The 72089-nt window shown below is 38.0% G+C and overlaps 1 protein-coding gene across 1 annotated transcript; it reads left to right on the forward strand.

Moving 5' to 3' along the window:
- The first annotated feature begins 888 nt into the window (after positions 1-888).
- Positions 889-57540, forward strand: LOC128857698 (homeobox protein goosecoid-like). The gene is made up of 3 exons (XM_054093443.1): positions 889-1988; positions 32782-32829; positions 57269-57540. The coding sequence occupies exons 1-3, from the start codon at positions 1238-1240 to the stop codon at positions 57538-57540; spliced, it is 1071 nt and encodes a 356-aa protein (XP_053949418.1). The 5' UTR covers positions 889-1237.
- The last annotated feature ends 14549 nt before the right edge of the window (positions 57541-72089 follow it).

The raw sequence follows: 72089 nt of genomic DNA on the forward strand, positions 1-72089 counted from the left end.
CCGCATTGCTTTGGTCTTTAATTTTTAGACCAGTTTGTGCTGCTACATTGCATACCGCTTGTAGTTTAGCTGATGCATCTGAGTATTTGTACGATAGTAAACAAATGTCGTCCTCATTGTCTAGATCTTCATAGCCTACTTTATTTTTTAGCTTAGCTCCATCCGTGTAAAAATTGATTTCCCCTCTTCTTCATGTTTTTTAAGTTTGCCACTCTCTCCTTGTCGGAATGTTAGTATCGAAGAGCCCGTCGAAGGTGGGTAGTCGATTTCTTGATTATAACTGCTCATACCATAGTTTGTAGTGTTGAAGCGTGGCCGAACAGCCGGGTCTTCCATAGCGCCATATTATAAGTCTGAGCGCTGAAGCTGCGGCCACGTGTTTACCAACCAGATTTGAAGTAGGCAAGTTTACTGGCATCTCGAGCCTTTTATTTGGGTAGTCCTGAAAGCGCCGGTGATGCAAAAAAAACGCAGTTTTTTGGTTCTTGGTCAACCGTTTTCTATAGCTTGCCTTTTGAGTTGATGGCCAATACACAAGTATGCCATATAGTAAAATAGGTACAACTACGCAAGGGTAAGGCTTACCGAAGTGTAATACGAGGTGTAATGCAATGTTGGCTTTTGAACCCTCTGCTCAACATTAGGTGTTCACGTAAGTCTCCTAAGTCGAAAGTACTTAACATTCCCCGTCAAAGGATTCTCCACACCCTTGAAAATGAGCAAAGAGACTGTAGGCAGCTTATGTTTCCTTGTAAGGAGCTATTTAGAACTAATTTTGTAAAAATTTGAATTTTAGTTGCTTAATATTGAATTTATATTGATTGCAAATATTTTAGTTGCCAAATTTGGCTTATTTTTCTTTACATTTTTGTCTTTTCTGTAAGGTAATTTGTGCTATAGTTTATTAAAATAAAATAAATAAACAAACTTTCACGCTCAAAATATGTATTCGCTGTGTTATAATAGAATTTGTGCGCTCCACTTCGCTCATTATTAACTACCCATGCGTTGGTGTATCAGTTTTACTCTAAATAAAATAATGATTCAATGATTTCACACATTAAACATCAGTTGTGGATAAATACTTACGTGCAAAAGTAAGCAAAAAAAAGCGGTAGTGAACAAAAAATTATAAAATTATTTGAAAAGTGCGTTTCGAAAATTTCAAATAAATAAAACTGAATATAAATAAAAACCTCAGCAAATAAAAAAAAAAAATAAAATTAAAAATTAAAAAATGCCGCAGCGCTCACCATTCGCCATACAAGAGCTGCTCGGCTTGAGCAATTCAGCTGCTGCAGCAGTAGCCGCCGCCGCCGCCGCTGCTAACGTCGCCAAAACGCAGGACTCAAAGGGCAGCGCAAATGATCTCGACGAAAAGAACGCGACCTCTGTAAAAACAAAAATGCATTCACCGACTGCAGCAGCAATGTTGAGCAGTAGTAGTGGAGGAACAACAACAACAACAACAACAACACCGCCACCGCCAGCCGCACCGGCAGTAACCGCGCGCACTCCTTCACCCAGCCAAGCAACAGCTAACGGTAGCAGTAGCAGCTCGGTCGCGCCATTAAATGCCACAGCACAGTCCACAATTATAAGCACAAGTGCGTCTGCAGCGTCGGCGCCTGTGGTCAATTCGGTTGTAAACGCCAGTATTACAACGCCTTTTACCGTCGCCGCTGATCAACAACGGCTGGTTGATCATCAACAACAGCAACAGCAGCAACAGCAGCAACAACAGCAACACCATCACCACCATCAGATGACAATGGCTGCTGCTGCCGCCTCACGCATGGCCTATTTCAATGCGCACGCAGCCGTCGCGGCTGCATTTTTGCCACACAATTTGAGTAGTGGCAGCGCTGCTGCTGCTGGTGTGCAACATCCTGCTAACTTGCATGCGCTACAACAACAACATCAACATCATCACCTGCCACTGCAGCATCATTCGCATGGGCATCCGCATCATTTGTTGCATGCGCAGGGTAAGACTCCTATTTAGCGATGAAGATATAAATGCACACACACACTTTTATACATTCATATACAAATGCACAAATATGTTGGTATGTTGGTATGTAGATCAGTTTTAAAATCTCTAAAAATAGGCCAACGAGTAGACGCAATCTTTTCTTATTTTATTGACAGCTAATTTTTGAAAATTTTTAAATATTGGGGGTAGCTGAATTTGCAGAATTAAAGGGACTTACAGGCCAGCGCACTTCATTAGACTTTTTGCCGGCTAATTGATGTCCGTCTTATTTCCTAAATGACTTGAGTGCATGCAAATTTAAAGCGAATTTAAAGCTGTGGAGCAGTGCTCAACTTTTAATAATAATAATAATGAACCCAACGGTTGGCCTCCTCGCGCCCAATAGACACAGAGTACAACATTTGACTGTTACCTGAGGTAGTCGAATAGGTCAGACGATAAGTCGACTAAGGCTACTTTTGTTTTCTTTACTCGAGGAAGACAATTGTATGGTTTCATTCGCGTATCCCTAAAGGAGTCATAATTCGAATTTTTTCGGAAAGCTATCGTCTCATGGAAACCAAGAAGTGATAATTGAGAATCCTATGAAATTCGACTTCTATATAAGCTATGTATCGTCTGAATAGTGCTGAAGGATGAATGGAGAAATGGTCTTTTAAGGACTGAAGCATTTATAGTCTTCTGCACGAGAGACTTGCCTACTTAAAATATCAGGTATTTGCTCATGTTGGATTTGTGAATCTACCTCATTTATCTAATTATTATAGAGTTTGGGAGCCACATGCAAATTTTATTTGGGCGTATTTTTATTATGCGCAATTTAATGAGGTGCAAATTACACTGTGCTAGAAAATCAAATTGTTTACAAAATAACTTAGTGCCGACAATGGATTCTTGGAAAGGGTGGACAATACCAAGTATTCATGTATCATGGAAGTTCTCTTCCATTAGGCCCTCCTTTAAGAGTGGCAATAAAAATGACGTTGGAAATTACAAGCCTATTTCAAAGCTATCGACTACATATTTCCAAAATGTTTCTCCATGCTGCCAATGCAAAACTGAGCTTTGTAGTTAAATCTTTAATTGGCCCAAATCAGCATGGCTATGTTGCCTACATATCTGGAATATCTAATCTGGCTGTTTTTAGTGTATATTGCATTGATTCTTTCTCGGCGGGTTTCCAGGTCGTCTGTATTTACACGGACTTTTCGGAAGCCTTCGACAAAGTTACGCGTAGAATTTTAATTAAACAATTAGTTTGTTTTGGCTTGTATGCAGCTTTTCTGTAATGTAAAGGGTTTTCCAATAAGAGCTGTTATTTTGATATTCAAAGAAAAATGCAACTTTTTAATATAAATGATCGGATGTTTAATTCATTATAAAGAGGAAGGTATACCGTTAATAGTGGGAAATAACATCAGGCAAATGACTACCACGATCACGCTTACAGCAGAATATCCTTTTCATGAAATTTTCCATAACCGCATTACAAATTGGCTGCCCTATATCCTCGATAGCCCCACGAATTCCATCTTTGAGGTTTTGAATTGACCCTGGACTGTTCACGTAGACCTTCTCTTTCACGTGGCCCCAAAGAACAAAGTCACAAGGTGTTAAATCACAAGATCTCGGTGGCCAATTGTGATCACCTCCACGGTCCGGAAACTGTTTCCGTAAAAGATCAATGGTTTCGTTGCTTCCGGGGCACGTAGCGCCGTCTTGTTGAAAATAAACATTGTCCAGATCAATACCATCCAACTCCGGCCATAAAAAACCAGTAATCATCTCTCGATAGCCTTTTATATATTTAAACAACACCAGTTATTGGAAATCCCTTTACTTTGGGACCGCTCCTATTTGTGTTAATTATTAATGACATCAAAAGTTGTTTCTCATTTGCTAAATGTATGCTTTATGCTGATCACCTTAAGGTCTTCTCCAGAGGATGCCAATAATATTCAAGCTGATGGAGCATTCCATGGTTCGTACGGCACAGATCGTACGAATTTTTGCAGTTTACAACCTTAATTATAGACACACCATAACTTTTTAAAACGAGTTATTTAGTGCACTAATACTGAGTGGTAGTTTTCTAAACGAAACCTATAAACGTGATTTAAAATATTCGCATATCTTTGCAAAATCAAAAAAAAATTATATGTTCGTACGGGACAGCTCCAGTCTACCACTACTCTGAGTTATAGTGAATTAAGCGAAATTTCAGCGAAACTAATAATATTAACAAAAAAACGAAAATGACATTTGATTGTGATTGTATTAGAGTTTATTAACACAACAAAAACATTTAAAACATATTTAGTTTAAATGACTTATAGTGAAAATGTTCGAACGGGACAAATTGTGTTCGTACGGGACGCGTACGAAATTCAGCTCTTAAATTTTGATTTTAACGTTCTCTAAAGGGGAAATTTGATGCTGTTGTTATCTTGAGCATGGCTTTTACATGTAACTTCGCGCCGATTTGCTAATATTTCGTGAAATTTGGATATTCCGGGTATAGGCGTGGACGATTCGCAGGGACGAACATCCCGAATTTTGTCAGCTATTTCGGATGCAGAAATATAAAAAATGGATGTTGAAGGAACTAATGTGGCAGCAACTTTTGCGAAATCATTCGCGTTTTGGATTACAGTATTGCTTCCTTGGCTACGGGCTTTTTGATTAACAAGTCTTTTTATATTGCCACCGACTCCGTCTACAACTCCCTTACCATGGGAAGTGGCAAAATACTTCCATTCAAATTGTTTGCTTTATCTTTCAGAGAGATATACCAATAACGAGACCATATAACGATTTTTGAATTCAGAAGAAGGACCATCACTCCATATAACTTTTTTAATTCTTTCGCCATGATCTGCTGCAAAAATTTTATCATACAAATATGTCACGAAGGCGAATATACTGTCTTTATCTTTTTGCTTTGTATCAGAGCATATCACAAAAGTTTTACATTGTGCCATGAAAAATGAAGCAGCGGTAAAAAGAGTAACACTTTCCCTGCTCCATAAAGCTGACTGCACCGCGTTTTGATATGCGCAAGAATAAGACATAGCAAAATCAATTTAAAATATTCTTGCATGTTCATTATTTTTATCGCTTTGGAATGCTTGTGCTTGTACTCTTTTTATATTTATGTGATACATGACATATGGTAAGTCGGATATAAGGTTTTCGTGTAACTCTCCACAACTGATTTCTTCTGTCTTCAGTTTTACTCGTTGATCGTCTCCTTTTTTCCATTGCTTATAAATTATATTTTTTCCTGGGTCATAAGGTATTACTATTTTACTTCCATTTTTACATGTATCGCACACATTTCTCCAACAGCTTGAATTAAGGGCCGTATCACAGAGAATGTTGCTCCAGTATGAGCTATTGTAGCTTATTTTCAAACACTTCAATTTTACAATAGAATAAAATTGTCGTGAATCATACATTTGCACTGTTCTGATGGCATGTCTTTTAATAACAAAACATTTTTCGGTCGTAGTGCACAAAATCTAGAAAACTCTATTTTTATATTCGGAAACTCTTCCTTAAATATATAAAAAGCTTCTTTTAAAAATAAGGTGAGGTAGTGCTTTTGTAATGTAAGTTTTTTACCGTTAGTCCAACAGACCATTGTGTCGTTCATGCCCGGGCATGTATAAACAATGTCTGGACGAAAGTAAAAATCTTTCACCATTTTGGTGGTTTCGTCATCGTTAATTGGTTCATTTATAGATTTATTCCTAACGTTATCAATACTAAGTCCAAGTTTTTTTGCCACACCCGCTACAACAGCCTTTTTTTTAGTGGGTGCACTGGGTAGATTTCGCATACATTTCTGTACAGCCTTAGCATACGTTTTCTTACATTTGTATGGTAAACATTTAGATTCGCAATCACCAACAATATTTGAACCAGCCTCCCTGTCTTGGGTTTGGATCAACTTTTTGGCTCTTTGGACTCTCTGTTTTTCTTTTTCGTACTTCTTCCTCTTCTGTATTTCGTCCTGGGTCATGGCTTCAGTTTTTCTTTTCCTCCACTGTTTCCTTCTTTCTTTTTCGTTGTTTTTGAAATCTGGACCTTTTTTTCGTTTCTCGTCTCTCCATTTTTTATAACGTGACACGCTATGGTTGTTATTATTTTCACTAATTCTCTCCATTTTTTAGTTAAAAGAAAAACTTATATGCCGTGTTCGTACGGGACAAAATTTAATTACTGAATATTGAACTTATTTGCGATGCAAACTGAAATCAATGCTTTACAAGTTAAAAGAGCACCAGTAGTTTGCTTTAAATGTAAAGTAATCGAAACAAATAAGTTACTCGGATGAGCACAAAAATAAATGCACAGTGTTAAGCGCGTTCGTACGGGACATCATCGAACCATTTTTTTAAAAGAGCATGTCTGCGTTGTTCATAAATAATCTTTGTTTTTAATATTACGTTTCAAAACGTAAAAGTTTGTTCTTTTAACACCAATTATCAGTTTCACGCTATATGTCACGCATAATGAGAACTAAGCGCTTAAACTTGACCAAATTTCGATAGAAGAAAATAAAATTTGTATGAGTTGTTTTTGTTGTAAAAAAAGATACTTCAAACTTAGGTCAAGTAAAAGGTCGATGTTTATAATGAAGATTGATATATTTTAAATACATTAACACTAATATAATCATCCGGAAATGCAATTTGTTCGGCGGTCGAAAATTTCCATTTTCCATGGAATGCTCCTGATGTGGATAGGCTTTATTTTATTGTTTCTTTTTTTCATTTAGTTTTATTTTCCAGTAATTGAACTTTATGGTATATAAAGTATATTATTTATTTTTTATTGTATCTTTAACCCATTTCTTCTTAAAATTTTTCCTTCGAGTTGTAAGTCGCTGTAACGGTTTTCAAATATTTCTATTTGTTCGACGTTCTGTATTAAAATTATATTAGTTTTTGTTGAATATTTGTATTTCATAAATTGACTTTTAAAAAGTTTTTCAGCGGTATTTATTATTATATTATTTTTCTTAAAGCTATTTTCTTTCAAGTTTTAAGTCGTTGTTTAAAATAAAAACAAATTTTCTAATATAATTTCGGGTTTCTAATTAGAGTAAAATTTAATTTTTTTCATTTTTTGCGGATTTTATCTATATTTTTCGATACTCTTTCTTAAAATATTTTTTTTAGAGCAGCGAATCGTTGTTTCCTGTTAGAATTGAAGTTTTTAGATGATTTTAATCCTGAAAATAAAATAAATTTGACTTTTTTCCTTATTTTTTTATCTTTCGGATTATATTTTAGTTTTTCAAAGTAAAGATATCGTTTTTTGAAATATTCGCAATGGTTTATTCGATTCTTTAAACTAAACCAAAAATACATTTTCTAAAATATTATAAATTTTGTTTTTAAAAACATAGCCATTTTTCCGAAGTACTGTAATTTTTGCTTCTTGGGAACGGTTTTTCATTTATTATTTTTAAAATGTTTTGTTTTTCTTTTTCAAATAATATTTCATTTTTTCCTACTTTTTAGCAATTTTTATATATACATTTCGTTGCTTTTATATACGGTATCTCACAGCTTATTTTATGCAGGCGAACTATTAAAACTTCGAAATGCTGTATTTTGAAAGCTAAAACTTTTTTTGAAAAAATTTAAATATCAAATAATTTATTCGCAATTGCGGTATAAAAAAGGTACTTCATATATATTTTTTAAGCTATAAATAAAAAATATAAAAAACAAAAACGCAGAACAGCATGCAGTATTAATTTTTTCTTAAATTTAGGTTAAACTAATGATTTAAAAATGGTTCAGTACTTTGTGTGGTATCCTTTGGCTTTATAAACAGCTTTTAACCTTTCTGGCATTGACTCTACTAGCTTTTTCGTTACTTCCGGTTCGATTTTGTTCCATTCCTCCAAAATTACGGTTTTTAACTGATCTATAGATATACGGAATCTTGAGGTATTCCAAGTTTCGCAGCACCTTGAAGTAGATTATCTTTTAGTATATTGAGGTACATTGTTTTGTCCATAATACCCTCCATCTGAGCGGAATAGGTTGAATTTGGACGCTTCAGAAAATTTTACCGTTTTCCAGAAATCAACATTTTTAATTTCAAGCTCTCTGGGGAAGGCAACTCGGCTCAATTCATTTTTTTTATTTATGAATGGCTTCTTTCGTGCTACTCGACCATTAATGTCATTTTCACGTAGTACCCGTCGCACTGTTTCGACGCAACATGAAGGAAGTGGGCAATCCTGCTGAATTCCGTTTAGGAGTTTGGAGCCCATAGCATTGGGTTTTCTTTTATTTTTCGAACAATTAAACGCTCGTCACGTTCCTCAAAAACTTTATTTGGGGCACATCGGCCTTTATTTTACACCCGATTTTCATGAACGAAACATTCAATGATACTTTGCACTCTAGCACTACTCAAACAAACTCTTTCCGCAATTTTTCGCTGCGACTTTCCACTATGAAAATGCTTGGTGACCAGGTCTCGCTGTTCAATCGTAGTACATCGGCCCACTTTTTATATCTTTTTATATTGTCCACTTGGCGATCACAAACATACTTAAAATTGCATAGAACAATAATTGTGCGCTAGTTAGAGAAACTAGAAATTCAAAATACCGTTAACCAAGCGACTAGCCGCCGCCACAACTTAAGCAAGAGCTTGCATGAAATAAGCTGTGAGCCACTGTATATAATTGGCGCGTACAGCTCTTTTGGGTGTTTGGCCGAGCTTCTCATCGTGCTTGTGGTATGCGTCTTAGTGTTGTTCCACAAATGGAGGGACCTACAGTTTCAAAACCGACTTCGATGCCTTTTCTTGAGATTATTTTCGTTAGAGCTGTAAATCGTTGTTTGCTGTTAAAATTTTTACTTTTCAGTTTTTTAAGGGTATATTTATTTTTCTTATACTTTTTTTCACTCCCGTAAAGCCTTGTTTTATAAATAATAAAAAACATTTTTCCTAAATTTGTGAAATAAGTTTTCAAATTGAGTTTTTCAAATAAATTTTTTTTAATATTTTTTAGTGATTATTAGATTCTTTCAAAATGTCTTTTATTCATTAGTTTTTTAGAATTTCATATAATATTTTGCAAAATAATACAGCAATTTTTACTTTTTGGAATGCGTATTTTCATTTAGTCTTCATATTTAAGCGGCTTTATATATTTTCAGATAATTTTTCCTAAGAATTTTTTAAATTTAAGTAATATCCTTCTTCTTCTTAATTGGCGCGATAACCGCTAAACGTATTACACAACACAAATCAGTTGGAGCTGAAACAGAACAAGAGAAAAAAAATTTACTTAAACTTAATTCAGCTTTCTACTCGTATTATTGTACAGCTTCGGTAAAGAAAAAAACAATAGAAATTCCTGAGTTTTCTTAAAAAACTGAATCCAAAATTCAAATGAAAGCTTAGCGAAACAACTGAAGTTCTCAGACTGATTGTCTTGTGCGAGTATATATACGTGCAGATTATTTGAAATCCTTGACCAAGCCGATAGAAAACCCTGGATTAGATTCAAAGGGCGATTGTGGGAAAATCTGAGGTCAATATGGGAGTCCCAGTTGAACGTAATTGTCTATTGTAAATGCTCACTGTGGCTTTGTAAGATTAAACCAGCAGCACTCAGAGCAGCTCAGCTCAGCTTGTTCGTTGTGAGGTCGGCACCATGAGTCGGCATGAACTTTTAATCAGGTTAGCTTTATGAATCAAGGTTCCGTCCTGTTACTATCTATAATACTTCTATCTCCCTATCTCTTGGTGCTCCTTGGCTCGACCAATTCAAAATCCTATCTCCCTATCTCATTATTAATCAAGATGCCATCCTGTTCAGGCTATGTGAACTCCGATACTTATATCGCCCTATCTCTCTGATCTCTGCCGGATACTAAAAAACGTGACTCCAAATATTTGAACGTAACGATTTGACTGTAGTTCCGCACGTCAATAGCGGAAATGGTGAATCGATTTCAGCTCGTCAAAGAAGATAGTCCAGAAAGATAGTCACAGAATCTTTTTGACCTTGCCTTCAGTTTTGTAGAACAAAAAATTCGATTAAAAAACACTTGAAATCTCAAATTTAATTTTGCATCCCTGCTCTTCTCATAAATCCGAATATTTTCCTTTACTTTCGCTTCATCTCCACTTTGATAATTGCTATTCTTACTACCTTCTCACACTTCAATTTATCTGAATTAGTATTCATATTTCCATAACTGCTTATTTGGCTTAATTATGCAGCCGTGGCAAGAAAAATAAACAAAAATAGAACGAAAAAATGTCAAGCCAGAGTTTTGCTAGCTTAATTGAAAATTAAGTTTGTTTTTCTCTTTTTTTCACCCAATGAAAGAAGAAGTAGTGTAACTCAGGTAGTAATTTTTTTACACACAAAAAAATTATATATATTTCAAGAGCGCAAAAGAGTAAGGGCAGCTCAAAAACCACAAAGTCAGCAAAATAAACACGCCGCAAAAGCTTCTTATTTTGCATAGCTGAGCGTTTAAGCAGCTCAAGACGACAGGACAACCCTACACCTAGACCCACAAACGAAAATCCAACGGCAAGCTAGTAGGCGATCAGGCGCTAACTAATGGACGAGCGAGTGAGCTAGTAGGGAAGAGTAGTGGGTTGGAAGAGTTGCAGAGCTGCAGAGTTACAAAACCTCAATGAGTATTCCACCAGCCGCCTGCCTGCCTCGCGCCTCATTTCAACCGCAATTCTCATTAAACGCACAACGACATTTACGTAAAATCAGCCGACAATGACAATGGCAATGAGCCAGTCAGTTTGTCAGCCAAGCGACTGATTCATAGAGAGGTAAAACAGTGGGTAACAGATGAAGGAAGGCATCGCGCATAAAATGTTTACTCATGTTGCTCTTCGACAAAGCAACAATAACAGCAATCGTACAGTGCAACATCAAGGTAAGGCAAGGCAAGGCAAGGCGAGGCGCGTCAACAGTCCTCGCTCGCGCACCACTCAACACCATCCAATTCAGACAGACAGACAGCAGCGTAATCACCATCATAAGCGGTCATCGTCAACAACATGCTTGTTATTGTAAACGCTTTGTTGTTTGTTGTTGTTGTTGTGTTGCTGCTTTGTTGTTTAACAGCCGGTTAACTGGCCTAGCCGAACATTCAACTGTTGTTGCAAGTAATTAGCGTACGAATGGATTAATCTGATTTCAATTTCAGACGTCAGTTGCTCCCAGTTGACTTTATTCGGTGCTTCTTCGACGTTCTTCCAAAACTGGATGCTTGTAATTGTTGTTGTTGTTTTCTTTCGTTGTTGCTGTTTTGCTTTTGTCTTTCGAGTGTTTCTTCTACGTTCGTTAATTTGTCGTTTGGGTTATTTGTTTTTTGATTTTTTTCATTTTTAATGCGCCAAGTGTTTTGAAAATTTCTTTGTCACCTCATTCCACAAGATAAATGTGCTGAAGTGTTGTACCCCCTTCTACCCCTTCTACCATGTCACTTCGATGCATGGTTCAGCTTCGTATACTCGCTGCTGTTTTCAATCCGAGCAGTAGCAAATCAGCTGTTTTATGATTTATTCTTATTTTCTTCTCTTTATTGCATTTCAATTATCCATCTCATCTTTTTCTCTTTACTCATTTTTACCAGTTTTCTGTTGTTTTTTGTTGGTTTTTGACTTCCGTTTAATTTGTAGATTTTTCAATTTTTTGTGCGCTCTCATATTTTTCAACGCTCCGCTTTTATAATTCACGTAATGATCATTTGATTTGCTCATATTCGTTTTCATTGTTTATCTTTCGTTATTAATTTATTTAATCAGTGTGTGAATAAACTGCGCACCACGCCTTTCCGCGCCGTTGCTTCGCTGATTCAACGGTGATTTCCTGTGACCGATTTGTGGAAATTATTGCTTGCAATCATTTTTGGTGATTGTCCAAAATGCTCTTTCATTTTCACTTATTTTTTGGTAAAATTTTAAAGCGTCGCTATGATAAAGACTCGTATCGCCATATCGCCAAATTAAAATAAAGTTGGCTAACTGAATCATGTAGGCACATACAGAGTGGTACATATAGTGGCTCATTTATATTGTATATACAGTAGGTTCTGTTTTTATGCGGTAGATACGTTCCGCAAGAAACAGCATAAAAAAAAAACAGCATAAAAAAAGCTACTAGTTCTATAGTAAAACTATGGATACGTTTCAAAGTGCTAAAACCGCATAAATCTGAAATAATTAAATAAAATCGCACAAACAAAATATTGTATTTTTGAAAATTATATCTTTATTTAAGAAACGGTAGAATCGAAAAATAAATTTGAGTCAGAAATAGAATCAGACAATACCCACATGTTGCGCGTTCGTTTAGGATTTGGCGTAAAATCACTTTCGTCACTTGAGGAAATGTACACGTCTGATCTAGATATTTATGCAGGCGGTTCCATACTTGTAGGGTTAGCATTTCTGATGTAATCTGTGATGAGTTTTTGCTTAGCTGGTTTAGAATCTTGTTTATATGTACAATTCTCGATAGGTCGACATGCATTTTGTAATTAAAAAAAAAACCGCACTATTTCAAAATCGCATAAAAAAAAGCCGCATAAAAACAGAACCTACTGTACATAGGTGTGCAGCTAAGTTCTCGCTGTTTTTTTTATGAAAATACAACTTTGTTCTGAAAAAATGGTTACAAGTGAATCATTGAAAGTATTGCCTATCGCTGGCTACTACTTTTTCCCCATCTTTCTGGTAGATCTCGTATACCGTCGCGGTAAAACTGTTCATCTTTTGAGGCTATCCACTAGGCCGGGTCGATTTGTGGGGAGGCAAAAAAATCGCCCATTACTCTGTGAATATCATATTCTAGGGATCAAAATAAGAAACTTTGCCGAAGGAACCATACCTCTAAAACGAATTCTGATGTCCCCCAATTTGGGTCGAACTTTTTAGTTTCTTTTCTCATGTAAGGGCCAAAAATGGTGATATTTTGAAATGATTGTATGTTCCAGGGGGTGTGCCACTGGCATGGGTCATACATTTGGACTCGATTGGAGCACTCTAAATGGGTCAAGGTGGGATTTGTCGTTCGACCCAAATTGGGGGACATCAGAATTCGTTTTAGAGGTATAGTTCCTTCGGCAAAGTTTCTTATTTTAATCCCTAGAATACGATTTTCACAGAGCAATGAGCGATTTTTAAATCGACCCGCCCTACTATCCACGGATCAAGCCATTTTTGGATGCCTTCATATGAATGCAACTGCTGGTCACTTAAACCATGTGCCATCGATCGGAACAAGTGATAATCGGACGGCGCAATATCTAGAGAATATGGCGGGAGGGGTAGGATTTCCCATTTCAGTGTTTCCAGGTAGGTTTTAACGGGTTTGGCAACGTGAGGCCGAACGTTGTCATGCTATAGAATCACTTTTTCATGTCTCTCCGCGTATTGCGGCCGCTTTTCGTGCAGTGTTCGGCTCAATCGCATCAATTTAAGTCTATACCGATCCCTAGTGATGGTTTCGCTTGGTTTTAACAGTTCATAATAAATAACACCAACTTAGTGCCACCGAATACATAGCATAACCCTCGCATCGTGAATATTCGGCCGAGGCGACGACGTAGAAGCATGACCGTGCAGTCCCCATGAGTTTCTTTTCTTTGAATTGCTGTAATGAATCCATTTTTCATCACTCGTCATGATGCGATGAAGAAAACTATTCCTTTTTTACCGCTGGAGCAGTTGATTACAGGCGAGAAAACGACGTTTTAACTCATAAGGAACCCAAGTCCGCTGTTACTGAATCATTTCCAAAGCATGCAATCGCTTGGAAATGGATTGGCGGCTAACTCCTAATACTGAAGCAAACTCTTCTTGCGTTTGACACGGATCCTCATTGAGCAATGCCCCCAATTCAGCGTCTTCGAAGTTTTTTGGCCTTCCTTGACGCGGACGGTCGTCAACATTAAAGTCACCGTCTTTGAAGCGACGGAACCAATCTCAGCACGTTGTTTCACTTAAAGCAGCACCTCCATAACTTTTATTACGCGCAAAATCAGACATTTTCATAAAACCAAAAGTATATGATACCAAATCAAAATCCCTAACGTGCCGAAACAGTTTGTTTGCCATGTGTCTAAGCTTGGTAGAACGTAGAATCTCTCTTGCCAAAAAGACTAAGACTGGACTAAGTAGGCAATTGAGTAGTAAAGTCCTCTCTCGACGAACAAAACTAACACTCTACAAGGCTCTCATCATGCCCGTCCTAACGTATGGCGCAGAAGCTTGGACAATGACAACATCCGATGAAGCGACGCTTGGAGTGTTTGAGGGAAAAATTCTGCGTAATATTTTTGGACCTTTACACGTTGACAACGGCGAATATCACAGGCGATGGAACGATGAGCTGTATGAGCTTTACGACGACATAGACATAGCGCAGCGAATAAAGATCCAGCGGATGCGTTGGCTTGGTCATGTCGTCCGAATGGATACAAACGCTCCGGCTCTGAAAGTATTCGATGCGGTACCAGCTGGTGGCAGTGGAGGAAGAGGAAGACCTCCTCTACGTTGGAAAGATCAGGTGGAGAAGGACTTGGACTTAAGAAGAAGAAGAAACTTGTTTTATGACGTTTAGGCTATGTTGGAATCGACTAGCACACACTGCTGGCGGCATCTTTTGACAAACAGCGGGAACTTAGTTGCGCACCTATAATATTTTATTTTGACAGTGACAGTGACAGCTCTTTCCCGCGGAAGTCTTGACAGAAAGTCAGTGTCATATCCTCGCGGAACGAGGGCTACAAAGCTCTTGCCACAATCGATCTTTTGCTCGACAAGTTCGGTAATAGTGCTAACAGTCGTCTCGACGATGTCAATTGGTCACCTCGGAGCTGCGGTTTGACGCCTTTAAACTTTTTTGTGGAGTTCCTTAAAGGACCGATGTTATGCGAATAATCTATTAACGAATCAAGGCCGCAAGATGAATATGATGTCAAGCCATTTATGAGATAGAACCGGAAACGTTCACGAAGGACTTGAAAAACTGAGTGAACAGAATGTGTTACTGCGAGGCCAGTCGAGGCAACCATATGAATGAAAAATTTACTTTTGTTAATTTTTTTGAATTTTTCAATGAAACCACTTTATGGAGCACCCTGTAGATGCAACTGCAAGCAACCAGTTGTCTTGTACCAGCACATCTCGATGTTCCATTCAAAAGTTCATAATCGACTAAAATGGAAACAGATTGGTTTTTTTGGGGATTGTTTCCCCCCGAAATAAAAGAACTCAGCTATTTTCTGATTTTACACTTTAGATGCTGGAAGCTTGCGCCTACACATATCGATATGTCCAACATTCAGGAGTTCAAAATCTTTTAAAATGGAATCAAATTGGTTTTCTTGACGATTTGTATATTCTTTGATTTTTTTTTTCAGAAATAAAAGAACTCAGCTAATTGCTGATTTTACTGATTTTTACAGCTCAAACAACTCATACCCTCCGAATAGTAGTTCTTAGATGTGTTTGTGGGAATACGTACTCCGTTCCATAATCTTTGATGATGAGACGAAAATGTGCGCCAGCGAAGTGGATGCCGAAATTGCTACGCTCCATGCGTTTAATTTTTTATTAAAGTATTTTTGTTTTATTATTTTATTGAATTTCACTCATTTTTAACTCTCGCTTTCCGAGAGTCGCTAAGTGACTTAAGCATCAAGTCTGCATTTATTAGCCTGCCGGCACAAACAAAAGGGGTTCGTCACTACAGTTCGCCTAACTGTGCATCTGTGCATCGGTGCAGTCAGTAGCAGCCACTCAATGGACTTCACCGAAGTAACGACAATAGCTGTGGTGTGACTCGTGCACAAAAAGCGTCACCTTGAATGCTTTGTATGGCACAATGGACACGGTATGACATTTGTTTTTTATGTAGTGCTTAAAGCTACTTATAAATATGTTGCATGCAACACCAACCAATAATGCATACACACATCCTTCTAAAGCCAAGTAATCGTACAAAGTTGAAACCCATCAGTCAGTGACATATCAAAGCGAAATTAAATTTGACAGACAAGCGCGCTAATTTCGTGGTTACAATGCTTCAATGTGTGTGTATATGTGTAAGTGCAATATATATGAGCCTTAAATCGCGGTAGCCTATACACGCCATTCTGTGGTGGTGCGATGCGACGAGCAATGCAATGAAAGGCTGCACCGGGTTATGCTGATCCTGAGTGTACGCCTTTGTTATGAAGCTTTTAAATGTTTTGTTTGAAGAAAAAATAAACGAAATAAAAAGAAAAATGTAAAAGAAACAAATGCAAGCCATAAAATGCTGATGCAGCGCTAATGAAAGGGGTGAAAAAATGTAAATACTTTTCTTGCTGTTATTCGGCAGTTGACTCTACGAACGAGTTGCAATGAGCCGTGGAATTTCGCAAAAATTTCCAACGGACAATTTGTGGGATTCTATTTTTTCGCCCAGATAATAAAAGTCGAATCAACTATTTATTAGTTAGAAGCAAAGTTAATCGTGCCCGATCGGTTCCGCGCTTCAAATTTGAACGAAAACTGTCGTTTGCCTAACGTATGGTTCAGAGCACTTTTCGTTCGGTCAGTGCTGCCCATTTTAATGAAATTCGTTAAATGTGCAGAGATACATTTCACCTATAGTCTTAAAGTTATGACCACTTCTGGTAGTCCTTCGTTCGTTTATTCAATCCCATATACAGCATGCGCCAAAGCAGCAAAGCTCACGGAAATACTAAGCAGATGAATGGCAAACATCGGTGGGTCAACACAGAGCAAAATAAGGCTAATCATGGTGGTCACGAACTCAATTCTGCTGTCAGGCAGCGAAGTATGGACAGATGCGCTAAACTGCAAAGCCAAGCGCAAAGCACTGAAGGCTGTGCAACGAACAGCGGCGCTCAGAGTCGCCTCAGCCTGCCGCATTATCCCTCTCGCTGCAATCAATGTGATCACTTTGCAGATACCCGTCGACCTCATGGCCCAGGAACGAATGGATGCGTGGGGCTCCAAGAAGAAGCACGTCATCACTAGCATCGCGGAACGGAGATGCCAAACCATGCTGCGGCGGCAAAGCCGTTGTGACAGTGAACCGAGTGGCAGATGGACGCTGAAACTCATTCAATCAATAGGCAAATGGCTCCAAAGGAACTTCAATGAAGAGAATTACTTCTTAACTCAGTTTCTCTCGAACCACGTACACTTAGATACTTATACAGATACCTATACCGCAAGGACGAGGTTAGTGATCACAAGTGCATTCACTGCGAAGCGCCGAGCGATGACTCGTAACACACGTTTTTTAGTTGTGACAGATGGCTTGTAGAATGAGATGCTCTGAGTAAGCAGATTGGTGAAATTGCATCAAGAATCATAATCCGCAAAATGTTCTAACACGAGGACAGCTGGAACGTGGGAACGAGATACATCGAGAACGTACTACGGAAAAAATAGACATCGACGCAGTGCAACAAAGCGAAGCCACGCTGACTAAAGAGACACAAGAACACGAGCCTACAGCATTAAAGCTGGCTACAAATACTGTGGACCCAGACGTGGGTGAATAAAATTGATGCCGTTCTGGGTCCGCCCGAAGTAATGCAGAAAGTAGTTGCAGGAAGGGTGTCTCCCCAGAAGAGGAGGAGGGACTATTTTAGTGGCCACACCACTCGACATAGTAGACGACGGTCGATGTAAGTCGAAGGCATTTTAAACCCTACCTTAAACACAAACAAAAAACGATCTTACATTCGGGCATTCTGATGTTTCATTCGCCTGCCTCGAATGAAGGGTTCCACGGCTTCATGTGTTCTGCCACTGTACTCGTTATTCTCGGTCCTTCAATGTCGCCGATCCTTTCTACGGTACAGCGACCATGAGCTCCTTTCTCTTTTACTTTGTATGGCCCACATAATTTTGGCTTACGTTTAAATTCGTGCGCTTAGGTGGGTAGAAGTGGCAATCGGTCTTTAAACCAACTCCCTAAGACTTTTGCCGATCCGTTGTGATACCAAAGTAGTAGTTTACCTGCTATTCCTCGTTGAACCAGTTTGTTTTAAGAGCAAGCTCAAAAGGGGTTAATTCAAGAACGGGGAGTCAAAGCATCTAAACCAAGTGGAATGCTACGCGGGACAGTAACAGAGAAGATGTCTGACAGACTCTACCTCTTCCTCATTCTTTCAGTTTCTGCAATAGTCAAAATGAGGTACCTTTAATCTTTGAGCATGTTGAGTTAGGCGCAATGGCTTGTGTTAAAAGCAACTGACATAGAGACGTTTTTCCTTGACCCATTAAGTAGTGTCTTTAAGTGCCTGACGTCACAATTTGGAGAATTTTTTAAGTGGTACATGCCAGGTTATCAATCCATCTCATGTTGGCTGAAGTGACAACTGGAACACCCAGGTGGTAGGTTGAAAGTGGCTTATCCGTAGCGGTTTTGTCACTTGATCAAACAAAAAAAAGCACAGGAAGCCTCATCAGGTGAATCCGATGGCTGTTGGATGGTATGCGATTTGTACATGGTCAAAAGTTCATGGATAATGATGGCAATGTGTGACGGTGCGTTATCAGGACGCAAAATCCACGAGCTGTTTTCTCACAAATACTTTATTTTTTTGGCGGATTTCTTCACGTAATCGTCTGAAAAACACCTACATTTTTAATCTTTATTAACTGTCTGATCTTCGGGCGAAAATTCGTGGTGTACAATACCGTTGTAATCCATAAAAATCATGAGCGTCGCTATCTTTTTTGAGTGAAAACGAAGTGGTTTTTTTGGTCTTGGTTCATTCGGAGCTCTTCACTCACTCTCCTGATTTCTGGATTGCATGTCGTACTAATAAACCACAGTCTCGTCTCCATTAATGATGCGTTTGATGAATGTTGGGTCGAATTCAGCTTTGGAAATAATGTCTTTGGCGATATCAAAGCGGTTCCTGATTTGCACGAAATTCAGGTCCTTTGGGACCAACAATCAACTTTGTAGCAACACAGCGCAAGAAAAAATCATTAACTGCAATGTCTTGAACGGATCCACAAGCAATGCTCGAGTCCTCTGTCAGCTCTCTGGTGTTTAATTTGCGATTATTGATCAACTTTTCTAATACAAATTACGACCTAACTTTTGCAAAAGTCAAGCAACGGCAATAAAATAGCGATTGGTAGGGATCTTAAACATAAATATGGCAACCTAAAAAAAACAAAAACAACAGCACTGAAATCAGTTGACTTAGAGAACTTTTGAACTTTTTGGACAAGGTAATTTAGATTCGAGCTCATTGGGTGGGACTTATTGCGCTCTTCGAAGAGATGAGTAAGGGCAGAGCTCTTCTTAAATTTGCTTAACCGTTAAGGTATGATTTCATTGGGTGGTTTTATTGGGCTTTTCGTAAAGATGAGTAAGAGCAGAGGTCTTCATAAATACCCTATACCGTTTCGGTATGATCTCGTTGGGTAAGTTGACTTCGTCAAGCAAAACATAGGAAGTGGAATTTGAAAATATTTTCTCTGCATTACGATTGATTCTTGTTGTCCTCGAGTGACCTTCCCGTGAGGCGTCTCTTAAACCGCACTCTAATTACACTGCAATACTACTTCGTTTGGCAAGTTTGCTTGATTGTAAGCATTTAGAAATTTTATGGTTTTCATTCCGAAATTTATCGGTTACTTCCTTTTCCCTACCTCCTTTTCACTCCACATAGTTTACGCATCCCAACATTGTTCTTGTTCTATCTTTAAAGAATTATTTAGGTCGTTGCCGTTTGCTTCAATTATTTGCGAAATTCGATACTCTATTATATTTTTATGTGCTTCCTTATGTTTTCTGTTTTATATTTTTTTTATTTATTTTTTAACACATTCCAACTTGACATGCATAACGCGTTATTTGCTAATTGCTGACTACGGGCACAACATCAAAAAGTGGAGTAAGTGACGAGTTAATTAAAAACTGATTAATGCTAAACAATGCTTGATGAGGGTACCTACTCGCAGCAGAGAAAGAAGAATAACAAAGCTGCCTATGCAAAAAAGAGTGACAGAAAGCACAAAAAAAAAGAACGTCCAACGAGCGTCACATGAGCGGTGTGAAGTGCTCGAAAAGTATTAAATATTACGTAAAGAAGTAAAAGGAAAAAGTCCTCTGAACAAGCATTCCAACAATAGAAGGCAGCGGAGCTTTGAGCTGCTCACAATCACTTTAAAAGCTTTTAAAAAAGCTGCTCACAGGATAAATTTACCATTACTTTCGCCATCTGTTGAGAAAATTTCGCGCGGCGAGGATCAGCTGTGAGTGCAGGCACAAAAAATGCTCATAAAGAACCATTAATTGTAGATGTATGTATGTATGTCGGTTTCAGTGTGAATGTAAAGTCATCAAAGACGCAAGAAAATACCTCGAAAAATGCTTAACACTCGCGAGTGTCTAAAATTGTCGACAGCTTTATTCCGGTAGACCACCCAAAAGCAAGCGTTGCAGTGGCACCAGAGAGCAAATGGGCCTACAATGCTGACGCGAGTGTCATACATTTGTTGTTGTGGCTGTTGACGCTTGAAGCTGCCAATTGACGTCAACCTTTCGGGTCGCCACATTACACACACAAACGTGTGAATGGACTTGTGTGTGCGCGCAAGTGAGTGATTGACGGACTGACTGACGATTGGACTGTGTAAATGTGGCTGATTGTCAGTCGGCTGTTAGGAAAGCAATATAAGTGCAATTGGTGCAATACATGACAGGTGAAGTACAATCATACATACATACATACAAACATACATATGTATGTAGAAATAAATACATGGAAGCTAACAAAAAAAATCCAGAAAAAAAGCATTTGTAGTTGATGGTACAAAGTAGATTTTTGGAGCGTTGAAATTCAGACAAAAGAAATTTAGAAATTTGGAAACTTAAAAAAATGAGTAAAAATTAAGAAATGAGTAAAAATATTTGACTTACGCGGCGCATGCGATAGAACCTTTCATCCAAGCTGTCGAAGCTTTCGGCGCGTCATTCAAGACGTGTGTCTTGGCATTGTCTTGATTGGGCACAACACACTGCCTACCCGCCAATTTATTCCGAAAGAGAATAGAAAGAGTTTTGGAGCATTCAATAGCCTTGAACACTCTCTCCCCAGGAAGTGGAGTGAGTTCGCGCTTTCGCAGCAAAACTCGTAATACGTCTTCGTCATATCAATTGCGAGCGCAAGGCACGGCAGCAATCAATAGTAGCAGCACCGGGCGCTGCATCACCCAGCATCAATGCAGTATAGGCTGACCGAAATTGATGGACCGACGATATCAACCACAGACACTTGAGTCATACACTCGCAATGATGTACTATTTGACGTAGAGACACAGGAAGACGAGCCTATAGCATGAAGCTGGCTGGTGGACCCAGATGTGGGTGAATAAAATTGGTCCTTTTTGTGGATGCCGTTCTGGACTTTCCTGAAATAATGTAAAAGTAGTCCCGGAAAGGGAGACTCCCCAGAAGGAGAGGGGGGATTGTTTTAGTGGCCACACCACTCGACGCAGTAGACGACCGTCGCTGTAAGTGCGAAGGCAATTTGATCGATTGCCTGCTTCAATCTGATCAGCTGTTTGCAGAAGAAATCCAAATTGAGTGTTTGACCTGATGCGTAGTAGATGATTTTCTTCCAATGCTATCAAAATACAGCAAAACATTCTTGGCCGTGAAGTCGGCCTTGACATTCGTTTCTGGATATTCACTGCAAATGGACTACAATTTTTTTCGGTTGTCGCTCTCGTACGTAACCCGTTTTGCAGCATAAGCTACCAATCATTTCAAAAGCGGGCCGACTTTGTTACGTTTCAGTAAAAATCGCAAGTGGTAAATCGGTTCGAAATATTAATTTGCGTCGTGCGGCAATCAAACAGTGAGCTTCTTTTTGAGACCAGCCTGTTGAAAATGGTTCCACGCGGTTTTATGGCTCATTTCCATTGTATGCATAAAGGATTAAGTGCTCACATATAGGACCGACTCCACCTTTTCTTGGTTTTATAGACATTTAGAACGATTGTCCTATACCCTTGCCTTTAAATCGCTCTGTAGTATGATATTATACAACTTGAGATATGTTTGTCTAAATACACCTACCGGCCACTTTCCGTCTGAACTTTTTACTTCACCTAATATGAGCGTTTACTCGTAATCCATTAAACACTATCTAAGACCCAGAAGAGAGGCTTTTAAGTGAACTTAATCTATGGAATGAGAAACTATAATATCAAAGATATTACCGCTTACACCCTTTGTGGGGGTTTGGCCGAGCTCCTTCTCATATTTGTGTTATGTGTCTTGATGTTTTCCCGGAAATGAAAGGACCTAAAACTTTACGCTACCTCCGAACGACGACCTGCATGACGAGCTTTTTTTTATTTTTTGTATTTGAAAATAACTTCGTTAATAGTTTGCTTATGTTCAAAATATATTTTCATGAAATACACTCGTAAGCCTGCCGAGAACCAACCGCCATTAGAAACAACTTATTCTATCAACCGGTGTTTCGTACCCGGGGTATCAAACCTGTGCACTTCCGAGTGGTAGTCACGCATCAACCCATTCGGCTACGGTGGCCGAACTTTGATATGTAGAATAAATTACAAAGCTTTCAGAGCATTTGAGCTCTAAAATATGTAAAATGGGTCAGGTGACTGGTGGTCTTCGGCATGGATGCGACATTAAAAGGCTGCGCATACCGCTTTACTGCTACTCGGGGCTCAGTGGGTCTGAAATCAAATTTTTTTTTGTTTACTAACTACTTTTTTCTTTCAATTCCCCTTTCTGTTATTTTCTCTGTTGACTTCAACCAAACCTAACTTTTATTTTTTGTTTACAAAAAAACGGCAAATTTTCACTCTCAGCTTAATTCTCTCACTTACCTTATCATGGCAAAGTTAAGCTCATTTTTCTACTTCAGGCTGCACAATCTTGTATTCTATTATACTTGATGGAGAGGGAGAGGGTGAGGAGAGTTGCCGAGCACAAGAATCTCTGCTCTCTCAGTCTTAGTATGCTGATTACTGTTATAGACAGGCACGTGCCCAGGATGAGTGTGCAAACATAAGATTTCTGCAGAATTTCTGTCTCGATGAGGAAGAGGAAGAGACGATCCCGTACCTTCTGTGCTATTGTCCTACTTTATCTGGTCGTAGATTAACTATTTTAGGTAGACAATTTTTTAATGAATTGAAAGATCTCAGTTCTTCTAAAATTTGTTAAAAGTACACACTGGTTTTAGGAGAGATACCTAACTTACGAAGGTTTTTGGTTTCGACATATGTAAGTCAAGACCCAGTTGCCATCAATGCCTATCAATGAAGGTTTTGAGTTTCTTATACTTTTTGTTATACTCATTCGACTATACTGCCTTCTTGTTGAAACTTCTAAAATACGCGCTGGGTTTAAAAAATACATTCTGTCAAAAATATATCGGGAATTATTCATTTAAAAAGTGCGCGTTACAGATATGTCTAATTTTTTTTGCTGGAATGTTGGTACAAGCAAAGAATATGTCTTAAATTTTGTGTTTGGAGCGAGATTTCGTGTACCGAAACGTTGAAAATGTTGCAGAAAGCCTATGGCAAGTGTGGTTTAAAAAAACACGGGTCTACGATGGGTATGAGGCTTTTGCAAAGGGCCGAGAAGTCGCGGAAGGTTTGCCCCTATCTGGTCGCCCATCAACGGATGAAAACGTCGGCAATGTCAAGGGAATGGTGCTGGAAAACCATCATTTAAGTTTGAGGGAGATAGCTCGTGACCTTAGCGTGTCTCACGAATCAATTCGCAATATTTTAAACCATCCATTGGGCATGAGACGCGTGGTCGACTCGTTCGTAGAGAGTTGAAGTTCTTTGAAAAAATGCATAGGAAGAATGTGGCTAAAGACATGCTTGAGCAAATGAATTCGGGCCCAATGTTTATCCAGCGCTTCATAACAGGTGATGAGACGTGGGCATATTAGTTTGACATGCAAACTACTCAACAGGCGGCTGAATGGCGCCATCCACATGAGCCGAAACCCAAAAAACCACGTCAAAGTCGGTCAAAAGATAAAATCATGCTACTCGTTTTCCTTGATTATCATGGTGTTGTGCACTCGGAATTCGTTCCAAATAGTTCTACAGTAAATAAAAAATATTATTTGGAAGTTATGTGACGTTTGAGGGAGAATGTGCGTAGAGAGCGGCCCAATTTCTGGAAAGAAATCTCATGGATCCTGCACCGTCTCACAAAGCTCATATTGTGAATACTTTTTTTGACCAAAAACTCGACAAATATCATCGAACAACCACCGTATTCACCGGACTTAGCCCCCTGTGACCCTTTCCTTTTCTCAAAACTTAAATTGCCTCTCTGCGGACGCCGCTTTGAGTCGATAGAGGCCATTAAGGAGAATTCGCTGAAGGAGCTGAAGAAGATCTCTTCAAACGCGTTTAAAAGGTGCCTTGATGTCTGGACTAATCGTTGGCATATGTGTATTGCTTCGAATGGAGTCCAATCTGAAGGCGACAAAATAAATTTGGCTGATTAAATAATAATTTTGCGTTTTATTGAACAATTGCTGGTACTTTTTAGACAGAATGTATACCTGTTTTTTTTTATTTATTGATTTCTTTCAGTGCCTTTCCGAGATCTACCCACACCTGAGACGCGTTCGCGACAAGTGCCCACTCTACAGTAGTTTGGTCGATTTTCGTGCTTAAAATCTCAGCGATTGTTGCTGCTGCTTCCTTTTCTCGTCTTCTCAAAAGCGCTGACTTATTTATTATGCGTAAAATGCTTAAATTTCTATAGCGCTAATCGAAATTATGCTCCATAAAAACAAATATTATTGAGCGGTAGAAATATTTTAGCCCAAAATTGTTTCAAGTGTTAATTCGTGTTTGAAAAATTTTTTACTTGAACTGGTTTTGGTAATTGCCTGTAATTTTGGAGTTAAAATTGGTTTTTCTTTTGTTTTTATTTTAGAAAATTAGCATTACATCAAGCAAAAAAACGTCTTTAGCGGCGTTAGTAGTGCAGAGTATGTTAATAAATACTACTTGTCTGCTTACCGATTGATTAACGCAAGACTTGCAAATTGGGTAGCAAAAAGCAACGTACTCACAGAATTCCAAACCGGATTTAGAAGAAACTATTCAACTGTAGATAACATTTATAATCTTGCGTCTATTGTGCATCTAAAGTTTCATGAAAAGTTGACACATATTTTGTTGATTTCAAGACGGCGTTTGACAGGGTGCTGAGGAGACCGTATAAACTTCAACAGATGGGAATATCTAGTAAAATAACGAGCCTGATAGAAAATATCTACAAGAATACTAGATCTGCGGGTTGGAGGGGAAAAGAAGTATCCGACTATTTTGAAACCTGCACTGGTGTGAAACAAGGATGTCTGTTGTCGCCATTATTGTTAACTTTATACCTAAATTATTTGCACGACTATTTGGAAGGTGGACTATTGGTTGAGGGCATGAATATACGTCTTCTCCTTTATGCCGATGATATTGTTCTCCTACCGGATAACCCTAAAGTCATGCAATCCAATATGAATAGCCTAGAGAAATGCTGCACTGAATGGAATATGGAAGTAAACCCAAATAAATCGAAGATGATGGTCTTTAGAAGAGGTGGACGACTTTCCCAGGCAGAAAAATGGTGGTGCGAAGATGAAAAAATTAAATTGGTGGCATAATATAAATATCTTGGTGTCATTCTCTCAGCCAAAATGGCATTTGGCAAGCACTTATATAAATATAATTGGCGCGTACATCCTTTTTCGGTGTTTGGCCGAGGTCCTCCTCCTATTTGTGGTGTGAGTCTGGATGTTGTTCCACAAATGGAGGGACCTACAGTTTCAACCCGACTCCGAATGCACTTGGAGGTTTGCCATTGCCTGCCGAGGGGCGACCGCTATTTTAGAAAAAACTTTTAATTAATTTTGGTCTTTCGCCGAGATTCGAACCTACGTTCTCTCTGAATTCCGAATGGTAGTCACGCACCAATCCATTTGACTACGGCGGCAAGCACTTCGAAGCCAGAAATACTTCAGTAAAAGTAAAAAAGTATTAACATGAAACATTTTTATACCGAAGCCATTCATTTCATTAAAATCAAAATGGAAACTGTTCCAAGCGGTATGCACATCGATACAAACCCCCGCAGCGCAATTTTGGGGGTATGCCTTATTCGATGAAGTAAATAAACTTAAACGTTACTCCATTAAAAGAATAATCAAACTACCCGAGTTCACTCCGAATTATGCAAAAACACTAGAAACTAATTTAGAAGATAGCCACATTTATTCTTTAGACCTACACTTGAGGTATATCTGGAAAACCTTTTAGAAATGCAATTGCAACAGACTCCCACACAAACTCACACAAGGCATCTCAAGTAAAAATAAGTTCGGTCTTGACGCAGACTGGCAAGATCGCTGTGTGTAACTTCTTACCAAAATGAAAAAAAAGATCTGAACATGTCAGGGCAAAAAGCACAGTCAAGCGCGACGCGAATTTATAAACATTTAGACTACTCAAAAGGGGAATCATATATTAAAGAAGCTATGCGACTACCTGGTTAGTTGGTTGGTTATAGTGGTGATTCATCCAGAATCCAACTAGCGCTTTCGCACCATTTTGTTGCCACATTCTCGTTACCAACTTGTTTAACAGTTATTTACAGCAAGACTATATCCTGTCTGTGCGGTTTAGGAACCTTATTAGATTGTTGACGTCTAAGTCAGACAGTTTTTCGAGACTCTCGAACACCGGCCTGCCGAAGGTTAACATTCTGTCGTTTCATAGGGCAGGGCATTCACAGAGGAAGTGGAAGATTGTTTCCTTTTTCTCCGGTTGTTTACAACTGTGACAGTATGTGTTGTGAGGGATGCCCATTTTGGCTGCTTGTTCTCCCACACACCAAAAGCCAGTTATGACTGCCGTTAGTCTCCAGGCGTCCCGTCGTTTCATGTTGATCAATGTTGACGATTGCTTAAAGTTGTAGGTGGGCCATAACGTCCTGCTGATTTTGCATTTCGTCTGGTCTCTCCATCTACAATCTGTGATTCGAAGGTATTTTAGGGATATTGCATTCTTGACTGTATCTAATGGTGTGATTACCGGTACTGCAAGAACGTTATTCATGGCAGATCCCCCTCTTGCCAGTTCATCGGCTTTTTCGTTACCTTCTATGTTCCGGTGTCTCGGGACCCAAATTAAGGTTACTTTATGGTTTTCACTCAAGGTGGTGAGGCTATTCCTACTTTGCTCCACCACTTTAGAGTTTGTTGTAGCTAAGTCCAGTGGCTGGATTGCAGCTTGGCTATCCGAAAGAATAGCGATATTGCCCTTAAAAGAGAAATCCGTGATTAGTAACCTACAAACTTCCCCAATTGCCAGTACTTTCGCCTGGAAGACACTGCTGGTATTAGGGAGACGCAGAGATTTTTCAATTCCAAGTCTATGAGAGTATATACCAGCTCCAACACCACAATCCATTTTGCTGTGATCTGTATAGACTATAATGTCGAAGTTGTTTAGAAAGAATCCCTTATTCCATTCTTCCTTAGATGGAGAGAGAGTGGCAAAATTCCTATTGGAAGTTACCGTCGGGACGATGTAGTCAGTCCTCACCGCGATTAACCGAGCTTGTCGCAATAATAGACTGGCATGACCATACGTTTTTTTCTTTTCAGCGACCCGCTTCATTTAACCTTGGAATAACGTGTGTCAGTGCGTTGAGAGCCTCTCTAGGCGACTACCTAACATTACAACAATTTTCAGAGCAAGATGTAGTTTACTAAAGCTATGTAAATGCAACCTCGTATGGAAATACCCAGAAAATGTGTACTCTCTCCAATTTAAACGAGGAAGAAGATACGCAGCACTTCTTGGGAAGATGTCCGGTACTGAAGGAGATCAGAACAAGATACTTAAACGCAGCGAAGCTAAATGAAACAGAAGTAATAGATATACTTAATGGCCAAAATTGGAAAAAAACTAACTTGCTTTATATATTCAGCCTTACGCTATAGAGAATTTCTTATTGTAGAGTTTAATTTTTGATTAATTCTTGAGCTGTGACGGACAACATTGTAATTGCCACAAATTTATTATTTCTTTCTTTATATAATTATATATTTAAATGAATTATTGTATAAATTATTGAGATGCAAGATGCAATATTTATAAATAGATAAAGAACTGCAACTACTGTACTTACTTATGTACAGTGGTTGACAGAAAAATCGTATAGATATGCAATCGGCTCAAGTAAGCTATTTTATATGAGTTTTTTATCATAATTTTCAAAACCAATGTTATGAGCATTTATGAAAACTCTTCCAAATTTCCACAGTTCCATTTAGCATCTGATGGCTAAATAGTACCTACGCCTTATTTACATATTTGCCTCTGGATAGAAATCTGTCGATATGTAGTACAAAAAAGTAGTCGAATATCAAGGCAATAAAGATGCGATTTTTGAATTAATATAAGTTGGTTTGCTTGGAAATCAACTTGCTTTTGAAAGGTTGTTCGAAACATTGCCTAAATTCACCATCAACTGAGTTACGTTGAAAGGAAATGTGGTCCGTGGAAGCAAAATTTCCTCAGCGATTTCTTTTTGTCAAAAATTGCACAGTGACAATTGTGAAAATATCTTCCGCTTAACTTTTATACGAGTATGGAGACAGTTTTTCTGTGCCCTGTTTCGTTGCTGGGTATGTTCTTCCGTATTTTAGATCCCGGTTTCTAATTTTATATTAAACATAAAAATCATATGCATTTTTTTCTTGAATAGTGTTCACCATTCTGTAGGCAATAACGAAGTTCCCAGTGGCATAAGTGCATATGTATATACATTTACACCTACAATAAAACAATTGTTGTACAAAAACAAAAAAAACTACCCCTTCTTTTCGTAAGAATTTCTCATTAATTAATCTTGAAGTGCATCACTTCAGCTAAAAATCAAGTACATCAGCCATAACAAAAAAGAATTTTTGCACTTTCAAAAGTTCAAAAGTGCACTTCAAATTTGGTGAGCCTAATTTAAATAAAAAAAAGCAAGAACAAAACAAAAAACATATTGATATGCACACATTCTGACATTTCACACCTCACACAATGGCAACAATTTGGCCAAGAAGCACTCGTTCGCCTGTGTTGCGTCATTTTACCCTTATTCCGTGTTTGTTGTTGCAAAATCGCCAAGATTAGGTTGATGATGGTTGGCGACTACCAAGCGAACACACGCAAGGCAAATGCTAAATTATTGTCATGACGATTCAACGAGCGAAGTGAGAAATATAGAAACGTTTTTGATATGACATTCGTGATCTACAGCTAAAAGAAGCGTCGAGCTCTGTACATCTTTGAGGGTCCGACAGAAACTGGGAGAGCTTGGCTGGGAAGTTTCTATATGTTCGCCATATTTGGTAGTCCTGGTCTTACACCCTTAGACTGCTATTTGTTGCAGTCTCTGGAGTTCCTCCTTCTTCTTCTTCGCCCTAAATGTATTAAGTTTGTTTTTTTATATTTTATTTTGTTTGATTTTATTTTTCAGTTTATCTCAATTTACTTCTATTATAGTTAGTTATATTATATTTTTGTTTATACATTTTTTAAATTTTTATACAAATATTTTGTTTTTAGATTCCTTAAATTGTATTTTATTTTATTTTTTATTTTTATTTATTCTAATTGGTTTGTTTTATTTTATTTGCTTATAAAATTTTTGTGACTTTTCTTTGTTTTATAATTTTATCTAGTTTTATTTGGTTTTTAATTGTTTTATTTTACATTTCACTAATTTTTAACCTATTTATTTTATTTTAGTTTGTATTCCTTACCTTTTTTATTTGTAGATACTTTTTTTGAGTTTTTTGTTTTATTAAGTTTATTTGATTCTTCTTTATTTTGTTTGATTTTATTATTTAGTTTATTCTGCTTTTATTCTATTTAGTTGTAATTTATTGTTGTTCATACATTCTTATAATTTTTTTCATTTATTCTATTGGCTTATTTTATTTTATTTGTTTTTTTCCTTTTAATTCATTTAATTTGGAATAATTTTTTAAGCCTAGTTTCTTTTATTTATTTACCCATTTTTTATTGTTTTTTTTTATTTCATTTTACTTTATTTTTTTTGTTTTATTTTTTTCTTAATTTTTGTTTGATTTTATTTATTTATTTATTTATTGAAAAGAGTAATAATTATAAATAATTATTCCACCTAAAGGTAAGAAAAAAAGGAAAGGAACAAGCACTGGCTGCTAAGACCTTCGGCTAATTGTTTGATTTTATTTTTTAATATTTAGTTTCATTGTATTTTTGTTGATGCATTTTTTTAATTTTTTAGTTTTTAGTTTTGTTTTAAAGGTTTTTAAATTTTCTTTGATTTTCATTTATTTTGTTTATCTATAAAAAATTGGATTTTGTTTTATGTTATTTTTTACCCTATTTCGATTTTGTTCATTTATTTTCTTTTGTTTTATTTTATATTTTATATTTTCTTTAAATTTGTATTTAAGATTGTTATATCTTTTATTGGATTTTATTTTTGTTTTTATTTTAATTAGAGATATTTTTTTTTAATTTTTGGGTTTGATTTTATTTTATTTTTATTGTTTTTTTTTTAGTTTGTTGTATTGTTTTTTATATATTAACTTTTTAATATATTTTTTTATTTTATTTTAGTTCATTCTATCAGGTTCCATTTATTTTATAATTTTTTTTATATTACAAAATATTTTGGGTTTTGTTTTTCATAATTTTTAACCAATTTTAATTTAATTTTAATTTTATTTCATATGTTTTGATTTACTTTAGTTTACTTTATTTTATTTTATTGTAATATTTTTAAATTTGTTTTAGTTTATGATTTTTATATTATATATTAATTAGTATTATATTTTAGTATTTTTTAATTATTTTAATTATATTTCATTTAATTTTTCCTTAATTTATTACTTTTATTTATTTCTATTTTGCCTTTCCACAAAAATTATTTCACAGAATTTGTTTAATATAATTTTATTTCATTATATTTTATTTTCTTTTATTTTATTTTATTTTATTTTATTTTATTTTTTTATTTTTTTGTTGTTTATTTCATTTTATTTTATTTTATTTTATTTTATTTTATTTTATTTATTTTTTTTTTTATTTTAGTTTATTTTATTTTATTTTGTTCTATTTACTATTTTGAATGTTTAGACAGGCTGCTCGAGGCCCCCCCAGCCCCCCCCCTATTTAGCTCGTTGCCAAATTTTCAATTAACCAGAATTGAGAAACACAAATTGAGTGATGCGACCATGGCTATTAGGATAGCTGCTCAAATATCAAAGGAATATATTGCCGAAGTAAACATCTAAGAATTAGATATTTTAATTTTTAACTCTCGCACTAAGTCATTTTAAAAGTTGTTCAAAGTTAATTTGATATCCTGTTAATTTGTTGAAAAATGCACATCTTAAAAAGCGGAATATACACAAAGCCATTCATTTCCGCACATAACAACACAAATGCGTGTAGACGAGCATAGCTGCAAACGTGCCCTTTAGGAAAAACCTGAAATTAGGTAGGTAGATAGGTGAAATGGTTGAAGTGGGAGTCTGTCACTCCTCAAGTAGCACTGACGCGCCGTTTTGATACCATTATGAGACCTCCAACAGGCAGATATCTACAGCCAGCCAGAGCTGTTAATATAATGGAGGAGATTGATTAGAATTAGGTTGTCACACTGCCCCAGGCTGTCGAACCTGAACATGAATCAGTGAAATTTTTGGTTGAAAACACAATTTCACTAAACCCATCGTGGGCAGTGGTGTCTGTTCAGAGCGTTTAACAGTTTCCGAGACCAAAACTACAGGTGAAATTTTGTTGTTGGCGCACTATACGACCGAAGCATGACTTCGTCTTTAGAAAGTAGAAGGTCGATTATTGCGCTCTCGTTTGCTTTCAATGTATTAAGGGTGACTTTGATTGCCCATTTCTGCTTCAAAGTATTCATTTAAATTAGTTGAATACAAATTATGCTCGTAATGCTACTATTGAACGCGCTATTCGTGATTTTATTCAGATCTCCATTTCTTACTTTCTAGATTTCTCAGTTTCAAAGAAGGGATTTTCTGTACTATTGAACTCCAGCTTTTAGTTTAGTTAGATGTAAATTTTGTAACATTTAAATGTAAATTTAAATATGAATATATTTTTATTACTCTTTAGTTTTAGTAGTCAGCTTTAAATCATGTTTTCTTGACTTCTTGAAATAAATAAACAATTAAAAACCAGCAGCTATAGTTAGAGAGTCATTAGTAGTGCACCAGACTTGTATAAATTAACTTCCCTGCAGGGTAGGTTTTTAAAAGAGAAAGTGTACGCTTAATGGCCTGTTAACAAATTGGCAATTTACACAAATGTGCCGCTCTTTTTCTTGTGTTTTCTTTGAAATATAAACATATCTGTATTTGACTGACAAATTGTCAATAAACTTATTAAACATTTTGCCATTTATTTAGACAGAACTGAACAGAAGAGATGCGCGTACACAAATAAGTTGTTCAAAAGCGCCTAAGTAATTTCGTTATTGGATAAGTAATCGAAAAGTTGTTCTTTGAACAAATAGAAAAATATTTTTAAAACATAATAACAAACATGTACAATATATATTATATATATATACATATATCTATCTATTATAAAGTCAAATCTTTTCTCTTTACAGGTTTTTCGCAAATGAAGACCTTTGGTATACCAGGTGGCTGTTTAACAGGTAACCCTCATATTATTTCATTTTATTATTTATTTAATTTAATTTTTAAATTTTGTTTTAATTTTTTTATTAGTTTATTTAAGTTTTTTTTTGTTTGTTTTTTACTTTTCGTTATTCTAGTTGATTTAATTTAATTTATATTTATTTCATTTTCCTTTATTAAGTTTAATTTCTTTCTTCCACTTCTTCTACTCCACAAAAAACCAATTGAATATATTGACAAAATCTCCCAACCGAATCTCGTTCGCGGAGCTGCACTTACTTGTCTCTCGACGTGCTTTGCGTACTCTGTGCACTGGCCGCGGTAACCATCCGCACTGTCACTTTATCTCCCGCTTGTGTAACAATACAATTTTATTATATTTTCCACTTATTTGCACAAAATTGCAACATACCTATGCGTCTCCTAGTGCATACACTTCATGACGAACTTACCTTTATTGTATGAAAATACGCTGATAAATTCTATCGCCTGTGGCAATTTTCACACACCTTTACCTTTCAACCACAGCCAACTCTCAGTTCTGAGTTGTTTGTCGCACGTTGCGCCTTAATTTGCACACTCGATGGAAAATTGTTAATTAGATTCTTCTTAGCGGTGCTCGGCAAGTTGGTTATCTGGGTAGCCACTGCGGTAACTCTCACTTGGATCGCTGCTCATTTTCTTGGTGTGGAGTGCTCAAAAGGATTCGTTAATTAAGCTGTATATTCGTACTTAGTCGGTTGTGTGTGACTACCTGACTAGGAGGGTTAGGTAAAATTTCTTGATCGAGGAAAGTGTTATTGTTTCGGTGCTGCACATTTTCTGAACTCGGAATTCACAGAGAGAACGTCGGTTCGAATCTCGGTGAAACACCAAAATTAAGAAAAACATTTTCCTAATAACGATCGCCCCTCGGCAGGCAATGACAAACCTCCAAGTGTATTTCTGCCATGAAAAAGCTCCTCATAAAAATATCTGCCGTTCGGAGTCGGCTTGAAACTGTAGGTCTCTGCATTTGTGGAACAACATCAAGACGCACACTACAAATAGGAGGAGGAGCTCAGCCAAATACCCAAAAAAGGTGTACGCGCCAATAATATATATATATATATATTCTCGCAAATCTTCCTGTATCGCTTACAAGCAATAACATCGCTTGGTTTGACTTATGATTTCGACCTTACCGGAAATGCAGTAAAGTCCTGAGCTTCTATGTATTAATTAGCAGGAATTCACCATTTTCAAGGAACTTATACCCCACAAAGACCCCCCGCCCCCCTCTCCATCCTTAGGTTAGGTTTGGTAACCGCATCGCACATAGAAACAATCTTACCACGAAAAGGGTCCGTTGTGAGACGCGAGGGCTGGGCTACATTTCCCTCTCCATATTAAAGCATCCTCAGCTTTTGACAAAGCGTAAAAGGTTGTTCATACCTAAAATGTATAGATTATCTATATTCGTTAAGAGGAAGGATTTTAAAAATCGGTTCCTGCTTCTGGCTAGAGCTGGGCATGTGCAAAAAAGGTGTTGAATTGTTTCCAACTTCTCCTCATTTCTGCAGCTACGACAGAAATCATGCGTGTAAACGCCTAATCTCTTTGCGTGATTTCCTATTAGACAATGTCCTGTGAGGGCCCCTACTAAGGTCCTGATTTGAAGTCTATTCAGTTTTATAATACTCTTGGACAGACGTAAATTTAGCCTTGGCCATGTTTGTCTAGCAATTTCACAGGTGTTAACGCCAGTCCATCTTTGATTTGCAGAACTGATTAATGCGTCCTGAATGAAAAGCTTACAAGTTGCAAGAGGTATCTTCATAAAATTACTTATGCATGGCATACAGGTACCTTCTCTTGCAAGTTGGTCTGCCCTACAGTTCCCTGCTATATCTCTGTGGCGTGGACCCCAACATAAGATTATACGATATTGTTAGGCCATCTCATTTAGAGATTGGGGACAACGTAACACACTTCTTGATGTTGTTTGGAATGCATCCAGGGCTCGTATAGCGCAGCTTGGCTGTCTGATAGAATGCAGATATCCGTTGATGATATTCTGTTTATCTTTAACCATTTTAAGGCTTCATCAATAGCGTTTATTTCCGCTTGAAAAACACTACAGTGATCCGGTAGTTTAAAAGATTCACTAATAGAAAGCTCTTCGGAAAATAGTCCTGATACTACACCGGTGTCCATTTTAGATCCGTCCGTGTAGGTCTTAACGGGAGTGTTGGGTGCTGGGTCTTCTTTGAACCATCCCAGTCTAGAAGGGATTTTCATTAGGAAATTCCTTTCGAAGCAAAGAATGGGAGGGTGATAATCACAGTCACTGGGTATATCCGTGTAGGAGTCTAAGATGGTTGAGTGGGCATGTGTGAGAGTCCTCCATTGTGAGCTCGCTTTGAGCCTTAAAGCGGAGCAGACCGCTGAGTATTTGCAGAAGAGATCTAGGGGTGGAAGATGTAGTATGATGTCCAAAGCCATGGATGACGTGCTTTTCATGACGTCCCATATTGCTAATTCCGCTGATCTCTGCACCTTATTCAATAAATTAGAATAGGTATTTTTCTGCATAGCACACCACCAGACAACATTTCCATATAGAAGAATGGGTCTGACGACAGCAGTGTAGAGCCAATGAGCAACCTTAGGTCTAATTCCCCACGTCTTACCTAAAGTTCTCTTACAGGCATAGGTTCGCTTTCCTGACCCTTTCTAAGGTGTTTGACTTCCAAGTCAGTTTCCTATCTATGTTTAGTCCCAAGTACTTGGTTTCTTCCGAAATCACAAGAGCTTCCCCTTTGAGCATAATTGGACTTAGCTGAGGGATTCTGTGTTTCCTAGTGAACAATATGAATTGTGTTTTGTCTGTGTTGACTCCTAGACCACACTTTCCTGTCCACCTAGAAAGTATGTCTAGAGCATTTTGTATTAGGTCTCTTAATGTAGATACAAATTTACCATAGACAGTAATAACGACATCATCGGCGTAAGCTATCACCTTACAGCCCACCGATTCCAGTATTAACAGAAGTTTATTTACAACTGCGTTCCATAAAAACGGTGAGAGGACTCCACCTTGCGGTGTACCTCTACTTACCAATATCCTGAGCACCGATTCTCCTAGTTTCGCTTCAATGATTCTGCTATTTAGCATTTTGCCAATTAAGCCTACCAAGCCCGGTTCTACCCCAAGATTAGTGAGTGCTGCAGTAATTGCCCTCCTTCAACATTGGTAAAGGCCCCTTCAATATCAAGGAAAGCGGCCACAGTAAATTTCTGTTTCTGCAATGAATTCTCTGCCGTGTAAATAAGGTTATGTAGAATAGTTATACATATCTGCAATCCAATGTGCTGACAGCTTCATCATGGCCTGATCTTTAACCATGGCTTGCATTGCTGTTTAATCTATAGAGATAGAGATGGGGAAAGTCGATATGCGAATGCCCAACCTCGCCAAAATTATACTAAGGACTTAGAATACGAAAACTACAAGCTTACCCATGCGGGTAATACAAGCAACGAAGCGAATGCTAGTGGTACTTTCGAGCTCCTACTTTCCCACTACCCTGCTCTTTGTAGGACTCGACAACATAAGTTCAAAATATTTTTCACTCTTGAAGGATATTGCTGACAGAAGGCTGAAGGGTTTGTTAAAAAGACGGGAAGACGAGCACGAATAATTACATAAAATAATATCTTCGACTCCAAATACATAGCAGTAGTAACAAAATGGACCCTAGAGGTCTACCTAACCTACCCAATCTAATAATTTTATTTTTAATCAATTTTTGTTTTGATCGAAGTCGCGATAATGTGGAAAAACTACGCTTTGGTGGAAGTTTCTTTTTGTTCTGAGATTGTCGTGATAAACATAAGATAAGAAAATCGAAGAAGCCTCAAAACAAAAGTACGCTTTTTCTCATCAATTTCAGTTAAGATGAAAGAAAATGTATCCATTGGTTGATCCGGGCAAAATTATGAGCATAGCAGGGCGACCGGACTTCGACAGACGGCTGAGCTGCTCAAGGCCGACAGCGAGTGCATGGCCACATGCATGCGTGAGCTCCTTAGACCCATCCAAAATACGCGCAATCCTTAAATTTACGCCAGGTACTGCAGAAACAGCCTTCTTAATATCATGTGTTAGTTTCCATTGATCATAGAATATGAAACCATTGTCGAATTTACAGCAGCAGGCACGTCGGGTCCTCCATGATTCCAATGGTGGTCATATGCTGACCCTATGGATTGTGTCCTGACCGACCATCAACCGAACGTCCTTCCTTCCTCTTAGTAAAATATTTGACAGTTTTCTGTTCGGGGTTGCCACAAAACACTTTGCAGTTCTGTAGCGTTCTAGACCGGACCATCGCTCTTTATGTAACTTGCATACATGATCGCTGATCTAATTCATGATTCCTGCGGAACTGATTCCGATTATTGGCTATGGCCCTTGTGGGGGAACCACTGATCTACGGTTGACTAATTCATCGGCAATTTCGTTTCCTTAAACACCGGAGTGTGCTGGAACCCATATAAGTACAAGCCTGTTTTGTCTTGCGACAGAATTAAGCTTCTTCTTAAATTCTTGAACAATCTTTGAAGTGCAGCCTGGTTGTCACTGAAAACTCCAATCTGTTTCCCGCTCCATCTCCTCCCGATTATCCATTCGGCTACTTTCAGGATGGCAAAAATTTCCGTTTGGAAAACAGTTGTCATTTCCCCCATAGCATCGTGATACTTATTACTATCGTTAAAGAACCATTCGACTCCAAACCCTATTTTATTCTTGGACCCATCGGTAAAGAAAATACCCATGTAAGCATCCTGAACGCGTTCTGGATTGGGCCATTGCTCACGCAAGTTTCCTTCCAAATGCAACTATGGGTATCAGGTCGTCTTTAGGTGACTTCTTAGCATAGAACACATTCTAAAGTACTGCCCCATCTCGAGCTACAGCAGCAATCCAACTACAACTCTAGACTGAACCAAGGAAGGTACGATGAAGTTACTAAGAGATTTGAAAATTATAAATATTTTTTTTTCAACATTTTTTCAGTTTACTTCCATTCCACTCAAGATTTCCAATTTTCAGGGAAATTCACGATAATCTCCAAAATACTTGGATCACTTGACATAGAATTGCTCTAATAATAAGCTGATGCCGATTTCTCTAGCGGAAGCATCTGGATTTATATCCAGCCAAAAAATGTCTACTTCAGCAACATTCCCCAAAAAATTATTGGGAGTGTCTTAGAATGTTAAACCAACAACAACACGGTAGCGGTTTCGGTTTCGATACTCACTGTAGTTACGAAGCAACAAATGATAGCAGGCCCAGATTATGTCAAAACTAAGCGCTTCTTGCCATACAGATCGTGAAACAATGGATTTTAGGCGGCGTCATCGTTTTGGTGAGCAAATTATCTCTCGTCTCGAACCAGTGGATTGGCCACCAAGAACGTGCGATATCACACCTTTAGACTTCTATTTGTGGCGGTATGTAAAGTCTAAATGCTTTGTGGGTTAACCAGCTTCGATGGCCGAATTACTGCGCTATTGACCGAATTACGGCAAGATTTGAAAGGGATTATTTGTACAAAATAAATGTGATGAATGGTTCTACACAAAAATAATAAAGATTGCCTAATCAATCTGAATTTTCCTTGTTTTGTTTCAACTTACAATCCAATACTTTTAAATTGATCACCTTTTGCAATTAAATTTATGAGGCTTGACCACATTTCTATTTCAATACTACTGAATTTCAAGTGTTACTTTTGTGTATTCCTTTACTTCTTGCTGTTGTTGTAGTATTCTCTTCAAAGTCTAACGACATCCTTCATATACATATTTAGTGGAACTGACTTTTGAAATTCCCTACACTTCCTTGCTACTTCCTTAAGAGTATCCTGCGCATGGTCATGTCGCTATGCCACTTTGCCTTCTTTTTCGCTCTTTCACCAAGGTTATTTTAAGCAAAGTTAGTGCAGAGCGGAAAATATTCTTTCGAAATCCATTTCACCAGCTGACTGCATCCTTCATTTGGCGTCGAGTGCATTAAAGCCAAAAGCATAGAACTGACTGGCAAGTGGGGTAATTAGATTTGCCACGAAAGCCATGGAAATGAATGTGGCTAAGTGTGTATGCGCATACCCTGAGAAGGAAGAAGGAGAGCAGATGAAGTGAAAGTAAAGTGTTCTCAAAGGCTATTGCACATTTTTTAATTGGCTTTTTTCTTTACAAAGTCTTGAATGGCTGAGGAAAATCTGAAGCATCTCGCCCACTGAATTTTACATTATTGTGAGCTTTTGTAAGGCTGTGTAAAAGAAGTAGCACTTGTGGAAAAGTGGGCTTGCAATAACTTCACCAGGTGCATCGCCACCTCTTTTGTTGGTTTTTAATTTTATGTATTTTCTTTCGTACTTTCATTGCATATCCTTATTTATTTGCTGAGCGTAACTGATGACATTATTAAGTTTGGCAAATGTGTGAGCGACAAAATAATTGAATTTCACACATAATAGGAATTTTATATTTACACATGACGCTTGCCAATGTTTGCGCGGTGGAACTGGTATGTCCTCTCAAGCGCTTGACACGCCCATTACATGCTTTAATATATACGTATGTGGCGTGTTATGATTACGTACACATACAGACATACATACATGTGTGTGCTCTTTAATGTTATTGCTATTTTACGCCTTTGTGAGGCAATCAATGTGGGCATTGCTCTGAAGAAAAGCTGCAAGAAAAAAGGGTTGATTTTAAGGATGTGTTCGACATAGGAATGTGCAAATGTTATCGAGGTGAAGTAATGAAAATGTAATTAATAATGTTTTTTGGGGCTATTTTACATTGATTTTCCTGCAGAATTAATTTCTTTTCATTTTGGTTTTTATATCAACTTTTTATATCAATTACCTTTTTTCTAATAATTGTCTTGCTTTTTATTTATTTTTCTTCTGCAACTGGAAGGTAACCCATTATACTTTTTTCGTTTTTTCCTAAATTACCATTATCCTGTGCCATATCCGCACCTTAATCTATGTGTACAACTATCGTCAACTAAATGCTAATCAACATCACTGCGTTTATCATTATTCCTATCCTTATTCATAATTAAGCCCAACTCGAGTCTCGCTTTTTGATTTTTAATTTTTTATCCCTCATTACCGTTATCCTGTTCTTTCTTTACCCACTCTTATCCTCACTTACGTCCTTATCCATATGTGTATTTTTGTTCTTATCCCTATTCATAACTCTGTCCAGCTAGAGACTGTCTCTTGGATTATTAATTCTTTATCCATAATTGCCGTTATCCTTTTCTATCCATATATTTATCCTCATTTGAACTCCTATACCTACTTGCATTATTATCCATGTGTGTATCTTTATCCTTATCCGTATTCACAACTGCTTTTGATTTTTTATCCCATCCCATCATACCATCATATAATTACCCTTATTTCCATTCTTTTTTCCTACTTCTATCCTTATCCATGTGCGTATCTTTATCCTTATCCGTATTCATAACTACGCCCAACTTGAACCTCTCTGTTTGATCGTTAATTTTGTATCCACAATTACCGTTATCCATTCCTATCTTTATCGATATAATTATCCTCATTTGATTTCTTATTCTTACTTGCATCCATATACATATGTGTATATGTATCCTTATCCGTACTCCCTCTGTTAATTTACTTTAATATTTAATTAATTAAATTAAATTAATTTTTTATCCCGCATTACCGTTATCCTGTTCTTTCTTTACCCACTCTTATCCCTACTTACATCCTTATCCGTGTACATAACTATGCCCAGCTGGAGTCCTTCTTTTTGAATTTTAATTTTTATCCATCATTACCGTTATTCTTTTCTATCCACATAATCATCCTCATTTGAATGTTTATTCTTTCTTGCGCCTTTATCCATGTGCGCATCTTTATCCCATGATGGAAAGAATAATGAGATGGCGCCTATCGTGGTCCCGTTACTTTGCTCTCAGCGAATTTGACAACGAGTTACGTGATTTTAGCTCCAGTGAGGCCAGATTACCATTTTCATAACTTGATTTAGAATTTTTTTTTTGTTATTTAGTCTGAGAGTTTTAGTTCTTTCTTCATGACATTTTCCTGTTCTAATTAAAATGTAATGTTTATAATTTTGTAAAATATACATTTTTTAATAATTATTTAATAATTCACTTAGTTTTATTTAGCTTTACTTTTTTTAACATCTGGTGGCATTGCCCGCGATTGCCGGTGTTGTTGGCGTTCTTCTGCTTTCGGCAGTCAAATCTCTCTCTCGCTACTGCAGTATTGCCTACCTTTGGATATAAAAAACGCACTACAATTCCCATTCAAAGAAAATAACACAACAAATTTTTATTGAATGATTTAAAAAACTTTGTATGCGTGACAAATTGTCTTTAGAATGTGCGTTTTTTTTTATAAATGTGTTGTGCTTATGTACAATTTAATTTATAAGTTATTTTTGTCAAGCGAGACTCTTTTGTTAAGGGAACGACTTATTTGCTATATTTGAGGTTATGTAACTAGATAAGATACTCTTTTTGTAAAAATGTCAGTAAGGTTTCTTTAATATTTTTAGGTATTTTGTTGCTTATTTTTATAATGAATACACCTCTTGATGCCCTATGTCCCACTAAAGATTGATGGCCGGAAGAAACGATTACACCTCTATGGTTTTAATCCGCATTCAGTAAATTCAAACGCCTTTTAAAACGTGTAACAAGTTTTCAATCTTAAGAAGAGTTGAGAGAGGGACATTTAATATTCTTCCATAACCTTAAAAGGAGCAAAAAATTAAATTCACACTTGCAAAATATCAAATTTTATAAAAACCAACTAATTTTCATTAGCACTAAAATCTTCTCAGAGTGACCTTTTTTAACCTTCTTTTGTATAATAATACAGTTTTTTTTAACCTAAAGTTTCGGTAGCTTTAAATTAAAAGAAAAAGAAACAAACACGAAACTTCAAAATTTTCGCATTTTCGGTATAAAAAAGCACTAAATTTATTGCGAAGAGCAAATGGTTGGCAATACTGCACAACTCAGCAAACGTGACGTCACGTACTCTCTGATGGGCGCAATCTTCTTTCTATCATTCTTGTCTTTATCCTTATTCATATTCATAGCTATGTTTGATTTTATCCATCTTTACCGTTATCCTTTCCTATCTTCATCTGTATTCGAATTCTCATTCCTACTTACATCCTTATCCATGTGTGCATCTTTATCCTTATACGTATCCTTATCTCTATTCGCACCTCTGTTGTAAGAAAACTGCCGTCATATCTCTTTTTACGCCAGCAAATCAGCTGATTCCTTCAAATTTGCTGAGAGCCGATGAACGGTTCAATATTGGCCACATTTCTATTCAGTGCATCGCGACTAGCAGCTGTAAGCTTACTTTTATGCATCCTTATTTTGGTCCTTGGCCTAACCTATGTCCACTTTTGTTTATGTCCTCCTTGTTCATTTCTTTTTCATATACATATTTTTTTAATTTTGTTTAACCAAATTTCTTATTTAATTTTTATTTTCTTAAATTTGTTTCTCTTCTTTTATTTTATTACTTTTATTTTAATTTATCTATATTAATTTAATTTTTTTATGCTTCAAGTTTTCCAATTTTTATTTTATTTTTTATGTCTTAATTCTTTTTTTAATTTTTTATTTTACTTTTATCTAATTTTACTTTCTTTGTTTTTATCTGCTCTATTTTTTTTACTTTCATTTTTTGATGTTTTATTTTATTTATATTTGGTTTGGTTTGTTTTCTTTTATCTAATATAATCTTTTATATCTACTTCAATTTTTATTTTACAAATTTTATTTTAATTTTTCTAATATTATTTTTTCGTTTTTAATTATATTTGCTTTATTTTATTTTATCTTATTCTCCTTTTTTTGATCCCTTTATTTTAATCATACTTTTTGTCATTTTTATTTATTTAATTTTATTTTATCTAATTTTATTTTTTACCTAATTTGATTATATTATTTGTACTTAGTTTTTTTTCTTTTATTTTATCTAAGTTTTTTTGTTATTTTATTTTTTGAAATTCTTATTATACTAACATTTTATTTGTTTTATTTGTTATCTAATTTAATTTTTTTATATTTCAATTTTTTTAATTTTTGTTGTACCTACATTTTATTTGTTTTATTTTATGCTATATCTTATTTTCTTTTTCATTTTTAGTTCATAGTTTATTTAAATTTTATTTGTTTAATTTTTTCTATGTTCTAATTTTTTTCATTTTTAATTTACTTAGATTTTATTTGCTTTATTTTATCTACAATATAATTAAATTTTATTTTTTAATTTCATAATTATATATACTTTGTATTATAATTTAATTGTTTTATCCTTAAAGTTTTTTATTTTATTTGTTTTATTTTATTTTATCTAATTTAACTCATTTTCATTTAATTCATACCTTATTTTTTTACATTTTTGATATATTAAACTTTGCTCATTTGTTATTTTATTTAAATTAATTTTATTAGTTTTTTATACTTACATTTTTTTGTTTTTTATTTTATTTATATTTTATTTGTTTCATTTTAATTTTAATTTCAATTTTATTTTTTATTTGTAATTACTTTTTTCTTTTTTCAATTTGTATTCACTTCTACATATCAACCCCATGCATTTTATCGCTTTATTTTGAAGAATATCGATTTTCAATGATTTTTGCCATCTCTCAATTCTCAATTACCTTTAACACACCGCATATGTGAACGCAGCAACACAATAAACACATGTGTAAATATGTACATGCATATGTATGTTTCCTTATGTGCGCGCGTTCTACCAGAGGGTGGTTACTGATCTCGGTGTAACGAAAGGGTTAAATTGCCTGTGCATTCCCTTACCATTTAAAGGACAATTCGCCTTCCATACATAGTCATATATGTATGTTTGCACGTAACATTCATATACATTTTAAAGGCTTTCTCCATATTGTTGTTGGTTTTTTTCACCTTTTTATTGTTTTTGGTTTGGTATGCGACTGATATATGCGCGTGTTAATTGCATCACAGACACTCTGCTCCTTTACCATTTGTAAATGTGCTTATTGCAGCACTCATGTGTGTGTATGTATGTATGTGCCGCAAATATTTATTACCGTTACAAATTGTAACTAAATGAAAATTTTCATTACGTATTTGTTTTTAGTTTATTTGTTGTGTGAGTGCGTGCTGGAGAGTTTTTTCTTTATAAGTTGTTGGTATTTTCAAGCGAAGCACCTAAAAGTAGGCCAAGCCAACATTTTAAAGTTTCTCGCTCTTTAAAAGCTAGTTGTACTGCAATAGTCGTAGTTATATTAAAAATTAATGGCACTGAAAGGTCGCATAACGATAATGCAGATAGCTCTGTGGCTGATTTCAAGCTCGCCAGGTAGTGAATGAGAGCAATCGTTGGTGTGGGGAATCGAGTAAACAACCAAGAACACGAAGTATGAACGGCTATGATTTGGCCTATCCAACCAAACCGTCTGCGTTTGACAATTAGCTCGATGGGGAGTTCAATGGTCGATTCCAATAGGTCCGTATTAGAAATGAAGTGCGGCTACCAGATCCTTAAGAAATCAAATCTAATTAACAAGAAATGTTAAAAGACAATATTTGAATCCTCAGCTTATGAAACTCGTATAGGTTTCATGACGTCACATGAAGTGGAGGAACTGGGAAGATTAGAGAGGAACATTTTAAGAAAAATATGTGGACCAATAAAGTAAAAGCACTTACACTTATCGGTCTTGTTAAATAGTGACAGCTGCACATGTCGCGGAGAATGTGAAGATCCCGTTACCTGACCATGACGGCGAGGAGCTGGACTTTATCAGTGTGGCCTTAGAGCTGGAAAGTCACACATTGGCCAGATATTCACAATACGTCAAGTCTTGGAAAAGACCCATGGAAGGGGAATGGACACACACCATCTTTTTGTCGCTTTCAAAGCTGCATTCGACAGCATGAAAAGGAGTGCCTATATTTCGCGATGTCTGAGTTTGGTATCCCCGCAAAACGAGTACAGCTATGCAAGATGGCGCTGCTCAATACCAGCAGCACCATCAGAATTGGAAAGGACATCTCTGAGCCGTTTGACACCAAACGAGGTTTCAGACAAGGTGACTCGCTGTCGTGTGACTTCTTTAACCTGATGTTGGAGAGGATCGTACGAGCCGCAGAATTTAATCGCTCAGGCATAATTTTTTATAAGAGCGTACAATTGCTGGCGTATGCCGACGATATTGACAACATCGGCCTTAACAACCGCGCTGTTAGTTCTGCCTTCTTCAAACTGGATAAAGACGCAAAGCGAATGGGTCTGGTGGTGAACGAGGACAAAACGAAGTACCTCCTGTCGTCAAACAAACAGTCGGCGCACTCACGTAACGGCACCCACGCCACTGTTAACAGTTATTATTTCGAGGTTGTAAAGGACTTCGTAAATTTAGGAACCAGCGTTAACACCGGTAACAATGTCAGCCTTGAAATCCAACGTAGAATCTCTCTTGCCAACAAGTGCTACTTTGGACTAAGTAGGCAATGAAGTAGTAAAGACCTCTCTCGACGAACAAAACTTACACTTTATAAGGCTCTCATAGACGAGCTTGACGTTCTATCGTATGGCGCAGAAGCTTGGACGTTGAAAATATCCGATGAGGCGTCCATTGGAGTGTTTAAGAGAATTGCGGAAGATTTTTGGACCTTTGTAAGTTGGTAACGGCGAGTATCGTAGGCGATGGAACACTGAGATGTATGACCGGTTGACTTCGTGCCGAAGGAAAACAAACGGAGCTGAAAGTATTCGATTCTGTACCATCTGGTGGTAGCAGAGAAAGAGGAAGGCCTCTTTAGCGTTGAAAAGATCAGTTGGAGAAGGACTTGGCTTCACTTTGCGTTTCCAACTGGCGCCGGTTAGCATGAGAAAGAAGCACCTAGCGGGCTTTGTTATAGTGCCAATCAAAAAGAAGGAGAAGATTTTATATAAATAAATAAATTTCTAATATTCCTCAAAAATATATATTCCAAACTATAAAGAACGTCCCTAACGCATATATAGTCATTGTACACAATTTTAACAAGAGGTAATTTTGCGCCAGTGAATGTCAGCTTCAAAGTAGAAAGCATCGTTGCATTCACCCATTTGACATGTGCCAAAATGGCGTACGAACATTTTTCATGCACTTTTGAGCAAATTAGATTTCCTAATTAAATTTTCAACCAAAAAAGAAGCAACAAAAATGTGCACGTCCGTTGGCGAGAAAAGTGCAAGAAAAATAATGGAAAAAGCTAAAGCTGAATTTGTTGGGATGAAAGCAGGATTAAATGCACATAGAAGCATAAAAGCTGAAATCACAGGCACTTTGCGACAAGTCTTGCTGCTGTGAGTGTAGTGACTATTGTATGCGTGTGTGTGTGTGTGCGTGTGTGCATGTGTTTGTGGTATTAATATTCTTGCACTACAGTGCATTTATGACCGTTATTCTTTCATTTATGGCTATGCGTGTGTGTGCATTAGAATGCCTCGTTGCCGCCACTGAGTGGCAACGTTAAGCTGTATTGCCATTTTGACAGCTTTGACGCTAGCGCAGTTAGCTGCATACAATCACATGCCAACTTATTGTGCTACACACATACATACTTACATATACTCACATATACATAGCACATATTTGCATGCGCCAACCAACACACACTCGAGCGCATATTTTAGGCATCTCGCAGCAGTGGCAGCGTTTATTTGCTTGCCTTTTGGTTGGTTGCCTGGTTGGTTGGTTGGCTGGCTGAGTGGCCGTTAATACCAGCTCGCTTCAGCTAACATGTATGCGTATGCCTGCATGAATATGCGCTTGTGTGTATGTATTTTTGCCGCTTTCATGTGTGTGTGTGTGTGCGTGTGCGGGTGAATTTTAGTGCCGCTTGCTCTGCAAAACATCCCACACATCCATTTATGCACTCATACATTTACGCTTCCCTGAGCTGCTTAAAGTAATTAACTAGGAAAATTTTAATTGCTAATATGTGGCGGTGTATGCTCATGCATACATGTGAGCGATTGTACGTGTATGCGATTGTATGCGTGTGCTTGTGCTCGGCTGTATGAGCTTTCCTTCATCAGCTCGTTAGCTGGCTTGCGGTTTTACTCTGTTTGCTCGGCGGCGTTGAGCTGGGTGACCTCAGCGTTATAATTTTCACTGCGTACATACATACACACATATGCATGATTACGTATGTGAATATGTAAACATATGTTTATATGGACATATGAATCGAAACATCTTTGCCGCTGTACTCATGCCCTGCTCTTCCACAGACCTTTTTGTACCCATAAAAATGTAATAATAATAAAAAAACCAAAAAAATAAGAAAATATGTCGCTGCAAATTTTCATACATACGATTGTGTGGGCCTGCACATTCAACTTCATAATTATGTACGTATACGTTGTTGTGCCCATATTAGCACATACGTGTGTGTATGTGTGTATGTCATGTAAATTAACTCGTTTTATTTAAAATTGTTAATTAGAGGAATATACATTTTAATTCACACACTCGGGCATGCTTTTTACAACTACAATAAATACGTACTTTTTCCCCCTATCTGCGCCTTTATGCATGCATTTCACACTTTTTCACATGCAACCATTCGCATCAGTGTTGTATGTTTATGTGCACGCCATGCAACTCTGCATTTGTTTGATAATTTTAATTAGAGGAAATAAATATAAATATAATGCAGCTTTGTAGGTAGTTGTGCATATAAAAAGTATTTGAAGGAGATTGAAATTACGCCATTGAAGTGTTGACAAAGTGAAAGCGTAGTGTTGATATTGTTTTTATTGCCTGCCCTGCTACGAAATGAAAGTCCACAATAGATATTTGAATATAGAATGAAATAAAAATATAATGGAATTAAATTAATTAAAATTAAATAACTTTATGTAACACATGGGCTGGACCTAACAAAGAAAACAGTTTTTTTTTTTTGTGCTGAAAATTAGTTTTATTAATCAACCTAATCTCCAGTAAGAACAACGCAATCATACTAGCGCCGCTCTAACATTACGGTACCATTTTTGTAGATCGATTTATCCTTTGCCTCGAGGTTGACCTCAGTTTCAGCGAAAACCTCTTCAGTCGAACAAAATTTCTTAGCGGCGAGTATTTTTTTTTTTAGGTCTGCGAACAGCCAGTAGTCGCTGAGAACCTGGCGAATGCGATGGATGTGTGAGCGATTCGAAGTTCAATTCATGTAATTTTGCCATTTTATTGATTGACTTGTGACATGGTGCATAGGCTTCAAAAAAAACACAATTTTTTTCTTTCCCATATGCAGACATTTCTTTGCAATTTTGGTCTTCAAATGCTCCAAAAACGCTATATAGTATAATATTTACTGTTGATGGTATTTCCCTTCTCAAGATAGTCGATGAATATTATGCCACGTACATCCCGAAATACCGACACCATAACCTTTTCAGCCAATTATTGTGCTTTCGGGTGCTTTGGATGAAGTTCACCAGTGCTGACCACTCAGATGATGATTCTGGAGTGAAGTGGTGGTTTCATGTTTCATCCGTTTCTACATATCGATGCAAAAATTCCAGTTTATTACGTTTAAGTATGGCCAAACACTACTCAGATTCCTTAAAACGTGTTGGTTTTTGGCCAAGTGAACAAATGCAGCATCCACTTGAACAGAACTCTCTCATAGTCAAACGCTCATGCAATATAAAGCCAACTCATTCTTTTGATATCTTTACGATCTCAGCTAACTCACTCAACTTCATCTTTCGATCATTCAAGACGATTTTGTGGATTTTTTTTATGTTTTCTGGTGTTACCGCCTCATTTTGGGGGCCCATCCGCCATCAACTGTACAAGAGTTCGGTAAAATAAAGCATTTCAGTATAGATGAAGTTGCTACCGAAATTTCCAATTTAAATTTAAGGAAGGAAAATATATCAACTAAGGCGCTAATGAAATTGACTTTTATAATGAATGCATGCCTAGATTGGAAATATATACCATTCCAATGGAAAGTATCCGAAATAGTAATGATACCTAAATGAAGTGGCATCTTACCGGCCAATCGCTCTGCTTCCAGTAATGGGTAATCTATTCGAAAAGCTGTTCTCCAAACGCTTAAAATCTATAGTTGCATGTAGAAACATCATACCCCACATCAGTTTGCCTTCCGGGAAAAAAACTCTACCGTCGAACAAATACACAGGATAACACATACAATAGAAGACGCGCTAGAGAGTGATAAAGTCTGCTCAGCAATATTCCTTGACGTTGCCCAGGCATTTGATAAAGTATGGCACGAAGGACTACTTTGTAAATTAAAAGCCCTTCTTCCGTTGCAGTTCACTGACATTTTGGAATCGTATATAACAAATAGGTACTTTAGAGTAAAGCAAAAGCAGGTGTATGCGGAAATAAAACAAATATTGGCCGGAGTACCACAAGGCAGCATACTCGGCCCAGTACGGTACCTACTCTATACCGCAGACCTGCCAGTACCGAAAATGTGCAAAGTAGCTACATTCGCTGACGATACATGCATCTTAGCTGTTGGATCAACTGAAAACGAATCCATCCAGAAACTGGAGAAGTCCATTGACGAAGTAGTCACATGGACTGAAAATTGGAACATAAAGCTAAATGAAGCCAAATCAGTTCACGTGGATTTTACTAATAAAAAAATTATCTACAAACCAGTTCATATTTTGTAAGCAATAGTGCCAAATGCTAATAGTGCAAAGTATCTAGGCATGACTTTAGATGTAAAGCTCAAGTGGAAAGAGCACGTGAAAATGAAAGCTGCAGAGCTGAATCTAAAGACGCAAAAACTCCAATGTCTAATTGGCAGAAACTCTGAGCTATCAACTCAAAATAAACTCCTCATTTACAACCAAGTGCTAAAGCCGGTGTGGACCTATGGTCTTCAATTATGGGGATGGTCTTCAATTATGGGGTTGTACTGCAAAGACCAACATCGACATTATACAGCGCCTCCAAAATAGAGTAATCAGGGGAATCGTTAAAGCTCCCTGGTACGTGCGTAATGAAGATCTGCACAAGGATTTAAATTTAAAAACCGTCTCAGACACAGCCAATCTCTGTGCAGTTAAGCATGCTGAAAAATTAAAAAAAAACATTAACGCAGAAGCTTCCGTACTAAGCGATGAACCAACTGTAAAAAGAAGATTAAAAAGAAAGTAACCTCAAGACTTAGTTGTCAATATTGTTTAAGCTACTTCAAATTGTGAAATTAAAATTACTTATTAGTTTTATACTAGGTGTAATCTTTATGGAATGTAAAGCAATAAAAATTAATAACATTTCAATAAAAAAAATTCAAAAAATTTGGGGGAACACTGCGTTATGCTTCATCGGTTCATTGGTGTCCCTCTACGACCAGCTTTGAAGTCAGCAAACTATCGTTTTATTGTTGTTGATGCCCGCTGATGGAGCGGAACCCCCTTAATACTTTTCCAGCCATTGCTTTGCTGGAACAATATTTTTTCCCATCAAAAAGCAGTGTAAAATTAAAACACTAAATACTTTTTGTTCCATTGTTTTGAAAATAACAAAAGTAGCGTCACTCTTAGCCCAATAACTCACGAACTAATGAATAGAATATCATGAAATTTTAACAGCTGCTTTCTTAAGGTTAGTACTAAATGGAAAGAAGAGGTGACTATTCAGCCCATGTGTTATATGCATTTATACTAGGTTGTTCAATAAGTTTTTTTGCGGTTCGATAAGATTGGGCGTTGCTACTAGCCAACATTTTTTTTACTATATTTTTTGTTCTGTTAGTGCACCCTTCATATGAAGAGGCCTTTCTTATCGAACCGCAAAACCTATTGAACAACCTAGTATGTGAAGTTCCATTTCAATCTGTCAATTCATTTTACGCTTACAAGCCATTTAGTATCGACGTGTCACAGTATTTTCTACAATGGAAAAAATGAAGTATCGCGCAGTGATTGAATTTTTATTTTTGGAATGTAAGCAAAAAAAAAACGAAAAGGAAGGAAAAGCAAAGGAAATTTATGAAGGAATATAGTGAAAGTGTATAAGGGCCTAGGTTAGTTTAGGTTTAGCAGCCACATCGCACATAAGGACAGCGATACCACTTAGACCACGAAACGGGTCCATTGTAAGCCGCAGGCGCTGTGCTAAATTTCATATTGAACCATCCTGAGCTTTGGACAAAGCGTAAATGGTTGTTGATACCTAAAGTCTATAGATCATCCATATTCATTATGAAGTAGGCTCTTAAATATCGGTTTATGCTTTTGACTAGAGCCCGGCGTTGAATTGTTTCCACCAACTCCTCATTCCTACAGCTACGACAGATTTCATGCATGTAGATGCCTAATCTCCTTGAGTGATTTCCTATTTCAGAATGTCCTGTGAAGACCCCTACTAAGATCCTAATTTGAAGACTACACAATTTATAATATTCTTGGCGGGTCCCTTAAGGCCCTAATTTGAAGTCCACTCAATTTTATAGCATTCTTGGATAGACATAAATATAGCCTTGGCTATGTTTACCTAGCAATTTCAAAGGTATTCGCCCTAATGCATCTTTGATTTATAGAATTGATTAATGCGTCCATAACAAGAAGCTTACAAGTTGCGAGAGGCACCCCCATAAAATTATTTATATCCTTCTCTTGCAAGTTGATCAGCCCTACAGCCCCCTGGTATATCTCTGTGGCCTGGAACCCAGCATAAGATTATACGATACTGTTTAGCCATCTCATTACGAGATATTTGCAATACATTCAGAGCCCGTCGGGCAGCTTGGCTGCCTGGTAGAATGCAGATATCTTTCGATGATAATCTGTTTATCTCAAACCATCTTAAGGCTTCATGAATATCCTTTATTTCCGCTTGAAAAAGACTGCAGTGATCCCGTAGTTTAATGGATTCACTGTTAAGAAGCTCTTCGCAATATAACCCTCAACCAATACCGGCATCCATTTTAGATCCGTCCGTGTAGATCTTAACAGGTGTGTTTTTTTTTATGAAAGGGATTTTATCTGAGAAAGCAGAGAATGGGAGGGTGATAATTACAATCACTGGAAATATCCGTAAAGGAGTCAAAGATGGTTGAATTTCCATGCGTGACAGTCTTCTATTGTCAGGTCGCTCTGAGCCTAAAAGCGGAACAGGCCACAGTATTTGCAGAAGAGAGGGCAAGAGCTTTCCGCCAGCAACTAAAAATAAATTCGGAGGTTTGACACTGCCTGCCGAGGGGTAATCACGTACAAGCCCGAATAATAATCACGTACAAGGCCGACTTAGAGTGGCCATCAACTTGAAACGCTACATCCATAAGTAAATTAAGCGCTCGCATAGAGCAGATGACTTAGAGATTGGATGCAGATCACTTACGCCGTGATGTCTACTACGTGGAGTAGTGGCACCCAATGGACATTTGCTAGAGCTTGAGCCACCTCCCGGTCATGCCAGTATGCATCTCTTCATCTACACTAACGAGATCCACGACAAAACAGAACTACAACTACTGGATCGGGCCGGACCAGCATTCACCGAGATACCATTCTTAAACTTCCGATCCCCTAATGCCATTATCGGAGTCCAACCACCACCTATTGCAGACGAAAAGCTTCAGCAGCGTCGTGAGACCCACATAACTTTAACCCAATTACTTTCTGGATATTGCATTTGGTTAAAGTCCTACTTATTCAGAATTGACCCCGATATCCCCATCAAATGTCCAGCATGTGAAAGCACACCGCACGGCACTAACCAACTATTCACTTGTCCCATGAAGTTTACTCACCCAGCACCCCTCTCCCTATAAACCCAACCTGTCGAAGCAGCACGTTTTCTGGGCCTACCTTTAGATGAGTTAGACGAAGATGATCGGTTACCTACACCGCACTGGCAGGGTTTAGTAAACTGCTACAACAACAACAACAACGAGGTATCCAATGCGCGTAGGATGCATGATCAGGGCTTCGCGGGGCCACTTTGACATATACAATTCAAAAGCCTCTCGAAGTTCGCAGCGGTTGTTAAAGGCGTTTGTTCTTCAGGTTAGAAGGGGTCTCATGTTATCTGCGGCTATCTAGTCGTCTTACTTGTGGAGCTCACAAATTCTCCTTAGGCTTGTAACTTATGGATGTACTCCACGTTTTTCGAGCTACATATATAAAAACATGAATTTAAACCCGCGAGGAACACAAATGCCACCTGCTATGGCAGCATGCACATCGGCTTCGGAGATGCAGAATTTGTGTTTATATGTAAAAGGTTCTACAACTGAGGCCCTCTCTTCCATTTGGCACAAAAGGAATTGATGATGATGATGGATTCAGCTTCCCGGGATCTTTTCACCAACAGGCAACTATCAGAGGCGAATATTAACTGAATCATCATCACATAGTCGATACGTGAATTCAATTAGGCCAATATTGTTAGAGTTTTCAATTCCCCTCTATTTCCTGCTTCTCTTTCTTTTCTATTCTCTATCTCGTGTAGAGCAATGTGCCCTTGCTTTTTCTGGGGCCGCCAACCTATCTCGGCTTATAGTAAATAGAAGGTAAATTGGCCGCATTCCTGCGTCCTCACTTCCACGTTTGAGACCTCCATGTGACTTCTGCAGAAAGTGGTCCGTCTAACCTAATTTTAATATAGCAAAGCTTATATCCTATGAAATAACTCTCTGAAAAACCTGTTTGCACAATTCAAATGAGATCCCATTTCCTATGAAGGGAAGAGAAATTTACAGCCATGTCTATAGCAGCAGAGGTCAAAAGGAGTCAGACTACAGCAAAAAATTAAAAAAAATAATGACTACAACAAAGTGTGCGCCACTCTTACTCATCCACAAGCGCTCTTCACGCATGGGAACGTAATTCGATACGCAAAAGAATGCACTTGCAACAGTTGCAACATCTTGAACGCTGTGAGCCAAGACCCACACAAAGGCGTATTTTCAGCTGAAGTACAGACATTTGCTTTGCCTTTTTTCTGTATATTTTTTTTTTTGCATTTCTTTTTTTGTATATCAAATTACAAATAAAACAAAACCGAGAAAGCTGGTGAAGATGCGTTTGTGCAGTCAAAGTGCCGTTGTGATTTGCGTTTTCCGCGTAGCTGCGCCTATATGTATGTGGGACTGCGTGTGTGCATGCCTGTGCTCTCAAACGGCACTTCAGCGCTTCGAAGATACCTACTAAATAGCATTTGTGGCAAATTACTAAATACACGCATGGATGTAGTACTTTTAGAATCCTTTTTTTTGTTTTTTTTTGTTTTTGCTAGACAGAGTTGCATTTAGGCCAAGTGTCATTGCGAAATTTTCAAGCATGCTTTGATATAACGGCATCTTTATACGCTTATTTTCCCCACTTGTGTGTAGGTATGTATTTTTGACATCGTTGATCGATTGCAGCTTGTAAAGTGGGCATTAATTGTCGACGCACAATCGTTGAATGCCGATTTGACAACTGCATTGACGGCACGAGTACACTCGACACGACTCTCTGGTAATGTTTTCCCTATGCAAAGTCCTCTACATCTGCTTTGCTTATTTTTTGTCATCTTTGTTGTGTGGCAACAAAGTAGCGGTTTTCTGAGAATTTTCCAGTATTGCGCTGTATTTCATTTCACTCAAAAATAAATAAATAAATAAATAAAAATTATGAAGTTTCAAGGAATGGTTTAAGGGGCTACTTAGAATCGCTTCGCTTTTAAAGGTAGATTTGGTGGCACTAGTTAACTAAATTTCAAAGGAGGTTAGGTAAGGTTAACCCGGCTGGCATTAGGCGAGTCATAGACTGTCCCTACTGACTGATGGTCCCTAGCGATACCAGATAGAAACTGATACCAAAGTAACTTGTGTAAAAAAATAGTATTATAGAACTCTTGCCTGAGTGACATTAACGCGATGAGATATGAAGATCACTGAACTCGCTCTGATTACTAAAAATTGGGTATGAGTGCATTTGAGTACCGTCCTCACAATATTAGATCAGGTTAGGATAGCCATTCCACACTTAAACCTGATAAGACTACCAGTCTGTTGCGGTGCTTGAGAGAAGATATAAGAGTAAAGAGTGGGGAAAGGAGGAAAAAAAATGTAGCGATTTTGTTTTATCATAACCCTTGAAAGCTACAAGAAACCCTTGAAAACAAGATGTTTGTTTGTTTTGATCTTAGTGTCGCAAAAGCAGGATAACTGAGGAGAGGACGCTGAGATGATTATTCCTCAACGTTCGCCAAGCAGTTGTCACGGTGAGTTTTTGTTTTTGTCGAGACAGACTAGCAAGTAAAGCACCCAGACACAATTAAGTCCATTGTACTGCACTCGGGTTCCCTTTTTAATTTTCTTTAAATCTACTCGACCTCCAAAGAAATCAGAGTAGATCTTATGATGCCAAGGAGCCAAGGCGGCCGCTTCTTAATACATCAGTGCCAATGACCTTAAGCCTGATTCAAGCGAAGGCCGAGTAGACGCACAGAAAGTGTTCCGCCGTCTCATCCTCCTCTCCACATGCTGGGCAGAGTGCACTGCCTGAGATGCCCACCTTCTCCATGTGCTTTGCCCATACAAAGTGGCCCGTCATCAGTCCAACTAGCTGCCTACAGTCCCTTTTGCTTAATGACAGGAAGATCTGCGACAGTCGGCCGGGCATCATCAACATAACATCAGTTTTGTCCATCTGCAACCTCTCTCAGCCTGCTAAGCTCACTTGTGGGTTGGAGTAACCCGTTTGCTAACCGTGGCTTTGATGGCTGCAAAAGGGAGTGGCAGAACGAGCTCCGGGCCCAACTTTCTTGGCCTAAGAGCCCATTCTGGCTAAAAGGGCAGAGATCTCGTTACCCACGATGCCCACGTGTCCCGGAACCCATATTAACATCAGGATATTATGTCACAGTGGGTACTTAAAGTGAGACTATCCAGCAGCCACCAGTTAAGCTCTACAGGGATCTCGAAAGTTGCAGTTTTTGTTTGTTCGGAGGTGGTTAAATCGAAAACGTCAGAAACATCATCAAAGGTGCCGTCACACCAGTGGTATGTAGGGCATACTCCCACTAACCCTATAACATTCCTCCTCCCCCAGGGTGGAAGGACTGCTAAAAGCATTTCATCAAGGTGGAGCCGTGTTTATACTTTTTATAGACACCAGGTACCTGGGTCCTGGTCCCGCTCTTAATTGCGTATTGGAGTTATACGTTATCGATAGCCTCCATTGGTTTATGACCAATGGGGCATCGGAAAATTCCAATATCGTTACTCGATATCGACTTGTCGTCTGTTTGCTTTCATATTGAGGTTTTACATCACGCGTTCGTGCTTGTCGTCTGTTCGTAAATACAATCACCCCCCACAGGAGATCTGTTTCAAAATGGCTTCTTTGAGCGACGCATCTGTTGGGTGGTCTAGCTCAGTCGCATTCACTTTTTCATTCTAAGTCTCGGAGTTTTATTACTATACTTGATGCAAACAGTTTTACTGCTTCCCATTTCTCTTTCGAGTTCAGAATTTGCATTACAAGGTTCTCTGGTAAGGGGACGGCGTCGAGGACATTTGCGAGCTTGAAACGCTCTTCATAAAATCTGGCGCAGTGAAAAAACACGTGTTATGCACTCTCATCTTCGCGGTGGCACTCAGCCATCATATCCGCTGAGAATTTGGATTAGATAGCCATCTGTTTCGCCGTTTTTTCTGCTTATCCATTCATCTAGTTTGAGGATCCATTTAAACTTCCACCGACCTTTGGAGTGATCCCATCTATTTTGTTACTTTGCTATCGTACGTTCGCGCTCGGCTATTTATCTTCAGGTGTCGCTTGTTGTTCACGTGCGTGATACGGTCGGTTGAGTTCCTCTGCTGCAAGTGCTCTGAAAGTTGCAGCTTGAATAGTCTGATAAGCTAATACACCTGACACTGAACTACTTCAAATCCAGGTGCAGGAGGATCTTGCAAATATTACGAGGCTAGTGTCTTTTGACACTATAGCTCTTTGAGAGCACGTGGGCCCTTCATACATCTCGATCGCTTGCAACTTTTTTCCCCAAGTTTATTGATGTCCTCCTCTAGTTCGTCGACCCATCTTGTACTAAAGGACAATTAGCACTTTCATGATGTAGTTAAGGTTCTTAAGCATCAGGCTTTTACGACCTAATGTGAAGTACGAGAATCAATTGCGATTGGTGTGAGTCATGCATACCAGACCTATCTTTAGGTCGAACATATTTTCTACTTTGGGGTTTACGACTTGCTTACTTGTCTTAGAGAAAGGGGAAATGTACATATATCCCAGTTCGGTTGTTAAAACCGGAATTCAGTTGATCTCTTTTAAATCATTACCCAGACCATCAAATTTTGCTTTCTCTTTCCAGGACCTCTAACCAGCAAAGATTTCACCATCGATGGCCTAAATGGTTTTGGTAGTAAGAAAAAGAAGAAGAAACGTCGTCATAGTCGTACGATTTTTACATCGTACCAGTTGGAAAAACTCGAAGAGGCCTTCAAAGAAGCACACTATCCGGATGTGTATGCACGTGAAATGCTATCGCTAAAGACCGAGCTACCTGAGGATCGGATACAGGTGAGTGCAAAAAAATTTAAAATAGGTATTTTAAATTTATCGTGGTTAAAAGTGCAGCTCTAAAATATACTAACTTCCGGCATTGGACACATTTAGGCATACAGAGAATAAAAGCTTACTGTGAAACGACTGAAATAAAAAGAAAATGCAGTAAAAATTGAGTGTAATAAAAAGTTAAATGAATTCGAGAACTCTGCTCTTCAACGGGTATAAAGAAAGATAGAACCAAAGTAGCTACATAGAACCAGTTTAGAGGAGATGTAGCGAATACTCCAACTTGCCTCTCGAAAGCATGAATGTGGTTTGCACTTCGACTTTATGGTCTTTTGGCCCTTTACTCAGCAGAATACCTCACCCAAACCCAATTCCCTTAATAAATCTAAGATATAACTGGGTTGCGTTAAGCGTGTGTGCCTTTCTTACGACCACATTTGGTCGAGATCTCTCGACCTTCTTCGTTACTTTCAAAGAGAAGGTGTGCTGGCGTCTCTGTCGACTGGTTGCGGAAACGATAGGAGTCAGTAGACTATATCCAAAATCTGCGCAGATGGCTACGCAATGTGTAGTGACCTGTGAGAATGTCCGTGAGTGTTCTCAGGACTCTCATGAGTACTGCTATACCGGCATAGCAGTGTGCACGACTTGTAGCCTCACAGCTATACCTACGTACTTAACACCTCTCCACTATCTACCACTCTCCCCGCGGAACTGTCCAAAAAGGAATTACCTCACGAGTTTTTGGAGGTATTATGAGTTATCTGAACCTCCTTTGATTATGCCTCACCGACGTAGCCCCTTAGTTTGATGCCAGCTCGCGTCTCTTAGCTCTTTATTTGTTAGCTTCTCCTTCTGTGTTGTCCCATAGCAAAGAAGGGCTCGTGCCCTATTAATAACAAGGCCGCAGCCTTTCTAGCCAATGTGTTCGCGACTTCACCTGTCGTATTCCCTTAGTTTGGTGTCAGCTCACGTCTCTTAGCCTTATCTCTTTCGATTCTAAGCTTCTTCTTGATGGTGTCTTTGTCTCATAGCAAGGAGGGGATCGGGTGCTATTAATAACGTGGCCGCAGCCTCTCTAACCAATGCATCCGTTAATTCGTTCCCAGTTATACCTATATGTCTGGTATCCATATGAGTCGGTTGCAATTTTGCATTCCTAGCAAGAGTTTTCCGTCTTTGTAACAACTTTCGAACTAAGAACCAGCGGTGATGTTTAATCCCACTAATCGGGCAGTTCTCCGCTAGAATTTGGTCTGCTTCTACTTATGCGAGACATAATGTTTGAAGCTGCTGCCGTCCTCTATGTTTTTACTCTGTTTTTTTTTTGGTAGTTCCTTTTAAGGGGAAGTTTCTTTTAAGGCTGGTAGTTCCTTCCAAGCCTAGCAGGCGATCGAGTTATAGGCCTCTTTGCAAGAAAACATTTTCAAAATGTAAAATTTGCTTGAAGTCAGACTCCTAATCATCTAAACTCCCGCCATGCACTATTTCAAGACTTCAATGAAAATGCTTTAACCGATACTTTCATTGTTCAGTGGGATCGCCCTCATCTGATGGCCTCAGTGTGCTTTCTGTGTGGGTTACTTAAGAGGGTTGGCCTTCGTATACAAGCCGCCGACCTATCAGGTCCTCAGATATAATATTCGTCAAGATATCGATAAACTCTCGTTCGAAATCTCAACGAAGGTGATGCAAAATGCCAAATAAGTGCCGAAAATTATATCAACTCTGTTGGCGGTCGTATTTTATATATGATTTTAGAAATTGAAAAAGGATACCTATTTATTGTTTGAAACAGAAATATGGCGTTGGAGAAAATATTTCTAATATTTTCTTAATTTTTTTTTTTTTCAATTACTCCACTTTGTTTATGGGGCTCTGTCTAAAGCGAATTTCGGCTTTAATTGCTGAGCTTTTTTGTTTCTTTTTTCTAATAAAATAATTTTTAATTTTTATTTCGTTGACTACTCTGGTATATGCGGAACAAAAATACCAAAAGCTGGTAATTCAATACTTTTCTTTAAATGGGAAAAAAATCCAACTTACGGGGATATTAATTTGCTTCACGAACAAAGCAATCCTTTGCTCGCAACCAAGTTACATATACGAGTACTTGAGCTGACAAATACATATACATATACATATAAATACACATATATACACATATATCTACATTGAATATACGAGCTTCCTTCGCATAAGAAATTAATAAATAAATACATGCACAGATCAACGTAAATCTGATGAAAAATACACGCCGTAAAAAAATTTGTGCTCAGGTATGAATTTATTTCTTTGCGCTCGCGCATCCTTTTGTTTATGCTTCGGCCTCAACTCAAGCTATTTACTTGTGCTTGTATTTTTGAACAAACAATTTCACACTTCCCTTCTTAATTTTTATTTTATTTATTTTTTATTTATGTATATACTCAAAAGCACTGTTTAATGCTGCTTCGCGCCTTTGTGCCTGTCAGTAGCCGATTGAGTTGATTTGAAGCTTTGCTTGTTTGGATTTTTCTACGCTGACCTTTCACACCTCTTTCACATCCTGTTGCCATTGCAAAAGTGCAAGCATATTTGTTTTTGAAAATGCTTTTACATATACACATACACATATATATAACCTTGCTTTATTTTATATTTATCCTAATTTTTTCGACTGCCCCTTGGCTGCATACTCATTTACACACCCCAATTTAGTTGAATATTTGCATTTGTTGTGATCTTACGTTCCCGCATTGGTTCCCGTGTTCGGTCAAATAAAAGTGTGTGGCCTATTAAAATTTTTTTGAAGATGAAAATGTGTTTGTAAATACTTGTGGTGCGTTGACTTATGAGTGATAAAGAAAATCTGTTTCAAAAATGCTTTAAAAAAGAGTTCTAATAATAACAGAGCAACAAATTTCGATTTTTTGAGTGGAGCAGAAAAGTGAGCATAAAATTCTAAAAGCACATCAATAGTAGATCATTTTTGTAGAACAAAGTTATAGTCCAGCATGTCTGGGGTTTGTTTTACGATGGGTCAAAGTTTCCAAATTTTGAAGATGGAAATCTTTAAATTACTTGTAAAAAGTGTTGTAAATCAATTTATGAGAGAAAAATGTCTGTCAATACCCTGCCGTAGAACTTCACGAGGATCATATTTGTGGAATATTTTAACACTCTAGCTACACTTTTTATGGGTCAATTTGACCCTTTTCTTAAGAAAAGCACAAAAAAATCATTTTAAATGGGAATGAAAATGGAAAGGAGACTGAAATGGGAGGGAGAAAGAGCATTTGAGGAACGAAATATTCAACAAAAATATTTATTAGAAACTTTTAGAGCAAGTTGCCGAAGACACAAAAACCGTTAATCACCACCTCATATACAATATTTAGATGCAAAAATGGCTTAAATTAGGCAGAGAGTAATCACCAACCTGAAAAGGTTCAGATAAGAATTGGCTAAAGCTTCTGAGTTCAATATGAGGATTGCCTTTTATAGTTTGCGCCCAGTAATGAAAATGCCGCGAATTTCAGAATAAGTTCCAATCCTTTTCTCTAGTACTTCTGACACTTCTCTATTTTAACGAGTACAGGTATCGAATACATGGCGGTATCGAACTAACACTAGCCGTTGATACTTGTAATACATCCACCAAGCTCTATAACCTCACCATAAGCTGTAGCCTGTGAAGGCTTTCAACTTCCTTCTTCTCAGTTTAAAAGGTAATTCGTTTTCTCTCTGCCCAGCCCTTTTTCAGGAAGTACTAAGTTGGCATGGAACCAATGAGCTTCGTGGAAAGTGTGCATAACATTTTTAATCCACCAAAGACAGTCCTATATCTCGCGGTTTATGCGTTGCTCAAGTCATATTACACCGTGATTTAAAGGCATGTTACGGTTTAAGCAGAATTCTTTACCAGTTTTGAGCATAGCGAGGACTGTTGTGAGTTACAGAATAGAATTAAGAGAAAGAAAAATTCGATACATTCTTCGTACAGACGTAGCAGGCGGACAAGAAATGTGTGCCCTTTATGGTGCCAATGCAGTATCGAATGCGTATCACAGCGGTTGTTTTAATGAATATGTTCTGGTGATATAAACGTCAAAGATAAGGCAAGTTTTGGTAGGATAATCGTCGATTACGTTGATAAAATCATGGAAGTCGTCGAGTTGGATCGGTTTTGGATGCACTTACTTTAGGAATAAGTTTGGAGCATTTTTACTTTATTTAAATAAAAAACAATAATTATATCAATAAGGTAATCAATTATATATTCGCCGTTGCTGTTTACAACCTCTTCCCATCCCTCGACCAATTTGATGATGCCGTTCCGCCAAAAATCGCTTCGTCTGGCGCGAAAGAAGTTGTTGAGCCAGTTTTAAGGACCTCTTTGCGAGCGGAAGAGATGGTAATCGGTCGGTGCAGGGTCCGGCGAATACAACGGATGCTGAAGGTCCTCTCATTCGTGTTCTTGGAGTCCGGCTTTGGCGACTTGTGCAACATGAGGCCTGGCGTTGTCGCGAAGGCGTATGGTTTGACCATATCGATCAAATCTTTTCAGGCGAATAGCCTCATTGACGCGGTGTAGCTGGGCAATGTACAGCTCCTTGTTGACTGTGGCATTCGTTTCAAGCAGTTCCTAGTGCACTATGCCCTCACGGTCCCACCAAACGCATATCCTGAACTTCTTTGGATGAATATCCGACTTGACTCTCGGCTTTGGCGTATCTTCCGGAGCCACCCACTCCTTATTTGCTTCGTATTGATGAATCGGCACCATTTCTTATCTCACGTGACGATCCAGTACAAAAAGCGCTGTTTCTGACCGCGTGTTGCTCGATGGCGGGGAATATACCGAGAAGCAATTTGAAGGCGACTTTCTTTGTTTTTTCCGTTGAGCTCGTGAGGCACCTAGGGGAATGTAAAAAATGATGATTAAATTATGAAAATTTAAATAAATTTTTTGGAGTACGAAGGCACTAAAAACTAAAAAGATCTATCTTCAGGAGAATCAAATTTGCTTGAATTTCATTTCCCTTTCATTTTCCTTTTTAATTACTTTATGAGAAACATTGAACCCAATCTGTTTTTATCAACAGAACCACGAATGACATCAAGAACTTCGAGACAATCAACAGAACCGGGAATAACAGCAAGAGCGAAAATGTACGACTATGGGCAAGGAACCATAGATTGAGTAATATGCACCGAGCGGTGTAGGCTGGCACTGGATCGGAGAAATGAAGAGATTACAGAGCGGATCAAATAAAATTTCGCTGTACCCTTTTAAAATTGGATTCCCGAATTAGGGAGTTATATAATATTATATAAAACTTTTCTAGTGCAGGGGTCCTCCTGTGCGAGGAGGAATGCTAAATTAGCATTAGCCTTCGGCAATATCTGACTAAAATGATTTAAGCATGTAAAACCTGAGTCAAATGTCACGCTTTGATCAGTAAACTCTTTAACATTAGAAAGAACAGCATTTGATAAAATGCTGAGGAATAAGAGGAAGAGGAATTTCTGCATTTTTCCAAATTTCTCTTACATTTTTTCAAATTAATTTTTTACTACTTTTTTCACAAATTGCAATTCGTACTTTGAGTGGCTGAAGTGGTTTGCACTCGTTTAGGGGTGTGACTGGTGATTACATGGACTAAGCTGAGATGTGGCATGCGCATACCTCGTAAAGGCACGTTTACATACGAGTTTATACTAACATTTATGTCCTACATACAGACTTGTGCAAACAATGCAAACTGCTGCAGGCACACACATACATACATAGCTACTCACACTTGCATCGATATGCATGAAATTCCGCCCATATTTAATAGGCAATTTCACAGCCATTGATGGCATTGAAGCCGTAAAACAAAACAAAAATCATACGACGGCCTCTGAAGTAGGCACTTAGCTAGAGTGAGAGCGTTGGTGTAGTGGAAGAAAGAGAAGCGTAAAAAGGGCGGAGAGCACATAAAAAATGGGAAAAGCAGGCAATATTTTTTCGTGCATGAGCAGTAAATGGTTAATCAGGTTGGTAGCGGAGCACTTGCTCGCTTTTGTGTCCTTAATGGATTTTCGCATTGTTTCATGGAAAAAAGTAGAATATGTAAGTATGTATGTAAGCGTATAAGTATAAGCAGAGTGTGGAAGAAATGAGCTCGTTATTTCATTAAGGAAATTCTTTCGGTGCTTCCGAGCCGACAAATTGCATTTCCATAGCTTCCTGGCAGGAGAAGCAAGTGGTCTGGTTGGTTGAGATGTATTTTTGGAGAGTAAAGAAATGGGCTCCGTAGCCGAATGGGTTGGTTCGTGACTACCATTCGGAATTCAGAGAGAACGTAGGTTCGAATCTCGGTGAAGACGAAAATAAAGAAAAAGTTTTTTATAAAGTAGCGGTCGCACCTCGGCAGGCAAAGGCTAACCTCCGAGTGTATTTCTGTCATGAAAAAGCTCCTCATAAAAAACCATTTGCCGTTCGGAGTGGGCTCGAAACTGTAGGTACCTCCATTTGTGGAACAACATTTATTTATTTATTTGTGTGTGCTGAGCGCACAGGGCTACTTCCAATATTATCTGCATATGTTTGGTCTCTCCGCCTCACCACACTGTCCTCTAGCTGGCCAGAGAATTTTGAAGACGCGCGACACGTACTCCTATACTGTTCAAGATTGACGAGAGAATGGGAGGAGTTAGCCACGATTCTTGGAAGACAGTCAAATGAGACAAGTTACAGTAGGTACATTTGAAAACATTGCTGGGATGCTACCTGCAGGTTTGTCAAGCAAACAGGATGAAGAAAGGCGAACAAAAGGGCTGTTTCAGCAGCGACAATCAGAGCTATATAATATCAACACCCTGGACCGCGTCTGATCACACCGAGCTTCTCCACAAGTACTGAATTGAGCATGGAACAGTGTTCCAGCGGAGATCAAATCAGAGGCAGACAAGACATGACATTACCGCACGCTTTCGAAGTTCCATTTACTTCATAACGAAAGTAATTACGACTATCAGCAACGTATAGCCTCCATACGTCATAGGTAGAGAGCCTGGGCGCAGGTTTCTTTTGTGATTGATAGCCACAATCACAGTCCACCCTCGATGTAGTGCAAATGTGGTACCGAGGTGGACGTCAGCGGAAGAGGGGAGGTCGATTTTAGTGGGTATCTAAATTATACAGAGCGGAGTATCCTAAATCTGGCTCTTGATTGTAACTCAGTTTGCAGTGAATTTAAGATAAAAAAAAGGCAGAGCTCTGTGCTGAGTTCCAAGTTCGTCTCTTAGTTGAAACCCGTTTAGAAGCGACTTTGTGGCTCTCAAGGCAAAGATCCTTCCAATCGCCCTTTTACGCAGTTTGTGAGACAGAGTTCGGTATGAAGTTATACATCTCCTTAATGATTTGGCGCGCCGTTCCTATTGCAAGTTAAGTAACATAGGATGAGGCCGATTTACCATTTATTTATGTTTCTAATTAAACTAAACTATTGCAGACGATCGAGCGATGAGCTGTATGAGCTTTACGACAACATAAAATAAAGATCCCGTAGCTCGGTTGACTGGGTCATGTCGTCTGAATGGATACAAACGCTCCGGTTCTGAAATTATTCGATGTGGTACCAGCTGGTGGTAGCAGATGAAGAGGAAGGCCTCCTCTGCGTTGGAAAGATCAGATGGAGAAGGACCTGGCTTCACTTGGTGTTTCCAACTGACGCCGGTTAGCACGAGAAAGAAACGATTGGAGCGCTTTGCTCTTATTCTATGACGACTAAAAAATTAACGAACTGACAAGCCCTATCTACGGAATTTCATTCCACGTCTTCTCTTTCTTTCTTTCTTCAATCTTTCTCAACGCTCTCCTCTTTTGTTTATAATATATATAATTTGTTGAATCTGCCACAATCTCTGTCTTGAGTCCTGTTTTCCGCCCATCTTCGCGCCTCCTATGAAATGAAAGCTATAAGTATGTAATATCTCCAATTGTCAATCAGCTGCTCTTCAGATAATCGCTCACTCCACATTTCCGTTAATAACATCTCTTGCGCTCATGTTTGGCTCAAAGAAAAAAATAGTAAAACTTCTCATGCTTCTAGCTCTGTAAGTAAATTACGCCCTTTTCTATCATTTTAGCAGTGATTTAGTGACAATTGACAGCTGACAGCTGACTAATGACAGCTGAGAGTTAACGACAGTGACGTTGGTTTTCGACCCAAATGACAAGTACGTCAAAGCCACTGATTTGATAGTCCCCACAATACCCAATAAACATTAAGATTTGAGTTAAACTTGAGGTTAAGTTCAGGTTAAATAAGTAATTTAATTCCAACTGCAGGCTCTCCCGAATATTAAAAAAAAAATTATAGTTTTAATAATGCTTACATATGTCTCTTCAGTTGAGAAAAAGTTGACCCTCAACTTGAGTAAGCTTGAGAATAATACATTTCTCAAAGGTGTGAAAAATTTGGAACTTGCTTTAGGCATTAACTTCAAAATAATAAATTTCTGAAGAGTTTGAAGCTCCTTGTTAGACACTAACTTGAGATTAATAATTTGCCAAATTTTTTAAAGAAAATTTCCTGTTACGCATTAACTTGAGAATAATAAATTTCTCAAAGGTGTCAAATAAATTGGAATATTTTGAGAAGAGCAAATTTCCTAAAGGCTTGAAGCTGCTGGTTAGACATTAACTTGAAAATAATAAGTCTCTAAATTTTTTTAAATAAATTGGACTTATTTGATTCTCATTGGGTAGTGCTAAAGGTATTGTTGGTAGTAATACTCGTTTTGCATCCATTATTTGCGCCAACAATGTCTTCATTATTTAATTACGATGACGCGGCGGTTGCCCGCAGCACAGCACCAGCTACAAATACATATGCACACACTTCACGAGTGCAACCGTAGACGGGCAGTCGAACAGCACTCAACGTGCTTGCATTTATTAGGTTTTAAGTACATAGGGAAGAAAGTGTGTAAAAATCAGCAGAATCAAGGAAATTTAAGCAAAAAACAAAAAAATCTATGCGTTTGCGAATTTATAATTAAGCATTTTAATGGCTGACGTTTTCCTGTACTCTACCTCCTGCTAGCACATGTCCATATGTGTGTGTGTGTGAGAGTGTGTTTGGGCTGGCAGGACATCACAGCGCGATTGCCAGCCATAAATTGCAAAATTGCCACCCTTAAGGAATGTTCGAGTGCCAGTAGTCAGGCGACAGGCGGTAGCCAACTTCACACTCCGCTCAATCTGCATGCCGGCGAGTCCTTCAAATCGCCTGTCTGCGTTCACTAGACAACTGCTTGCGTACATATTTCTTTACATACGAGTAGTTATATGAATGCATGTACGTTAGCTGAACTGCTATGGCGTCGTCATGTATTCTTCTCTATAATTTGCCAGTAATGTGCTGGGATATACTGCATGTATGTATAGGAATATTACCTTCCTTCGTACATATGTACGAGTCTATATGAATAAGTTTGATATGCGTGGAATTTGTATTGGCAGCGCTAATGATGTACGCTGTTGATGCTAGCGGATGTACAGCAAATTTATGGTGTTAAAGTGTCTATAAGGGAACTTGACACCTTAGCTTTTTATAGACTTTTTAGAAGAAAGCATTTAAACTCTTATAATCCGGATTTTAATTTAACAATAGCTAGAAGACCATCATAATGAAATAGCCCAAAATCTACTTCCAAATGAAAGTCACAGACGATTGAGAAAAAAAGACTCCTTCAAGTCTGTACAATCTTAATTATCTCAACTCGCTCGAAGGTCCGTCCACGAATGCAACGGAATCTCGGCCATTCCGGCTTTCAGTATGGCCTCATCATCATGAGAGATAAAGGTATTGTAGTTTCAAGGCAGACTGTTCCAGATATTTCCACTAGGTCTTTATGGCTCCCTCCATCCAATTGCATCACAACAACAAAAAACATACAATTCGCACTCAATTGTCGTGAGGGACAACGGAAGCATTAAGGGACACTGGGAACTAGGCCTTTCCGGCTTATAGCTACGGAAAATCAGAGACTGGAAACCCGTTCTTTCTAGTTCGCTCCATTCATTTACTTCCTTCACATTCACATCCGATTTAATCATATACATAAGTATATGTACATATACGAGGGGTGCCTTTTATATTTCGGGATTAGAGTATAAAAACAAATTTTAATCATCGAAAATCACTTTATTGTTTTTCAAAATAGTCTCCACTTTTGCATGCGTTTGAACCAATTGTCGAAGCACTTTTGCCACTCTGAATGAGGTACCTCCAAAACATGCATTCTGAATGCCGCAACCGCTTCTTCAGGTGTCGAAAAACGTTGACCTCTCAGTTTGTTTTTTACGTACGGGAATAAAAAGAAGTCATTCGGTGCCAAGTCAGGACTATACGGCGGATGACCCATTCATTCGATGTTTTGGGTGCTCAAAAATGCAGTTGTTTGAGCCGATGTGTGAGAGCTCGCATTGTCCTGGTGAAGAGTGATCCGTCTTTGGCGATTGGTTTTCCTAATTTCTTGGAAGACAACTGGCAAACAAATGGTTGTGTACCACTCAGAATTTACTGTTCTGCGTTGTTCTAGTGGTACGGTTGCGACAGGTCCAGTTTTTCCGAAAATACAGGCGACCATTTGCTTGGAAGTGCTTCGTGCGCGAACAACTTTTGTTGGATTTGGCTCATCTTGAAACACCCAGTCGACTGCTGTTTACTTTCGGGCCCATACGCGTAAATCCATGATTCATCATCTGTCACGATGTCAAAGACGTGTTTCGAAGCCCCGCGATCGTATTTTTTGAGCATTTCCTTCGACCAATCGACACGAGCCTTTTTTTGAGCGATTGACAAATTGTGTGGGATCCAACGCGAACAAATTTTTTTGACCGTCAAATGTTTATGCAATATTGAATGTATGCTGGTCCCACTAATGCATAAGATTGTCTCAATCTCACGATAGGTCACATGACGATCTTGCAATATCAGTTCGCGCACAGCATCAATGGTTTTCGGAACAACAACTGATTTTGGACGACCTTCTCGAAATTCGTCTTGGAGTGAACTACGACCACGATTGAATTCACCATACCATCGATAAACACTGGTCCTTAATGGAGCTTCATCGCCAAAAAATGAATTAAGTTCATCCACGCAATGTTGCTGAGTTAATCCACGTCGAAAGTTGTAAAAAATAATCGCACGAAAATGTTCACGATTTAATTCCATTTTTGGACCGAGATGAATCTTTTAAGTTACTGTAAACAACACAAATAGCGCTGGTGTTTCAAAACGTTCTGAGTACGTAAAAGCCAAAAAATGTCAAACTTTGCGATACAGCTGTCAGTTTCCAGATTGCAACACCAGGGTTGCCAAATCCCGAAATATAAAAGGCACCTCTCGTAGAAGTATATTTCGTTTGAACAAATAATTTGTTTCTTATTAAGGGTGGTTAAATTTTAAGAGCCGATGTTGAATGTGAACCACACCTAAACGTCAAGTTTTTCTGCATTTCATTTGACATTTTCAATTTTAGACTAACTCAATTTGAACGATGGAAAGATACAAAGATATAGTTATTCAGGCTTATTATGAAAACGGGCGTTCAAATCAAAATGCATATCGCGCACTTCATTTTCAGGTATGAGGCACATTTTCACCTCAGTGGATTCGTCAATAAGCAGAATTGCCGCATTTGGGCGAATGATAACCCAAGAGTGATTGTCAAAAAACCAATGCACCCACAAAGAGAGACTGTTGGGTGCGGTTTATGGGCCGGCGGTATCATTGGGCCGGTCAGGCAGTTATAAAAAAATTGTATTTTATTCAAAATCAACACCGGTCCTTAAAACTTAACCACCCTTTGCAAGAAAAATTCAATAAATTATAAATAAAAAAAATCAGAAACATTTTTTTTATAAATTTGATGATTTTTTTTTTTTTTTGATAAATTTAATAAATGCAGAGTAGCGAACACATGGAAATCTTATAGAAAAAAACAGCACTCCAATCGGTTGATTAATTTTTGATTTGTTGCAGCTTGCAAATTATTTTTATGGTTTTTGTGCAAATTTTAGCTTAGACGTCCGACTCTTTTGTAAGTTTATGCACTTTGTATCAGAAATAAACCTTCCAGGAGAGATTTGCTTCAAAATGCAAAAAACTCGGTGCAAATTGGAGAAGTCTGTGCAGAGTTATTAGCGAACATATGAGCATATTTCGGGACTTTATTATACACAAATATTTTTGAGTATTTTTCCAGCTTGATTTCTGTGATTTAATTATAATCTATTATTAAATTATCACAGTAATACCGACTAAGTAAGCAATTGAATAGTAAAGTCCTTTGCCGACGAACAAAACTAACACTCTATAAGGCTCTCATCACGGCCGTCCTAACGTATGGCGGAGAAGCTTGGACGATGACAACATCCGGTGAGGGCTTGAGAGAAATATTCTGCGGAAGATTTTTGGACCTTTGCACGTTGGAGATCGCGAGTATCGCTGGCGATGGAACAATGAGCGGTATGAGCTTTACGACAACATAGACATAGCGCAGCGAGTAAAGATCCAGGGCTTCGTTGGCTAGGTCATGCCGTCCGACTCTGAAGGTATTCGATGCGGTATCAGCTGGTGGCAACAGAGGAAGAGAAAGGCCTCCTCTGCGTTGGAAAGAAAGTAGAAGAAGGTTTATTCGATTTAAATATAATTTTTTGGATTACTTTTCAATTCCTTGGCAAATGAAATGAATGCTCACATGCCGGCCCAACTCGATGGATTCTATGAGTTTATCGATATTTTCGACGATTGGCCTACCAGAGCGTGCCTCATCTCTGACGGCAATTCTAACAGAAGAAAATCATGGAGACAAATTATATGATTTTGCATTCGATGCTCTATTAGGTCCATATGCTGCACAAAGTTTTTTCACCGCCTGTTTCTACTTTCCACCTTAGTCATAATGCTGCTGAGTAATGTATCGAACCTTCTTTTTTTAACCCAATTTTGGAATACTCAACTTGCTTTTCAAGCACAAATCTGTCCAAGAACTTCTTTTGAAGGATAATGCGATCTTTAAACCGCCGGTGCGCCAGTGCGGTTTTTATATACTTCGTGAGATTTGACACACTAAAGACTTCTATCACAGAATATATTATATGAGTTGACCCTTGAAGTGTTCGAGAGGAATGTTCTCCGGAAGATATGTAAGCTATATTGAGTAGACTTGGTTGATCAACAATGATCGCGCCTCCCTAAATCCTACTCGTTATGTACTGTTTCGCGAGCTTTAGTTAGTTACTGTTCCTCGAATTGGTGATATCCGTCGATGAAGGGCGCAGAAGGAGGTAATGAGGGTGAAAGTTGTGACTATATGCAAGAAGGAAATATTATATCAAGTAATCAAAAAAATTCATGTTCGAGTTCATCTCAAAATTAGCAATACTTTTGGTATAATAGAAATCCATCTCCAAACTTTATCGCTAGGAGTTAATGTATGGACACTTTTCTCAAAGCTTAGGCATTTCAAAAACAACAACAAAAAACAATAAAAAAAAAAAAAAAAAACCGTACAAAAACTGCAGTTGGTAGAAGAAACTCGGAGTCGAATCCCACAACCAGCTCCCTTGGGTCAGGTGGGCCGAAATCGCCTCCTCGCAATTTTTTGCGGAGGACAGCCCCGAGAGTTGAAGTCTTTAGTGGAGGTAAAGTGTCGGAAGCGACGCGAAAGGCAGCGACCAAGGGGGGCCGGAAGGAAAGTCGGGGGTTAAGAGTGGGAGTCCACTTTCGATAGGTAGCGGATCACAGGGGGACCCGTCTGCGATTCCTAGTTTTGTGCTACTGGATTGGGTACCCAGCATCAATAAAAGGTTTTCCCCAAGTCTTCCCGAGGAATGTCTCTTCGAGGACTCTCTACTAGGCGATCCTTCTCTGACCTTCATGTGAATAGGGATGGAAGAGACGTCCACCATCTCTGCAATTTTTATGAGGGTAATGACCCTCCTCCAAGATGCGAAAGTGCCGGATGGCATTATGGTATAGTCAAGAGGATGATAGTCTGCGCTGACGAATGATCAGCTTCAAGCAGTTCAAATTAAATGAAAAAGGTGACGAGCTGCATAAAAATATGTGGAGCGCTTGGAAGGGCCACTCTTAGCGAGCGAACAGCTCAAAAGTGGTTTTAGATCCTTTCGACTTACCTGAGTTTGAAAGGCAGATGCTCTTTCGCACTAAAACAGCGCGTGGGATCATCCCACTGGAGGTGAATTCCTCGTTCAGTTGGCGACTTTTGTCCCATCCTCCATGTTTTTCTGACACTGATCCGTTAGCATGCCATCTGATTTGAACAAGCATAGACAAGATCAGCTTTTCAATATCTCGAGAAGTAACAGCTTTTTGAGACCCGATGACAAGGTTCTCTTTTTCAAAGCAGCCATGCCAAATATCTTGGCGATTATTTATTTGAAGGACTGAGAAATTTGCAAACTGTCTCACTGGAGGGATTAGCTACCTGCTTAAAAAGATTTTAGTGACTTAAGCAACTTAGTTTGGGATGGCAATCAAATGAAGGTATAACAATAGGCCTTAAGACCACCAAGTGTCTTGTCTTAGACAACCTGGCTAATCTAA

Source organism: Anastrepha ludens, chromosome 3 (assembly GCF_028408465.1).
Source record: "Anastrepha ludens isolate Willacy chromosome 3, idAnaLude1.1, whole genome shotgun sequence".
NCBI classification, from domain to species: domain Eukaryota; kingdom Metazoa; phylum Arthropoda; class Insecta; order Diptera; family Tephritidae; genus Anastrepha; species Anastrepha ludens.

What these genes read in the sequence shown, in the direction of transcription:
- LOC128857698 (XM_054093443.1), top strand. Translation starts at nt 1,238, where the DNA reads ATGCCGCAGCGCTCACCATTCGCCATACAAGAGCTGCTCGGCTTGAGC. An exon ending in TCATTTGTTGCATGCGCAGG is followed by an intron (nt 1,989 to 32,781) that starts GTAAGACTCCTA and finishes TTCTCTTTACAG; the next exon opens with GTTTTTCGCAAATGAAGACC. An exon ending in ACCAGGTGGCTGTTTAACAG is followed by an intron (nt 32,830 to 57,268) that starts GTAACCCTCATA and finishes TTCTCTTTCCAG; the next exon opens with GACCTCTAACCAGCAAAGAT.